At 43.3% G+C, this 72,089-nt stretch overlaps 4 protein-coding genes and 1 long non-coding RNA gene across 7 annotated transcripts in view; 4 read left to right on the top strand and 1 right to left on the bottom strand.

The window, feature by feature from the left end:
- dnajc10 (DnaJ (Hsp40) homolog, subfamily C, member 10) overlaps nucleotides 1–806 on the top strand; it is a 28,609-nt gene extending 27,803 nt beyond the window's left edge. Inside the window, exon 25 of the mRNA XM_078262688.1 lies at nucleotides 179–806. Within this exon, the coding sequence (XP_078118814.1) occupies nucleotides 179–190 (12 nt within the window). The 3' untranslated portion in view covers nucleotides 191–806. The remainder of the gene's footprint in view (nucleotides 1–178) is intronic.
- Nucleotides 807–5,058: 4,252 nt separating this feature from the next.
- Nucleotides 5,059–11,734, top strand: LOC144525669 (uncharacterized). Its single transcript, XR_013502697.1, has 2 exons — nucleotides 5,059–5,221; nucleotides 10,049–11,734. It is a non-coding gene; the product is annotated as an uncharacterized LOC144525669 (long non-coding RNA).
- A 2,214-nt stretch (nucleotides 11,735–13,948) lies between these two features.
- frzb (frizzled related protein) lies at nucleotides 13,949–39,020 on the bottom strand. 3 transcript variants are annotated; one of them, XM_078262690.1, is made up of 9 exons: nucleotides 38,543–39,020; nucleotides 30,408–30,656; nucleotides 27,179–27,214; nucleotides 26,886–26,945; nucleotides 24,108–24,173; nucleotides 19,204–19,408; nucleotides 16,157–16,220; nucleotides 15,650–15,723; nucleotides 13,949–15,611 (listed from the first exon to the last, which is right to left on the bottom strand). In XM_078262690.1, exons 1-8 carry the CDS (start codon nucleotides 39,003–39,005, stop codon nucleotides 15,670–15,672), a joined length of 1,197 nt encoding a protein of 398 aa, XP_078118816.1. In that variant the 5' UTR covers nucleotides 39,006–39,020; the 3' UTR covers nucleotides 13,949–15,611; nucleotides 15,650–15,669. The 3 variants fall into 3 exon arrangements, with proteins under 3 accessions (XP_078118816.1, XP_078118818.1, XP_078118815.1); XM_078262692.1 differs by having other exon boundaries at nucleotides 15,646–15,723; XM_078262689.1 differs by having other exon boundaries at nucleotides 13,949–15,723.
- A 5,393-nt stretch (nucleotides 39,021–44,413) lies between these two features.
- On the top strand, nucleotides 44,414–55,771 carry dusp19a (dual specificity phosphatase 19a). Its single transcript, XM_078262958.1, has 5 exons — nucleotides 44,414–44,553; nucleotides 46,728–46,973; nucleotides 48,258–48,304; nucleotides 48,770–48,922; nucleotides 55,133–55,771. The coding sequence occupies exons 2-5, from the start codon at nucleotides 46,751–46,753 to the stop codon at nucleotides 55,337–55,339; spliced, it is 630 nt and encodes a 209-aa protein (XP_078119084.1). The 5' UTR covers nucleotides 44,414–44,553; nucleotides 46,728–46,750; the 3' UTR covers nucleotides 55,340–55,771.
- A 14,692-nt stretch (nucleotides 55,772–70,463) lies between these two features.
- Nucleotides 70,464–72,089, top strand: part of LOC144525876 (dual specificity calcium/calmodulin-dependent 3',5'-cyclic nucleotide phosphodiesterase 1A-like) — a 38,550-nt gene continuing 36,924 nt past the window's right edge. Inside the window, exons 1-3 of the mRNA XM_078262939.1 lie at nucleotides 70,464–70,475; nucleotides 70,836–70,973; nucleotides 71,401–71,753. Coding sequence (XP_078119065.1) covers nucleotides 70,464–70,475; nucleotides 70,836–70,973; nucleotides 71,401–71,753 — 503 coding nt within the window. The remainder of the gene's footprint in view (nucleotides 70,476–70,835; nucleotides 70,974–71,400; nucleotides 71,754–72,089) is intronic.

The following is a 72,089-nucleotide window of genomic DNA, read 5'->3' on the forward strand; positions in this document are numbered from 1 at the left end:
GTTTCCATGGGTGCAAATGCATCCATCCATTCCGTTTACATTGCTATAATACATCCATTTCATTTCTACGTACTCGCATAGCTTTCAATTACAATACGAATTCCGATTCACACATAATAAACACAAACCAGACAGAGAAGTCTGACGGGGCTGGGGGGGGCTTTGTTTTTCTCTGCAGGACGAGCTCTGATGATCTTCGGGTGCTGCTAGGAGAAAGACCTGCAATCTGATTGGTCAGGGAGGGACAGAGGTGGATTTTGATTGGTCCGGCACAATGATCAATCGGTCAACACTCCTTGAGAAGAACGACACAGAAACTGCTGTGTGGAATGTACTGAACACTTCTGCCTTGATTTTATCTGTTTTATTTTGTCTCCATCGTTTGTATTTACTCTATGAAGTAAAACTGTGAGACACTGGACATGTTACTGACACACACACACACACACACACACACACACACACAGAGCCCAATGTTGACACAGTATTGTATTTTATTCATGTAGAAACTGTTGGAAATAAACGGTGTGTTTCTGTTAAAGGATTTCGACAGTCACATCAGCTTTACAACATGTACTGCAGTTTTAATTCAACTTCTAACCCTTCTATTATAAATTGAAGTATTAAAGCAGTTCCACGGTAAGAATCTGTGTTTCTCCGACGCTGCTGGGCTCGTCGGCGGAAGGGGCTGCGAGCCGAGCTGCCGCTAACGTTTGCACCGCTTGTTTCTCTGATAAGTTAAGATCCAGACTAAAATCCTTCATCTGGTTAAAATACCAGAGTTAAAAACCACCAAGATCAAAAAGTGGCTTAAAACTGGATTCATGACAGCTTCTGGAAGACAACGTGCTCAATGGCGATGTGACGTCATCGACAGGCGACCAAATGTAACGGAGCGTTACCTTTGGACATCGTTGGAAACATTTGGGATAATGTAAGTTAACAACATTTAGAACATAGGTTGGGTCATTTTAATGCAGAAGGAAACATCTTGTATCTTTAACTTCTAATTTAATTCAAAGTTATTCTTAATTTGACCAGCAGGTGACGCTGTTTACGCTCGTCGTTCTTCTGGGGGGGGGGTTCTGCTGAAAACTGGAGATCAAACCAGAATGGATTTATGTTTTAGGTCAAATGTGTTTGGACTTGGTTTAGCTCAGGATGTCTCGTGATCCGATGGATTGACAACCCGTCCGTGATGCATGCTGGGAACTTATGTGACTCGAAACGTGCGTAGTGTACAAGATGGATGAAAAGCTTTAGAGAAGGGCTGTCAAAATGAGCAAATTGATTATTCTGAAATGATCAATGTGGAAAACAAGCCGTTACATGTAATATAGATTGTTTAATGCACAGCTTTTGTGTTGATTGATTGTTAGCTGTGATTTCACATTTATACAAAAGTGAGAATGGGATTAATTTGATCCCAAAAAACACAATAATACATTGGCAAGAAAGCCAATAAAAACTTAGTTTTGGTAGACAGCCCTTGGTCAGGTCTTCTGACGGTGGACCAACAGAAATAAGGGACTTGTTTTTATTTTGCACATTGTCAGACTGACTCAGTTTTCTCTCTGGTCCACTTTAGCTCAGATGGGGCCTTAGTCTTCTTTATGTGTACACTAATGTTGTGTGAACACAATGCAGATGTGAAGATGTACTCAGACCACCTCCGGAGAAGGTCTGAGTATGGTTCGTTTCAGAGGAGTCTTGAGTCCCTTTGGAGTGTTCACATAAATTGGATCAAACCAGGGCTAAAAAACAGAATAAGACTGGACTGAACCAGGGCTAAAACGCCACCAAATATTGGACCAAACCAGGGCTAAAGCCCTAGTTGATATTGGACTGAACCAGGGCTAAAACACCACTAAAGTATCAGAGAACATTAGGCCAAACCAGTGCTTAAGCACCTGTGAATATGGAACCAAACAAGGCCTAAAATACAACCAAATATTGGACCAAACTAGGGCTGAACACTAGATAATCAAGGACCAAATCAAGGCTACACCACTTCCAAATATTGAACCAACCAGAAGACCTTAAATACCAGAGATTATTAGGCCAAACCAGGGCTAAAACGCCAGCATATACTGGACCAAACCAGGGCTAAAGCACCAGCATATACTGGACCAAACCAGGGCTAAAGCACCAGCATATACTGGACCAAACCAGGGCTAAAGCACTAGCATATACTGGACCAAACCAGGGCTAAAACACCAGCATATACTGGACTAAACCAGGGTTAAAGCACCAGTGAATAGTAGCCCAAACGAGGGCTAAAATACCAGCATTTACTGGACCAAACCAGGGCTAAAACACCAGCATTTACTGGACCAAACCAGGGCTAAAGCACTAGCATATACTGGACCAAACCAGGGCTAAAACACCAGCATATACTGGACCAAACCAGGGCCAAAGCAGGGCTAAACATCATCATATACTGGACCAAACCAGGGCTAAAACACCAGCATATACTGGACCAAACCAGGGCTAAAGCACCAGCATATACTGGACCAAACCAGGGCTAAAACACCAGCATATACTGGACCAAACCAGGGCTAAAACACTAGCATATAATGGACCAAACCAGGGCTAAAACACCAGCATATACTGGACCAAACCAGGGCTAAAACACCAGCATATACTGGACCAAACCAGGGCTAAAACACCAGCATATACTGGACCAAACCAGGGCTAAAACACTAGCACATACTGGATCAAACCAGGGCTAAAACACCAGTATATACTTGACCAAACCAGTGCCAAAGCAGGGCTAAAACACTATCATATACTGGACCAAACCAGGGCTAAAACACAAGAGTGTTCAAATAAGCGCAGAAAATGCTGACTAATAGGTCTGACTTCTTTTGGAGGGCTGAAACGAGCCGAGTGTGAAAACGTCCTTAGAGTGCTGCAGCTTTCTAATGGTTTGTCATGGTTGTGTGTTTCCAGTTGAACCAGCAGGCGACACTGTTGCTCCTCTGGTCAGTTGTTCCTCTGGGAAAGAGTTCAACAGGAAACAGGAAGTACCTGAACACTGATTAACAGATGATTCAGTATGCAGACTGGTGCAGAACAAAGTTTCAACACAACATTGAGAACATTCAGATGTGTATCACACTGTTGTTATGGTGAAAGAAAACCTCAGCTTATAACCAGTGTTGGTTATACATTAGTTTCTGTCGTTTGAGAGTTACTTTAAATGTGTTTCGCAAAGAGTTCAAACCAGCAGCAGGCAGATCTTAAAACCATTACACACTGGTTTCACATTTCTAATGTGAAAAATGTGTGTGCATAAATTTAGCGCAGGAACAAAGTCCAAGACTAAACTTTTCTCTTATTTGTGTTCCATTTTCATTTTCTCTTCGTTTTCAGAAATGGTCCAGACTCTTCAGAGTTTAACTGACTGTGTTTAAAGATGGATTTTATAATGTAAGTGATATATTTCTGAGTGAAAAGACTGCTGTTCTTGTCCTTTGTTCCTGTCTTGTCTCTGTTTTTTATCTGATTATGGTGACGTCAGTCTGGGGTAATTCACTCAATAAGATTTGGACCAGATGAGTTGGAAAAACGATCAAAAAATCATGCAACTGCCTCAGTCTTATAACCTCAGTAAACCAACACAGATTTCGTTGAGCATACATTTATTTCAGGCAGTGAAGTCAGACACACAAAACAGAAAAATGTTTGTCTTGGAACATGCAAGAAATAATACAAACACATTTAATGGCCTGCCTGCTTTTTGTAAGCATATCTTGCCCTTAATTTTGGGCTTTGCCAAAAGATGTAGTTTCATAACATTGCATAATGCAGGTATTTGGTCATAAACCAAAGTATGGGACAAGTTAAAATGATAATGGCGCTAGATGAAAAGTCTGATTTGTATAGGGACAAGTATGTAGCGTTCACCTATTCCACATACCATAGCATTTATAGCCTAAGCCAATTTGCAATGTCCGTCCCTAGATGGGCCTTTAAAATACATAAAACTCAACAACAAATGCATAAAACACAAAACAGACTTGACAATAGATACATACATTAAAATGCAAACCTTAGAACTCAACATGAAAATACAGACAAAACCATACAATAAAGCACCATAAAACAAGAAGTGCCAGATTATTCACGACAACATGACTGCTGCCTCTTCAAATCAGTTTCATGGTCACCACAGTTATTATAAATCCTGAGGGGAACATGAATGATGCAAACACATGAACCACATTTCAGAGAACATTAGGCCAAACCAGGGCTAAAACACTACCAAATACTGGACCAAACCAGGGCTAAAATACCAGATAACGTTCGGCCAAACCAGGGCTAAAACGCCAATGAGTACTAGACCAATCCAGGGCTAAAACATCAGAGAATATCACCCCAAAAAGGGCTAAAACACCAGCAGATATGGGACCAAACGCGGGCTAAAATAGCACCAAATATTGGACCAAACAAGGGCTAAAACACCAGCATATATGGGACCAAACCCGGGCTAAAACACTTGATAATCGAGGACTGAACCAGCGCTAAAACACCAAAAAGATAGAAGAGGTTTAAACACCACCAAATATTGGAGTAATCCATCCAACAGTGGTGGACCTACCACATTGACATCCTTTGAATGAACTACATAGTCATTGATCTCTAATTTTTATAAGAACTAAACAATATCATCAGCAAAGTGATCAATCTTTGTTGTTTTCGGTTTTTCTGTCTGTCGGCAGGATTATAAAACATCTACTGGCTCAATTCTCATGAAACCTGGGGTAAAGTATGAGCCAAGGAAAAACCCATTAAAGTTTGGATTACGGGGTTGATACACAAATTATTTTTTCACTTTGGTTAACAGTTAGAATAGGGCATGGCCTTGGCGGAGGTCTGCGCTCTTCTCTGTTTTTAGTATAAAATTCAGCCAACGGACAAATGTAGTGGAGTTAGAAGTAGAAAGTCTCACAAAGTGGAAATACCACAACTTAAAAATGTTTTCTCATACTGTAATTATCTAAATGACCTCAGGTACTTTCCACTTCTGAGTATTATTGGAGCAGGGCATTTCTGTATATCTCTCCGTCTCACTCTCCTTCTTCTCACCCTTTTCTGTGTTTTGTGGGCAGAAGGAGGTCAGCATTGACGCAGCACTGCTCCATAAACCACTGGAACCACGCGCTCTATTGTTTCATGATGTGAAATGGAGCAGCAAGTTGGACAAACACTCGCTGAGGTATTGTGGTAACCAACCTGGTATTACTGTGTGTGTGTGTGTGTTTGGACGATGACGTCAGATTGGAATCACTTTGTGTGTTGGATTGTTGAAGCGTTGGCTGTGCGTGTTTGAGTTGGACAGCAGCAGGGCTTCCCGCAACGCTGTTCTCTGATTAACAGATTTAAAGTTTAACACGGCTGATCAACAACAAGTTTTTGCTTGTCAAACTTGATGTACGTCTTTCTCTGCGTTCTTTCTGATGCTTTCAAAGAAATAAAATACAGCAAGCCCCTAACTCTTAACAACTAAGTGACCAGAGAATATTAGACCAAAGCACGGCTTAAACACCACCACATTTTAGGCTAAACCAAGGTTAAAATTCTAGATAACCCTGGACTGAAACAGGGATAAAACCCCAAAGGGATAGAAAACCAAACCAGGGCTAAAGCATCACCAAATATCGGCCCAATCCAGGGCTAAAATACTAAATGATACTGGAGTGAACCAGGGCTAAAACACCAATGAGTACTAGACCAATCCAGGGCCACACCAGAAAATATGGAACCAAACAGAGTCTAAAACACCAGCATTTACAAGACCAAACCAGGGCTAAAATACCAGAGAACATTTGGCCAAACCAGGGCTAAAGCACCAGAGAATATGGAACCAAACAATGCCTACAATACAACCAAGTATTGGACCAAACCAGGGCTAAAACCTGACCAAATATTGGACCAAACCAGGGCTAAAACCCGACCAAATATAGGACCAAATCAGAGCTAAACACGATCAAATATTAGACCAAACCAGGGCTAAAACACGACCAAATATAGGACCGAATCAGAGCTAAACACGACCAAATATAGGACCAAACCAGGGCTAAAAACACGACCAAATATTGGACCAAACCAGGGCTAAAACACGACCAAATATAGGACCAAACCAGGGCTAAAAACCCGACCAAATATTGGACCAAACCAGGGCTAAAACACGACCAAATATAGGACCGAATCAGAGCTAAACACGATCAAATATTAGACCAAACCAGGGCTAAAACCCGACCAAATATTGGACCAAACCAGGGCTAAAACACGACCTAATATAGGACCAAACCAGGGCTAAAACCCGACCAAGTATTGGACCAAACCAGGGCTAAAACCTGACCAAATATTGGACCAAACCAGGGCTAAAACCCGACCAAATATAGGACCAAAACTGGGTCTACAAAGCCAATATTGAATTAACTCTCAACCAGTGAACGGAAAGTGGTCTGCAGTGCGATGAACATGCTTCTTTATTTCTTTTTTTTGGTTAATGTGTTAGCCTTAAGGATGTGATGAGTTGATGTAGTATATCGAGGCCTCTGGCTGTTTGTTTTCATGGACTTTCTGCCCTCTAGTGTTGAAAAATCACTTCACGCAGCTTTAAGTGCTTTCAACGAGGTCAGTCAGTATGAAAAATAGTGTGTGACTGTTTGCTGTGTCAGCACCTCGGGAACATGAATAGAGCCACTCAGCCTCGGCGAACAGACTACACCTTATACCGACACCAGGTGTGTTTTCAGTCAGCTGAAGTCAACATGGTGGAAAGGAGGAGAGGAGAGAGGAGAGGAAGAGAGCGGAGGAGGATAAGGAGGTGTAGTAGCAGTAAATCCAGGAAAACATTTTCTCTCTTCTCTCTCATGGAAACGGCAGCTGAGAAAACACTGCTGGAAATTAGTAGGCAGGAACTACTGGAAGCTCGCCTACACACACACACACACACACACACACACACACACACACACACACACACACACACACACACACACACACACACACACACTGGCTGTGTTTCATGCTGCTGCTCTGTTTTGTTAAACAAACTTTACTCCCATCAGGGAGAAACGCTGAAGGTCTTAAGGTTCAATTCCTCTCCTCTTCTAGTTTGATACTCTATCTGTAGAACGAAGATTTATTTCAGCCTAATTTTAAAACTAAACAGAGTCATCATTGCAGTGTGTCTCACAGAAAAAGTTGAACCACCAAGTCGGTTGCACAAGCTCCTCATAAGTTCAAACTTAGCCTAGTTCTGGCTAAGTTTGAACTTATGATTTACGCGTCACTAAATTGAAATGGGGAAAATTTCACAGCGCTGTGGAGTAAGGTCTGGCTACACCACAGATGCATTCTGGGATAGGAGAAAAAATGCCCTGGGTTGTTTGTATTTCTTTAAACCAATCCCAATGGTCTTGGGCGGCGCTAAGCTCCAGACGCAGGGACGGTGGCTCTGCTCACCCCGCAAAAGAAAACTCCACGTACAATATTACATGACGTTAACTGTTGACACAATACAGTAACGTGAGCTATTTAAATGAGCTGATACATGGTTAAACCTCATAGCAATCTCACCAATCGGTCCCAAAATGTCCCAGTTAGAGAGGAAACGCCCTAAACATATTCTTTGTCAATCTTTACAATCATTCCCCAAAAGAACCAAGCAGGCCTGACGTATTGCACCATCCAAATGTCCTTAAAAACGTGACATTTTCAGCGTGAAGCTTGCTAGCTTGAAGTTTGTTGTTTCCCGAAGCGAACATAGTTTGAGAATGGCAACACACAGAGAGTGTGAGCCATACGCCAGATGTCAAGGCTTTATCCTGGAAATGTACTTGAGCCGTTGATCCAGACTAGCCTGTCCCTGTCTTCAGTCCATTTGCTGCCTAACTGTTTATAAGGCTAAAACTTTAACAGCCACTTTGGCAAAAAGAGTTATCGCATCATGATTGTTTATGTGGCTTTTGCGGTCTTTAAGTATGTTGTTAACCAGGCAGTAACACACTATCACAGCTGACCTGACAGCAGAGGTTTCAGAAAAAAAAAGCTACTGATTTGTTCACTGTCAATGGTGATTCAGTTCAGTTTGAAGATTCAGTGGGTAGGATCAGTTTGGACGTTGCAAATTGTCCCTTAAGAGATTTTTTTTTTTTTTTCTGGTACACTGTCTTACAAAGTAGTTTTAATTTGTTTTATTTGACATATGCTGCAGTTTTCATGGCTGCAGTTTGGTGGTAAAGGAAGTTAAATACAGTTGAGTGTAAGTGTGTGAGTCACTATGTGTCAGCGCTGGGACTGACTGGCAACCTGTCCAGGTGTATCCTGCCTCTTGCAAAATGTTAGCTGGGACTGGCTCCAGGTATAGCTGGTGGATGGGTGGATGGATGGATGGATGGATACATGCATGGATGGATGGGTGGATGGATGGATGGATGCATGGATGGATGCATGCATGCACGGATGGATGGATGGATGGATGGGTGGATGGATGAATGGATGGATGGATGGGTGGATGGATGAAGAGAAGGATGGATGGATGGATGGGTGGATGGATGCATGGATGGATGGATGGATGGGTGGATGGATGAATGGATGGATGGATGGATGGGTGGATGGATGCATGGATGGATGGATGCATGGATGGATGGATGGATGGATGGATGGATGGATGGGTGGATGGATGAATGGATGGATGGATGGATGGATGCATGGATGGATGCATGCATGGATGGATGGATGGATGGATGGATGGGTGGATGGATGATGGATGGATGGATGGGTGGATGGATGAAGAGAAGGATGGATGCATGGATGGATGGATGGATGCATGGATGGGTGGATGGATGAATGGATGGATGGATGGATGGGTGGATGGATGCATGGATGCAGTTTTCATGGCTGCAGTTTGGTTGTAAAGGAAGTTAAACACAGATGGTAGTGACATTAGCCCTCATTTATGAAATGTACGTACAACCTAAAACAGGCGTAGGACGGGCGTACGCCGATTCCTACGCAAAGCAAGGCATTTATCAATTTGAACGTGAGCGTAGGCTGTGATAAAATCTCTCGTCTGGTCTGAACTCGTGTACTCAAGTTTTCGAGTCAGTGTGGACTTGCGGTGCAGCATATAATCAGTTGAGAAGGAGAAGGAGAAGTCATCAGTTGATCACTTATCAGCAATGGCAGATCTGGCTCTTTTAGAGGACCTCTATGTGCCGGTACAACAGTGCACATGTACGTGCATGGGCCACGGTGGCGCGCTCCATCGTATTGATTAAGGGGCTGATGGCTCATGGTCTTGCATCAGCGGGGGGGACCCTACTATACACGGCAGACAAAGTCTGCAACATTGTTTTAGCCTGTGGGGTTCTGCACAACATTGCGTAGGAAACCAGGGTGCCATAAATGTAGAGATGGAGCCAGATGACCCGATGCCCAGAGAGCAGAGTCCAGCACAGCCCTAAGTGGGGCTATCAAGGAGACAGGATATAATATACAGGAAACATGACGATGCAAAAAAGCCTGTTTATTACTATTAGGACTATAGCATACATATGTCAAGGATGTATACATTAAATAAACTTCAGCTGGAGTCCGATTTACCCCGGCAACACTGTTGACTGCATCAGTGATCTCTTTCCATTCAGCCTTCTTTCTACAGCCTTTAATACCAGTCTTCAGGCTGCCAAATAGTACACACGTTAGTGCAAATGAACCTGAGATATCAGGGCTTCAATCTCCACCTCTGAAAAGTGCCGCTTCTCAGCCGGATTACGTCTCGCCATGTCATAAATTGTAGGGGCGAGGCCTCAAAACCCAGAATATATTGGGGCGTGATATTTAAATTACGATCGTTTCTTACGCTCTGATTGGAGCACACTGTCAATTCTTTCAGGAAGACGTCTAAAATGTCTCTCTGTTAGAAGTGTTCACTTTTATTTTAACCAATCAGAAGTGGCCATGAATTTCACGAGCCAATCACAGCATGAAATCCCTGTTTTAAACCTGTCTCTCTCTCTCTGCTGCTCAGTTGTCAATTCAGGCTAAGAGCACAACCCTCCTCCTCCCCTTGCTCCTCCGGTCTTCATCACGCACGGCTCCTGGGTCCTCCTCCGCCGGCAGGCCACTGCCGTCAGCTCCTCGGTTTGGTCTTTGGGCTCCTCACACCACCATCAGTGTCTAGACTCCATCGGGGGATTATCTTTCGGCTTTCTACCCCTTTAAAAAATACGATGGAGTCTAATCTCCAAAGACTGTACATTTTGTATTATGCATATGTACAATAAACCTGTGCATATCGTCGTAAGATGATTTCTGCGCTGGTTTCTACGTTAGGTTGATAAACGAGGGCCAGTGAGACTTCCAGACACAAACACCAACACACTTTAATGTTGTCTAAATTCAGTTTTATTAGTTCAAACTGCTGTTAAGAGTCCAGAGTTCAAAATATCGGCGTGTTAGTATAGTTTACTGATAAAAGTAGTGTACTATTGAGTGTTAGTGTGTTTACATGAACAGTTACCGTGTGATAATGAGAGCAGAGGCTGTGTTCAGACAGCAGTAAGTCACAATGAAACGAGAGAAAAAAAGAACTTGCTATAAGGCCTTTCTCATAGAGGACATTTTGACATCTCACAGTAGTAATTATTTAAATTAATGATGGTTGAATTCCCATTTTGCTGCTTCAGTCTCTGTCATGACTTACTGGGACACTGGGTCATTAATGTATATGTAGACCTGTGTTTTTCATACTATATGTCAACATGTCTGCTGCATAGAAAGGCCTTTGAACTAACCTTGTATCTAATATGAATGTCTATTGTAGTTTCTTCCTGACAGTCTGCTGGACAAGAACAATAGAAATTGCACGTATTACTTTCCAAGAAGTCAACACGTCTGCTGCATAAAAAGGCCTTTCAAATATTTGTATGATTGTCTATCCTGTTTTCTTTCTAACAGAGTCTGATGGACAAGAACAATAAAAATTGTATTTTAAAAGTAAGGTTGCACAAAGGCGGGTCGGCACGAGGGATTTCATTGCGTTCATTCCCCTTGCTCGATGCTTGCCAACAATGCTTGATACACTTTCAAACGTTTTCCAAAGGAAAAAAGAAAATTCCTGCACACACTTTTCACATCTGGTTTATTGGTTGTTGACGTCTTGCTATTACAAGGACCTTCATCAACCTTTGTCTCCATGCGTACGTGTCTTGGGAAAGGTCCTAAATAAACCAGATGCGGTGCATGGTGTGTGCGGGAATTTTCCTTTTTTCTTTGGAAATGAATCTTCGGGGCGGTTCCCTGCACCACAAAGGAGACAAAGCAAGTGGTTTGCGTGCCGATTACTACTCCATTTTTTTTACACTTTCAAACATTAACAGTCTGCCATTGTTTATTGGTTTATGTAAATCGAGATAAATAAGTGAGTTTGATTGAATAAGTTAATGAATAGTAGTTTGTTAAAGGTCAGTTAATTCATGTTTACGTCAGTATGATATTTTGTAGAAGGCAACACTATAAGCTTTCAGTTAGAATAGGGATGTATGTTTAAAGCGCCCATATGATGCTCATTTTCAGGTTCATAATTGTATTTTGAGGTTGTACCAGAATAGGTTTACATGGTTTAATTTTTTTTTTTTTTTAAACATATTTTTGTTGTACTGCACATTGCTGCAGCTCCTCTTTTCACCCTGTGTTCAGGTCTCTGTTTTAGCTACAGAGTGAGACCTCTCACTGCTGGAACATCTTTGTTGGCAGTCGCACATGCTCAGTAGCTAGGTAAGGACTACATGGTCAGTAGCTAGGTAAGGGCTACATGCTCAGTAGCTAGGTAAGGACTACATGCTCAGTAGCTAGGTAAGGACTACACGCTCAGTAGCTAGGTAAGGACTACATGCTCAGTAGCTAGGTAAGGACTACACGCTCAGTAGCTAGGTAAGGACTACATGCTCAGTAGCTAGGTAAGGACTACATGCTCAGTAGCTAGGTAAGGACTACATGCTCAGTAGCTAGGTAAGGACTACACGCTCAGTAGCTAGGTAAGGACTACATGCTCAGTAGCTAGGTAAGGACTACATCATCTAGCTAGCTGTTTCTCCAACTTCAGTAGTACAAGGCAGGATTAGCTGGGAGACTTCTTCTAAACGAGGGCGCACTTCCATCTTTGCGTGTGATACCTGCAGAACAGGGACATGGAAGTAGTTCTTTTGTAGATTATGGTGAACTAGTGTGTGTTGTAGCAGTGTTTTGCCATTGAGAACGAGCTAGCATGCTAACGGTTAGCCCCCTAGCCCCCTCGTCTCGGCTAGTGACGTAGAAAGCCGTGCAGATGTTGACCAGCTGACCCGGAGACTGAAGGCAGGACACATTCAGAAACCGGATCTCACTCAGAACAGCATGGATGGGTTATTTTCAAAGTGTGTATGCGTGTGGAAGCACCAGAGACACAGAAAAGGTGATTCTTTTTCATAATATGGGCACTTTAAGAGAAATAGGACTCTGCTGCTCATTGAGGTGAATTTTGCATTTTGAGCGACCGAGCCACGCGTTTTTCTTACAGTAGTTACAGCTCGCTGATTAGGAGAACTTAACCCTTGTGTTGTCTTCCCGTCAACCATGAACCTTGTGGTCCTTCCGGGTAAAAATTTGCGTTTTTTTTGTCGCTTTTTACGTTGCTTTTGACACTTTTTTCAACCCTTTAAAGTGCCCATATTATGAAAAAAACACTTTTTCTGGGATTTGGGGAGTTATTTTGTGTCTCTGGTGCTTCCACATGCATACAAACTTTGAAAAAAACCCATCCATGCTGTTCTGAGTGAGATACGGTTTCTGAATGTGTCCTGCCTTCAGTCTCCGGGTGAGCTGTTCAAAATCGGCACGGCTTGTGACGTCACAAGTCGAAACGAGCTGGCTAACCGCAACCGTTAGCTCGTAGCGTTAGCATGCTAATGCTAATGCTAGCATGCTACCTCGTTCTCAATAGCAAAGCACTGCTACAACACACACAAGTTCACCATAATCTATAAAAGAACTACTTCCATGTGCGCCCTCATTTAGAAGAAGTCTCCCAGCTGATCCTGCCTTGTAACTGACTGAAGGTGGAGAAACAGCCTTTCTTTTACTGTCTATGGAGCTAGCTAGCTGACATGATCTACATCTGAGCTACTGAGCATGTGCGAGTGCAATCAAAGATAGTACAGAAGAAGAAAAGAGGTCTCACTCTGTAGCTAAAACAGAGACCAGGTGAAAAGAGGATCTGCAGCAGTGAGAGAGAGCTGTGCAGTACAACAACAATATGGTGTTTTTTGAAAATTAAACCATGTAAACCTATTCTGGTACAACCTTAAAATACAATTATGAACCTGAAAATGAGCATAATACGGGCACAAAAAAAAAAATTGTCAAGAATCATGGTCAATATCATTAGGTCAATTGACATAATGACACTATACCTTTTTTTTTTTTTAAAAGCTGAAATTATGAATTATTTTTGACTGACAGTTGCGATCGGAGGATGTTCAGTGAACCACAGAATGTCAAAGTTTAGTCAGGATACTGTTTTGAATACTGAGAAAATCATTCATTTTTACGCATGCATCCATGTTATTTTTGGGCAATTTGGTTTGAAAGGAAGGAATTGAGTAAACTCCCTGAACATGAATGATCGCTGTCATGGCGTCTCTTTACCCACACGCCTCCATCACGGACATGTGTGTTGATTTACGTCAGTCAAAACCACGACAGTACTAATCATGGCGAGTAATAACATCTCTATTTCCAAACACAGTGCATTTCAACAGAAATGAACTAGGGATGGAGCAAATATTCGTAGGTCTGAAGAATAATGTGACTGCGCCTTTTCCATCCCCGCTACAGCGCTCCCCAACATCCAACAGGAAATGCATCAAATCAAACAAGCAGTGAGTCTCGGTAATGGTTTAACATGCCCTGTTTTACTTCCCCTCAAAACATAACTCTGTACGTGACATGACTTGATCAACCTGGTCCAACCAAGGCTTGATTGGAAGCCTGGAGTGTGCCATTGTGACTTCATAAAATTAGCATTTAAAAGATTAAATTTGTCAATCGGTAATCCCTTTTCTTATATATTTCATTATAAATAATGACCTCTTCTGAAGAGTCCATGTTTTTTTTAATCCTCCGTGTCCTCCTTGGCTACTAGCAACTGTGTGGAGGAGCACTATAGCTTTAAATGATTTTTAATGTTTTTTAGTTGGTTTCATATTCCATATTCACTTTTTATTGGTTTTGAAGTGAACCAACTTAATAATTGATTGTAACCAAACACAAAAAAGTCTTTATAATAATAATAATAATAATAATAATAATTCTAGTGGCACACTCCATACTCTTCTTACAAAACATAGAGACCGAGCACATCGCGTCATACTCTGAAGGCCACGTCCACTGGGGGTCAACACATTGACTTGTGTTGCGTGAAGGTTTCCTCCTCGTCTATTTCCTCTGCTAGCTAACAACAGAAACATGCCTAAAAGCTGCTGTGTGGTGATCTAACGTTATGTCCAATGTAACGTTTGCAGCAAGCATTTTGTTACCAAGCCAAGTGTTAGTTTTAAGGCTAACTATATGTCTAAGTTAAGCTAACACACGTAACGTCGGTCATAGCGTTGTCTCACCATTCTCTCCGATTCCTCACGTCTGTTTCCACTTTCGTCTTCATAAAAGCTCAGTTTTTCGGGTCGGCAGCTTATAAAAACTAAAGTTCTGGCTTATTTACCCTGTTGGTAGTTGATATCACCACACAGCAGCTTTTAGGCATGTTTCTGTTGTTTGCTAGCAGACGAAAAAGACGAGGAGGAAACCTTCACGCAACACAAGTCAATGGAGAGCCGAGAGTTGTTTCCCCCTCCGGTGGGGGCGGGACTTAAATGCTCTCTGTCGCTATACACTTCACTAAGTACATCTGTACAATCTAAGACAACGCTGCATCCAACAATACTGAAGAAGTAAACTCTCCGTCTGCCCACGTTCTGCTGTGGCTGTTGCAGTTGTTCTTGTTGCAGATGGTCTTCTTGCTCTTGTTGCTGTGAATATTATTCTTTCCTTTTTTGACAGAGTTCATTCATTGAAGTTAAGGTCATCACTATAGATCTGTCATAGTCCAAAATGTCCAAGTCCAAATGGCTTTTGTGTCATTTAAATGTCCTCAATTAAACATCGTTTACATGTCACATGGCCAACATCCGGGATTATATGAGACTGTGACCATGGAGAGGAGCTGTGGAGCCAACATGGCCGCCACTTAAAAGAAAACATTTGTTCCAAAAAAAAAAGTGTCATGTACATACTGTATGGCTGTGCGTAGGGTTTAGTACTACAGCTTTGAAGCTCCACCCCCTCTCTTGTCTTTATTGAGTGCTTTAGACACACACACACACACACACACACACACACACACACACACACACACACACACACACACACACACACATACATTTGTGCAAAGAAAATAAATGACAAAAATCAGACTCCAGTCTGATAGATGAAGAGATGAACTACATTCAGCTACAACAGCCTGTGATAGTGCAATATCTACACACACTCACACACAGACACACACACACACACACACACACACACACACACACACACACACACACACACACACACTCAGATCTCAGTGGCGACTTTGGCCTTTCCTCGTCTGATGTTCTGGTCCCATCTCTGAACAGAAAGACAGACAGAAAGTGAAGTGAATGATCTGTCACCTAAACCATGGATGTAAAAATAAAACCTGGGATTAAATGATTTAATCGTGTGTCTCTTGTTGACTTCTCGAATGTTATATTTTATGTTGTAAAAAATGTATCCACTGATTTACAGACGTCTCTTTCGCCATGTACAGTCTGTGGGAAAAGTGAACGACACTCCTACATTTGTTTCAAGCGGTTACCAGTAATGGACTGAACAAAGTGGCAAGTTTAGTGCAAAACTAACTTACAAATGTATAATTTTATACCCAAATGTCCATTCAAATGTTAACGTTAAGCTGATGCAACACCAACAGGATGCATGTAATACAGTTCAGTACAATTCAGTATCAACTTAAAAAGCCTCCACCTGTGTGTGTGTGTGTGTGTGTGTGTGTGTGTCGCACCTTGACCTTCCTGCCCATTTTTTCCTTCCACCTTTGAGCAATGGAGGTGTCAATCAGGAGCAACCTGCAACCACAAATACAGAGTGAGGTTTCCCACAGGGTATTCTAGTGAAAGGGACTCTAGCTAACGAGGTTATGAAACCTTAGTCAGTGTCTCTCTCTCTCAGCGTCAGATACCGACGCACAAATCAACCCTTTAGCTTCTGTACGGAACGCACCGGGCGGAGCAGCAGCTCGCCCGCGGCGCTGTAAGATGACATCGTGTTAAGAGAGACAATGGTAGAGGGTAGTATGAAAGACTGAAAATCCGCATAAGGAGGTTGGATGGGGCGGGTTGATGTGTTAAAGGGGTGATTCAGAATTTTGGACATAGGACCTCATTTCCAAGTTAGCCAGTGCGTTATTTATCAGTGAAGACAGTTTAAGACTTTTCATCCAGTCCATCCAGTTGCAGAGTTCGCTGGTGCTAGGCTGGCGCAAGTCAACAGTAACTGCTAGCCTGCCACTAAAAACAGTCTGACCCACTCCACAGTACACCCAAGGCAAATACATTATAACGCCAGACTATCAATGTAAATGTCTTTTGATAGAATGATGTTAGAAATAAAACTATCCTGTCCAGTCGGGACACCTAGTAGTAGTAGCCTAGTACATTGGTATTGAAGCATTGGATTGGAAGCGAGGACTAGGCAACATGGTGATTCAGTGTGCATTTAGAAATTGTAAAAATAAATCATACAGATGGGCACCAAATTTCCATTGCGAGATCCAGAAAGGAACCTGTGGCTTCTTGCTGCTGGCTTGGAAACCAAGACACCGGCCGAGACTCTACTCAAGTGGCGAATGTGTAGTGATCATTTTAGACCAGACGACTTTAAAAAAAACGCAATCTAAAGGACCACAAGTCACTGGCAACGAATGCGGTTCCATCCGTCTTTCCAGATGCACCAACAGCTACTGATGAACAGGTAATAACTTTTGGTAGGCTACTGTAGCTAATAAAGCTAGCCCCTTTCATAACGTTAGCCTAGCTGCTACTGATAGATTGAGACTGACAACGTTAGTGGAGATAACGTTACAGTTCAATGCATTGTGGAGAGTGACAACGTTAGCTAACGGTATAGCTACACCCTTGGTAGATACCTGACTGGGCTAACCGATAACTTTAGGTGATTGCTGACAAAAAGTCATGTAAGCTCGGACAGTTTACATGCTAATTGCTAGCCTGTGTGCTTTCCTGTACCGGTAACGTTATGTGCCTGGCAGAGTGGAATTAGTTGGAGCTCACATTTCTCGGTAGCCTAGGTAATATCACTCCGCCGCTGCTGTAGCCTATGCTCCCAACTACAGGGAACAAAGTATAACTATTGCAATGCGATGCAAAGGTAGTTTTATTTCTAACATTATTCTATCAACAGACATTTACATCGATAGTCTGGCGTTATAATGTATTTGGGTGTACTGTGGAGTGGGTCAGACTGTTTTTAATGGCAGGCTAGCAGACACTGTTGACTTGCGCCAGCCTAGCACCAGCTGCAACTGGAAGGACTGGGTGAAAAGTGTTGTGAAAAAGGTCTCCATTGATAAATAACGCACTGGCTAACTTGGAAATGAGGTCCTATGTCCAAAATTCTGAACCACCCCTTTAAACAACACAGGACATTCATCCAGGAGACCGGGGGTTCGTGTCCCGCTCTTGCCCAACGTGTCCCTGAAACATAGATTTTGTATCCCCACCCACCATATTTTCCTAAACCTAACTGTCCCGTTCTTGTGCCACATGTCAGTTAAACGTACATGTTCACCCAGAGCATCTAAATATGACACCCAAGGGTTAGACGCGAGTCCCGTGAGCGTCAAATAGTGACGTCAAGAGTCCCGGCCAGGCGTGTCTAAATTTGACGCCGAACTAACTTAAAAGGTCCTATGACATGCTGCTTTTTGGATGCTTTTATATAGGCCTTAGTGGTCCCCTAATACTGTATCTGAAGTCTCTTTTATATAGACCTTAGTTGTCCCCTAATACTGTATCTGAAGTCTCTTTTATATAGACCTTAGTGGTCCCCTAATACTGTATCTGAAGTCTCTTTTATATAGACCTTAGTGGTCCCCTAATACTGTATCTGAAGTCTCTTTTATATAGACCTTAGTGGTCCTCTAATACTGTATCTGAAGTCTCTTTTATATAGACCTTAGTGGTCCCCCTAATACTGTATCTGAAGTCTCTTTTATATAGACCTTAGTGGTCCCCTAATACTGTATCTGAAGTCTCTTTTATATAGACCTTAGTGGTCCCCTAATACTGTATCTGAAGTCTCTTTTATATAGACCTTAGTGGTCCTCTAATACTGTATCTGAAGTCTCTTTTATATAGACCTTAGTGGTCCCCTAATACTGTATCTGAAGTCTCTTTTATATAGACCTTAGTGGTCCCCTAATACTGTATCTGAAGTCTCTTTTATATAGACCTTAGTGGTCCCCTAATACTGTATCTGTCTCTTTCCCAAAATTCAGCCTTGGTGCAGAATTCCAGCCACTAGAGCCAGTCCCACAATGAGCTTTCCTTAGGATGTGCCATTTCTGTGTCTGTAGCTTTAAATGCTATTGAGGAGGAGAGAGGGGGGGGCAAGGTGGAGGGTGGGGGTGTGGCCTTGACCAACCGCCACTTCGCTCGTTTGAACGCCATGATGTCTCTCTCTTTCTCATGGGGGGGCCAAATTCTCTGGGTGGTCAAAGCAGAGAAAGGGGAGGTAACCTTTCCCCTTATGACATCATAAAGGGAAGATTCCAGATCGGCCCATCTGAGCTTTCATTTTCTCAAAGGCAGAGCAGGATACCCAGGGCTCGGTTTACACCTATCACCATTTCTAGCCACTGGGGGACCATAGGCAGGCTGGGGGAACTCATATTAATGTTGAAAAACCTCAAAGTGAAATGTTCATGCCATGGGACCTTTAAAAAAAGGCTCAAACACCTAAAAAAAAAAACAGCGCTGAAAAAAAGCCTCAAAACAAAAGTCGAAAAAGGCGCCAGACAACACTTTTTACCTGGACGTCTCCTCGTTCTCGTAGCCCATGATGAGGAAATCCAGCCCAGGAGCCAGAGGAGGACACAGGCAGGAGGAAGAGTAGTAGAGCATCTGCGTCTCCTTGGGAATGTTGACCAGTGAAGACTTGAACACCTCCTTCACCTCCACCACCGCTGTGGGCTCCAGGCCGCGGTTCCTCACCTCCCTCACCCTCGCCCGGATCACTGGAGGACACAGGCAACACCATTTATTCATCCATTCATTTATTTTATTCAGCCTTTATTTAATTAAGATATGTTCCGATACCAGTACGGGAAAAGCCTCCGATCCTGCCTAAAATGCTAGTATTGGTATCTGGTATCGGCCAGTACTGGAGTTTATGCACCGATCCGATACCATGTAATTTAGCCCCTGAAGAAAATCTATTTTAAAGTATTTTATTTATGTTCTTTTTCCGTTATGACTGACTGTCAAACTGGATAATAAAAGGCAGTTCTATGGCGTTCATTGTTTGGGTTTGTTCATGTTTCACAAAAAGTTTAACCTAAAGCCGCCTACACATGATAAGTAGCTAGGTAGGGCGCGGAGCAAAGCGCAGCGCAGGTATTCCTCATCGAGGGTGGCAAGGAAGCCATTTCCCATTGCTAGGTAACGACATGCTCTTATCTCATTGGTTGCTCTTTTCGAAAGGTCATGTCTGGTTAACAACTAGTTCAATCAACCATCAGGCTTTCTCAATCCAGCGACGCGCGTGTTCACATAAAAGAGGCGGTGTTTGCGCAGCACGACCAATCGCAAACATCTACCAGAGCCGCATATTTTATATAAGAAGAGCAAACTATAATTCTACATAAATATGAAGAACACAGACACGGTTTAACAGGCAAAACGCAACAGTCGCTGCTTCCTATAACAGGAAGGAAAGCTGGCAAAAAAAAATAGCCGACGCTGTAAATGCGGCACTAGATCTGGCCATGGATCTGGTCGTTGCTTTAGCCTTTTATTTCAGCTGCAACCCTGGCAGTGGAAGCCATCGTGAGAGTAAATATAAAAATATTTATAGGGGTAGCGCAGTGCATAGTTGGGCGCCACCGCCCTCCCCCCCAGTAGGAAATCAATGGAACGGCCGGCGCAAAGCGGTTTGCCGCCTATCATTGGGGCGGCTTAAGCCAGACCATACAACAAAGATAGCAATCGTATCACATCCATACAGGGATAGTAGTATACAGCTGTTAAAACATAATAATACGTGGCCGGGTTGGATCAGTGGGTAGAGCAGGCGCACATAAACATTGAGGTTTATGCCTCGACGCAGAGGTCCAGGGTTCGAATCCGACCTGTGACAATTTCCTGCATGTCTTCCCCCCCTTTCTCTCTCTCTCCCCCCCCCTTTCTCACCTAAGCTGTCCTGTCAAATAAAGGTGGAACAATACATATGACACACTGATGACACCGATACGCAAGATCAGGTATCGGAATCGGGAAGCAAAAAATGGTATCGGAACATCTCTACTTTATTTAACCAGGAAGTCTCTTGAGATTAAAATGTTAACGATAAAAGAATTTCGAGGGAGGAAAAACCGGTTGTTTTGGTCTTAATCCAGTCATTTTTTTTTTATCTTGAATGATTTATTTCCAAGAAACTTTAGGAGCACATTTCTGGTAAACACAAGACCCAAAGTGGTGCTTTTGCAGGATTCTTTGTGGAGAAACTCAGTTTTACCGATTTATATTCCAGTTTTCTAGTCTTGACGACCACTTGAAGTCTTAAGTCTGAAAGTTATGAAATAAAGCATGTCAAAACACACAGGGACGAGCATACATGGACACGTTGGACACTGCACACGCCGGACAGGGTTTCTAAACTCTTGGTTTTAAGAATAAAACCTGGAGAAATTCTTTAAATTGTCTCTGGCCCCAGATCTGTGTCTGTTTCCTTCCTTCTTTTCTTTGTGTTGGCGTTCTAACCTCTGGTGGATTTGTGAGGACTATGGTTAACTGCTCCTCAGATCTCTGCAGGGTAAATCCAGACAGCTAGCTGGACTATCTGTCCAATCTGAGGTTTCTGTTGCACGACTAAAACTACTTTTGGATGTACATGTTCCACCAAAACATGTTCCTTCCAGAGGCTGTTTAGCAGAGGCACCGTGACACCCGGGGCTTAGTGCCGCCCAAGATGATTGTGATTGGTTTAAAGAAATGCCAATAAACCAGAGCACATTTTTGGAGGACGGTCTGGCAATGCGAGACTAGTACTAGAGTGGTGTAGCAGTGTTGGATTCGACTGTAAAACCAGTGTTAATTAGCAAAGAGAGAGCGCCAGCTGTCAACTTATCAAGACCACCTTGTTGTGCACTCTGACGTGCCACCACGCTTCACTGAACTACTCCGTTGTGATTATATCTGAATATTTTGAAAGTGAGCTCTTGTTTTTAATGACGGCTGATCTACCCCAAATGGATTCTGTGGCCAGAGGCATTAGCGAGCTCAAGAAGTCCACATGGAAATCTCTGATGGATTTGCCAAAAAAAGCCTTTGTACACTCTGTAATCATGTGGAAAAGCCTTTCTGGGCATTTAGCTTCAGTGTGTCTAATTTAATCTAAGTAAACGAAATCTTTCCCTCTACATGAAGAGGAGGAAAAACAAGTCAGAGAGAAAGAATCCGCTCAAGAGTTTCGTGATACTAAAACAGAACCTCATCCAGCAGAAGAGTGATGTGCGGTGATGTTGATAGCTCTTATTTCCAAAAACCTTCTGAGCACATCTCTGGTAAACACAAGATTTAAAGCTACAGTGCGTTACTATTTTATATAAATTAATGTCCCGTTACATTTAAAAGGACAATTCCGGCGCAAAATGAACCTAGTAGTTAACAACATGTGTACCAAGTCGAACGTTATCTGGGATATGTTTTCATACTAATCATGTGGTTAGCTGCTAACGCTAGCTATCGGGGGAACATGGTAAATCTCTATTTCTACACCACTAACAAGGCTCAAAATATCACCACACTTCAACGGCAGCATCATGAGGCTCCCTACATGCAAACAGAAGCATTGAGAACTGTGTAAGTGTACTTACAGTTTATTAAAAATCAGTAGCGTTGTGGTCATGACTGTTATCCAAGATGGCGCCCGCATGTAAACATTAATGCTGTCTTTATAGTCTATCTTTTTAATGAACTGTCTGTACACTTACACAGTTCTCAATGCTTCGGTTTACATGTAGGGACCCTCATGATGCTGCCGTGGAAGTGTGGTGATATTTTGAGCCTTGTTAGTGGTATAAAATAGAGATTTACCATCTGCCCCGAAAGCTAGTGTTAGCAGCTAACCACTGGTTTGCGGTAGCTAGTTTAAATGTCCCATGGCATGAAAATGTCACTTTGAGTTTTTTTTAACATTAACATGAGTTCCCCCAGCCTGCCTATGGTCCCCCAGTGGCTAGAAATGGTGATAGGTGTAAACCGAGCCCTGGGTATCCTGCTCTGCCTTTGAGAAAATGAAAGCTCAGATGGGCCGATCTGGAATCTTCCCTTTATGATGTCATAAGGGGAAAGGTTACCTCCCCCTTCTCTGCTTTGACCCCCCAGAGAATTTGGCCCCCCATGAGAAAGAGAGAGACATCATGTTTTTCAAACGAGCGAAGTGGCGGTTGGTCAAGGCCACACCCCCACCCTCCACCTTACCCCCCCCCCTCTCCTCCTCAATAGCATTTAAAGCTACAGACACAGAAATGGCACATCCTAAGGAAAGCTCATTGTGGGACTGGCTCTAGTGGCTGGAATTCTGCACCAAGGCTGAATTTCAGGAAAGAGACTTCAGATACAGTATTAGGGGACCACTAAGGTCTATATAAAAGAGACTTCAGATACAGTATTAGGGGACCACTAAGGTCTATATAAAAGAGACTTCAGATACAGTATTAGGGGACCACTAAGGTCTATATAAAAGAGACTTCAGATACAGTATTAGGGGACCACTAAGGTCTATATAAAAGAGACTTCAGATACAGTATTAGGGGACCACTAAGGTCTATATAAAAGAGACTTCAGATACAGTATTAGGGGACCACTAAGGTCTATATAAAAGAGACTTCAGATACAGTATTAGGGGACCACTAAGGCCTATATAAAAGAGACTTCAGATACAGTATTAGGGGACCACTAAGGCCTATATAAAGAGACTTCAGATACAGTATTAGGGGACCACTAAGGTCTATATAAAAGAGACTTCAGATACAGTATTAGGGGACCACTAAGGTCTATATAAAGAGACTTCAGATACAGTATTAGGGGACCACTAAGGTCTATATAAAAGAGACTTCAGATACAGTATTAGGGGACCACTAAGGTCTATATAAAAGAGACTTCAGATACAGTATTAGGGGACCACTAAGGTCTATATAAAAGAGACTTCAGATACAGTATTAGGGGACCACTAAGGTCTATATAAAGAGACTTCAGATACAGTATTAGGGGACCACTTTTTTTTTAATTTTACAATTAAAATGTGGAGTAAAACTGTGGAAACATTTGCCTCAGGAAGAAAATGTAGAAGGCAATGAAAATAAAGAGTTTTTGTTTAAACTACATTTTAGTGTCGTCTTATCGTGAAGGGTAGACACGGAAGAGCCAGCGTTATGGCAGCGTTTTTTGTTTGTTTTCCTCAACCTTTATTGTGTGGTCGTTTAGTTTAGTTTATTAATATCCAACACTGTCCAAACCGCGCCAAACTCCAAGTTCATTGGGTACCCAGGAAGCCAAACGTGAAGTACATCGGAGGAATGGTTCTCGAGATATTTGAAAGGCACGCACACACACACACACAGCTCACATCAACAAACTTATTTTTATCATCTCATATAATTACTGATCAATTCTCAACTGTGTAAAACAGAGTCAAAGTCCCAGATGACTCACCGTAGTTGTAGTTGTTCTTCACGTAGTTCTTCAAAGTCATCTTGATGTTCTTACACTTACAGCGATCTACAGACACACAAACAAACACAAAGTGGGTGAAAACCAGACACACAGAAACTGTGTTCAGGCTCTTTGAAAGTCCACATTTCCAGGCTGAATTTGTCACTTTGTGTTCACATTATATGAGACGGAGCCTAAACATGGGAAAGAGTCCCATGTTTAGGAATCGCAAGCGTTAGGGTTAAGTCAGGATGGTTGTTGGTTGTGTGCAGGTTGAGAATATGGCCAATGTAGTTATTAAACCTGTGTTTAATTACCTTGAATGACAGATTGACATGACGTGTCCAAATTAGTTTGCCTTCTCAGACACCTGGGCGCAAGTTGGATATATCGGCGCTTTCAGAAAAATCTGATCAGCCACCTGATCAGTGTTTACAAGTCAGAAACTAGTAATTACATTCACTTAAATATGACATGAATGTGGCAATAGTCGCTAATGTAATGCGATCATGTTTTGCCGAAAACAAAAGAGACGCTAGCAAGATTTAAAGTCAATAATATTGCGTATACTTACACAATCAGTAAATATAGTTTGCAGTATGTTTAACAACAGGACAAGCTAGCTATCAGTCATGTCATTGTCCCTGAATCATTATTAAGACTTTCATAAAACAAATGTCAACGGTGCAACTTTAGGTTCAACATTGGGGGGGGGGGGGGGAGGCTGAGATCTCCACATATACATACATATACAAAAACGCTTGTTTTAAAATAAGGGGTGACGGGTTATAAATGGGGTGTCTGGTGGTCGTCCCACAGGAATTTTTGAGCATTAAACGCTTAATTTTCCTGCATTCTGAAACACAATTTGTGCCTTTTCTGCATGCAAATGTCCTAATTTATGTAAATACTATTATTAATTAATTAATTAATTAATTAATTAATCTGCTGTATTGTTCAAAACGTTCTGCAGATTCAGAACATTCCACGTGTTTCAGGATGTTTGTTTTTTTTAAAGTTAATTATGCACATCTTAACAATTATTTGCTTGTCACAGCATTTCAACTCTTTGACGGATTCATTACCCCGGCCAGTTTTGATTATTGGGCGATTATGTGCCATGTGTACTTTCGGCCGCAGCATGAAGTAGCGATCTGAAGAGCGAACAGGATGTGAGATGATCACTTAATGCGAAAAGAAAGTGTTAATCAGAAGACGTTAGAGGTGTTGGTCGGTTGGTTTTGTTACCTCTGGAGTCCACAGCCAGGCTAGCTGTTTCCAGTCTTTATGCTAAGCTACGCTAGGCAAACATGCTGCTGGCTTTAGCTTTATTATTCAACGTACAGGTATGAGAGAGGTATCGATCTTCTTATCTAGAACATGAATGTGGATCTCCCAAAATGTTGAACTATTATTTATTTAAAAAGGAACATGCCGACTTACCTAGCCTACTGCTCCCAATAAGTGACAAAATAACGCCAACATGTTCCTATTTACATGTTGTGATTTGTAGAGTCACAGTATGTACAAATAACAAGGTCACATGACACACAGCCATCTTCTAACCGTATACAAACTGGGAACTATATTCTCAGAAAGGCGAAGCACTGCTACTTCTGCTACTTGGGCGGAGTGATATGCTCGCATCTGAGAAGCCCCGGACAGAGCGTAGAAATGCTTCGCTTGTTTATATACTGTCTATGCGCTTTTCTGAGAATATAGTTCCCAGTTTGTACACGGTTAGAAGATGGCTGTGTGTCTCTGACCTTGTTATTTGTACATGCTGTGACTATACAAATCACAACATGTAAATAGGAACACGTTGGCGTTATTTTGTCACTTATTGGGAGCAGTAGGCTAGTTTGAACCGATTACCTTCAGGATCCGTGCTAGGCTAAGCTACCGGTGGAGCCGTCGGAAAGAGCTACAATGCGCACAGAGATGAAGGGTATGTCTGGACTTATCTAACTCTGGGGGTTACGGTGAATAAGCTAAAGTCCCAATAAGTCGGCGTGCTCCTTTAACATTCAGTCCTCTAAAAGCCGAGCCCCTTCACAGAGGTAGAGACAGGTAAACAGGGTTGGGGCTAGAAGGGATACAGCTTCGTCCGGAAGTTACGCAAAATCTAGTCTCACATATCCAGACCTTCCTCCACAGCTCTGCGAAGGAGGGTCTGGCTAGTCCACACAGCATTCCGGGATGGGAGAAAAACGTGCTCTGGTTTATTGGCATTTCTTTAAACCAATCACAATCATCTTGGGCGGCGTTAAGCGCCGGATGGAGCCACGGCGCCTCTGCTAAATAGTCTCAGGAAGGAACTTGTTTTGGTGGAACATGTGTACGTTCAAAAGTAGTTTTAGTCGTGCAACAGAAAACTCAGATTGGACAGATAGTCTAGCTAGCTGTCTGGATTTACCCTGCAGAGATCTGAGGAGCAGTTAACCATAGTCCTCACTAATCCACCGGAGGTTGGAACGCCAACACAAAGAAAGAGGAAGGGCACGGACATCCAGCCTAAAAAGAGGGACATCCGCCTGAATTTGCGGTGGTACCGGAGCAATCCCGGAAATGGAACGTCATCGATATAGACTACGCAAAATCTAATCTAATATAATTGTAATACTTTCACCCTTCAAACACGTGTTCATTCTTCAGGAGTGTTTTAATCCAAACCGCGATCGGTCGTTTTGGTCCCTAAATTTAACTGTCTGTCTGTTTCTTGGCTAAACGCCGTAGCTGTATCCCTTTCTAGCCATAACCAGTAAACCGACAGGTTACCTGCACTTGATCCACTGCAGTGAAGGTTGTTGGAGTCCATTGGGAAGTCTGGACTGGATTCTGTCAGAGGATCAAACCCAGAAAAAGGCAAATTGGTTAAACTGGTTTGTGTTCATGTGCATGCTAATGAGAAATACATAGTTTCTCTGAAGTGTTATGTCAGTTGTATTCACCCAAAATGCTGTTTATGATGAAAAGCAACCTAATATCTAAACAAACCGCTCACACAACAAGCTAGCTTCTAGGAAACAATCACAGTTTGGGTGGAGAGCATGTTCAAAGGTCAGCCTCACCTGGGTTACACCTTGCTGGGTCCTGGTAGTATGGATCTACAGAGACAGAGAGGCGCTGGTCAGTGGCAAAGAATAGCAAATATTGAACCACCTTGCGGTTTTAACCAGACACTCTTAGTAGGGGTGTTAAAAAAATAAATAAAAAAACGATACACTTGAGTATCGCAATATTTTATTTAGCAATACTGTATTGATTTTCAAAAACGCAATATAGATTTTTTTTTTTTTTTGTTTACCTGCAAATATATTCATGTAAGACAGTGGTTCATGTTTATGTTGTGTTTAAACCCCCTACCACTAGATGGCTATGCTGAGCCACCACTAGTGTCCTCGCCTAGCAGTGCCTAGCAGTGCCTAACAGTACCTAACAGTGCCTAGCAGTGCCTAACAGTGTCTAACAGTGCCTAACAGTATCTAACAGTGCCTAGCAGTGCCTAACAGTATCTAACAGTGCCTAGCAGTGCCTAGCAGTGCCTAGCAGTGCCTAGCAGTGCCTAGCAGTACCTAACAGTGCCTAGCAGTGCCTAGCAGTGCCTAGCAGTACCTGACAGTGCCTAGCAGTGCCTGACAGTGCCTAGCAGTGCCTGACAGTGCCTAGCAGTACCTGACAGTATCTAACAGTGCCTAGCAGTATCTAACAGTGCCTAGCAGTACCTAACAGTGCCTAGCAGTATCTAACAGTGCCTAGCAGTGCCTAGCAGTGCCTAGCAGTGCCTAGCAGTGCCTGACTTTTTGCTAGAAGCTAACAATGTAGCTATGGCTGAACTTTGGCCTACTTCAGCATATAAACATTAGCTCACTAAGAACCTGGGAACCACAATCCCAAACTGGCAGTTTGATTTTCTGATACACAAAGAGTTTAACCTGAGCCAGACTGACAACAAAGATAGAAATCATATCACATCCATACAGGGATAATAGTATACAGCTGTTATACATCATATCATCCATACAGGGATAGTAGTATACAGTTCTTAAAACATAATAAAATATATGACACTCTGGTATCGGATCGGTACTCGGTATCGGCCGATACGCAAGTTCAGGTATTGGAATCGGTATCGGGAAGCAAAAAATGGTATCGGCCCATCTCTACAGACAACCTGAGAGATTTCATATTCAGGCTGTGAAACGGGTTGTTGTGAGTCGGTTGTGTGGTAGCTGCTTTTAAAAATGTAATAATTGGTTTTGTTAGATTTGCTGATTTTTTACTAAGGCTAAGGCACTTTTTTGCTGATGTTTTTAGGGCTTTACGTCAACCAAATGAAGTGAGAAGGCTCTATATTACACATGCAATAATACAGTCAAAAATATTCTACTTTTTCGATAAAATAAAAGCATGTCAATAAACTACACGTCAGGCCCTTAATATGATTCTCATTTTCAAGTGTGGCCCTTAGTGAAACTGAGTTTGACACCCCTGATTTAACTGTTGTTGGAGCCTTATAAAAAAAACAAGTGAAGGAGTTCAAGTGTCTCGGGGTCTTGGCTGGAACGCATGTTTGGCAGGTTATTATTGGTAATGTGAATTCTGTACTGGACTGCCAGGGTGACTTTGATATCCTCCCCTATGGTTGTGAGCTTTGGGTAGTGACTGCAAAATTGACTGAAACACGACTATGTGTCTATTGTGCAGATCTTAGCAATACCCAACAATTGTGTTTCTTGTTAGGCGGCAAACTCTTGTGCCTGTAGCAGTTATCTCTCTTAGAGAGAGCAAACAAGAAAGTAAGGTGACAAAGTATAAGAGCGATACATCCATCATCAGAAGCCAGATTTGGGGTGTTGGATGAGTCAAAGGACACAGGACTTGACACTTGACTTGACACTAGGGCTGCAACTAACGATTATTTTCATAGTCGATTAATCTGTTGATTATTTTCTCGATTATTTGATTAGTAGTTTGATCTATAAAATGTCAGAAAATGGTGAAAAAAGCCCAAGATGACGTCTTCAAATGTCTCGTTTTGTCCACAACTCAAAGATATTCAGTTTACTGTCACAGAGGAGAGAAGGAACTAGAACATAGTCACATTTAGGAAGCTTGAATCAAAGAATTTTTACTTTTGTCTTAAAATAATTACTCAAACAGACTTATCGATTATCAAAATAGTTGGCGATTAATTTAAGCGTTGACAACTAATCAATGAATTAATCTTTGCAGCTCTACTTGACATGGTGTCAAACTAAAAGTCAACTGTCATTTTGAAATGAACTGATGTTTAACAAACTTATATGTGAAAACCACCCCAAGTGCGAAAATGTTGCTGTTTCCATCCGGCTTTTCTAATGCGATACTTGTCAAAATGTGCAAAAAAAATACATGAATGCAAACATGACTATAGTCTTGTTTACGCATCACCCGTTCCCACCTGGTGAAAGATTACTTTTGGTCGTGCAGTCTGTGTCAGAGCGTCTTTAAATGCAACAGCTAGCAGTGAATAAAGACAAACTGTCTGTGGCTGCTTTAGATTTCTGTTCCAACCGGAGACAAACTTTTGGATCAGCAACTTTCGGACTGGGGGCTGGCTGCTAAAAATCCCTGGAATGACATGGGAGCGATCAAACCGTGGCTGAACCTCAGCAAATCAGCAAATCACACCAAGGGAAAATACCCAAACCCAGCTGAGCCGCGGCCGCTCTGAGATACGTGGGTGTATATCGTTATGGAGGTCAAGGGGATTGAGATGAGGTTTTTTTTTCAGGACTTGCTGGTTGCAGGACCTGTTTAAAGAAGCGGAGGACAGTGAGGGTTTTATTGAGTGTAAAAAGGAGTGGGCCGCCTGTATAAAGGAGCTCTTTGAGAAAGTCAGTGGGAGTGAAGTCGGAGGGGAAATGACTCACGCTATCTGTTCGGGAGGGAGCAGAAACAAACTGCTGAGAGAAGAAACCTGATAGAGAACAGCGATAGGGCTCAGCTAGGCTGGGAAAACTGCGTCCTGAGAGAGAAAGTGTAGTGTGTCACAATTCTAAAATATCGTACTAATCTGATGCATGCCGATGTGGAACAAGTACGCGGATCAGCGTAGAAACAAATATCCCCGGTGGCTCCCCTTGTTTATAGAGCATTTCCGTTTTCTACATTTTCACTTTCTCTTAGCCATGTCTCTGCTTTTTCGCCCCTCTTGTACAAAGCAGTTCACATGTTTTTGACCTCAGCTGCCCTGGAAGACAAATCACAGTCATACATATACTAAAGATGATAATAATACAAACAGCGTAGTGATACCTGGTCCCTCTGCCTTGACGATGGCCTCCGGGGAGATGCAGACTCCGCGGTCGTACAGCGGCAGCTCGCTGCAGGCCAGGCTGTCGGGCCAGCTGTGGTTGTAGCGCTTCATTACCGGCTCGCAGCCGTTCTTTGCCCGCTCGCACACCGCCTTGCACGGTTTGATGGGCTCGTGCTGGAAGTCGATGGTGCAGATGGGAGCGTACATGGCACACAGGAAGAAGAGCAAATCCGGACTGCAGCCGGTACCTGAACAGGCAGGAAAACACAGACAACGGAGCGTTTCTCTAATCGATCAGTGAGAATATCTATAATATGCTGTATGAGTTGAGTCACTTTAACCCTCCTGTTGTTGCCCCGGGGCAAATTTGACCCATTTTCCATGTTTCTATATCAGAAATTTGAGTTTCTTTCAACCAAATTGTCAAAAAAAACAAACCTGGATGGTTCCCTGCAACGCTCTTGAAAATAAAATAAATGATCAGTTCACTGCTTTCATTGAATTTGGATGATTTATTCAACCTGTAAAGACATCGTTATAGCAGACCCAACGTTAGTGGGTCAGCGGGCCGCTAACGTTGGACCCAGCGGCAGTGGGTCAGCGGGCCGCTAACGTTGGACCCAGCGGCAGTGGGTCAGCGGGCCGCTAATGTTAGACCCAGCCCGCTGTTCAGCTCATTCAAATGCAGCATAAAAGCACGGCGGAACCAAGCAAGCCAGCCAGTGTTAGTTAGCTAACGTTAGCTTGCTAACTCCACCTTAATCTTACCCCCTCGCCACATCGTTCACAGAAAACAAGCTGAATAAAGCTGTGTGTGTGGATGAAGCATAAAGTTAATCTGACTCATTTAGCGGCTGGCTCTCTGCCTCGTAACGTTACTACTCCGCTGCTCGTTTATCTGTTACTACAAAACCTCACCTCTGGCTGCTGCTCTGACCATTCTGCCCAGTTGATTTGAATGGAAATGGCCTTTCTATCCATTTTATTTCTATGGGCCGGATAGTGACTGCCACATCATGCTGTCGGTTTCACTCAGGACAGGACCAGACAGAGTTCAACACTGGGAACAGGATTGCAGAGTGGCAGGACTGAGGTTTGGCTGCACAGCTTCACAACCGAGTCCCAGAAATACTTTGAACTTGTGACCTGAAACTGCTTCCTGCATTTTGGCCTGCAGATCATTCATTAGGGACATTTTTCTGGCATTGCCTTTCCACTTTCTCTCCACTCCTCCGACCTCAGCTGAGCTCTGACTTTAGCCAAAAGCTAAAATGTATTTATCGAAGACAGATGTGCATGCATCGTGAAATCTCACAGCAGTTAATGAGGTTGTCCACATGCCTTTAAATTTGAATCTTTTTTCAATCAATTCATCAGTTCAGTTAGCTAACTCACTGCATCATATCTGTGAATCAGTGATGGAGTACTCGATACCTGGACTCGAGACGCTATTCTCTGGTCTTGTGACCCGACTGGGACTCGCACACTGATGACTTGGACTCAGACTCGAGGATTCATGAACTAGGACTCAGAAGTTGGATGAAGTTTCTGACTACTGGTATGTGTAATACGCAGTCGAATTTTGCTATTCTCTGGACTCGTGACTTGACCTCAGGTAATGCAACCCGTTCTCATTCCGAACTGGTAAAATAAGGACGTTTGGACAGTGGCTGTCAGCGTCTGATGCGACGAAAAAGGCGTCTTTCAGCGTGTTTGTGTAACGCACCGGGGAGAGCAGCAGTTAGAGAGGATTTAGAGAGGAGTATGTAAGGGCTAATTTCCGTGTAAGGAGGTTGGTTTGGGGGGGTGGATGGGTCAAACGCAGGACTTTCACCCAGGAGAGAGGGGTTCACGTCCCGCTTGTCACGCTTGCTATAGTCGTTTTTTTCTTTCCTCCCGTGTTTACTTATAGCGCTAAAGGGACGGCAATAGTCCCGACCAAGCGCGTTTATTTATAGCGCTAAAGGGACGGCAATTGTCCCGACCAAGCACGTTTACTAAAGCGCTAAAGGAGACTTTTAGCGTCAATAAGAACGACAAAAGCACCTGACCAAACGTCCATATTTTACGAGATGAGTGTGAGAACGTGTTGGGTAATGGTGACTCGACTCTGACTCTTTCGTGACTTGGACTTGAACACTGGGGACTCGAGACCTGACTCGGACTTGACAGTTGGTGACTCGACTACAAAACTGCTGTGTATATTTTGTAGCTGCATTTTAAATGTCTTCATGAAATGCACAATGATACTTGAACGGTTAGTCACAGGGGAAAACAAAACAAAAGCGTACATAAGAAAGTAAGTTTATTAGTCCATGATCACACTTGGCGTCTTTTTTGACATGAAAAAAGTTGACTAGGGCGCTTTTGTAGTAAAATAAAAAAAAAGAACTGGCAGCGTTTTGGCTCCAAAAAGCAGCCGAGAGTGTCTTTTGTTGCTAAGACAACAGCTACTGCTACAGTATCCTAGCTAGAGCGCTACTTGGAGCGGTGCTAACGTTAGATCAAAGTGGTGGAGCGAGCTAGAGGAAGAACAGAGAGAGAGAGAGAGAGAGAGAGAGACAGAGACAGACAGACAGACAGACAGATGCTAACGTTAGATAAAACAAAGCGAGTTCCTTGTACAGGGAGCACCCTATATTATCGCTACCGTATAACTCGCTATGCTCCGACTCCATTTTTTCTTGTTATTATGGAAACTACAGGTCTGGCTACTCTGCTTGTTATTAGTCGTCTGTCAAAAAAGCATGACGTAGTTTTTTTTTTTCAGAAAAGTTAAAAAAGACGCTCCGAGCTGCAAAAAGAAGTCGGCGGTGACGTTTCAGGACTTTTTTGAAAACACGGTTTACTCCGTAGGATTATAATGTAAAACAGACGCTGGCCTCTTAAAAAAAAAAAAAAAAAGACGCCGAGCGTGAAGATAGCCTTAATGTGTAAAAAACATGTTTTCATGCACGGGTGAATTTAGAGATTTTGGTCTGTTTATGTTCCCCAACACTTGTTCTTTCAGACTAGTGGAAAGAAAACATTTATTTTACTAAACTTTGTCTATTTGTGCCTGTAGATTTCTCATAAATTCACAGAGAGATTCACTGCAGAGAGAGACATCAAGACAAAGAAAGTGAAACTGGGGAAAACAGGAGACTGTAAAAAACAAAAGAAAAAACTATCAACATTTTACAGTTTACAGACGGAGACTGTGTATGTACAGAACGTGCAGGTTTGCAGAGCAGCGTTATCAGCTCAACTTATCTAAAACACACACAGGTTGTGATATTGGGTATGAGCTGGGGGTGTCGAAGGAGGAAGAGAAAACACAAAGAACTGGGAAAAAAAAGAGAAAGGTTTCACCAGTTCTAGTCCGTTAAATATTGAAGTAGCTGTCTTCATTTGAATGTATTTTGCACAAAGCTAATATTGGTTCTGTGCGTTTATAAAAGGGTGGATTGTAAGTTGTTATGTGCAATATAGTAGTATGTGCAATAATAATGTAATGTATGTGCAGTATATTTTTGGATCTCGCACTTCCGCATTCCCATATGCCTTTTTATTCGTCATTGATGACTGGCAGTATGAATGTGTAAATATGTCTCGGTGGACTGAATCTGAATTCAATATATTTAAAAAAAAAAGCTATCTGTATCTGTTCCCCAAGTAGTACTTTATATCGACGTCGTTCCACTTCCAGGACTGCTCCGTTGCTGCAGGAAATTCCGCTGGATGTGCCTCGTTCGGCCAGATTGTCCGTCCCCTTCCTCTTCCTTTGTGTTGGCGTTCTAACCTCCGGTGGATTTGTGAGGACTATGGTTAACTGCTCCTCAGATCTCTGCAGGGTAAATCCAGACAGCTAGCTAGACTATCTGTCCAATCTGAGGTTTCTGTTGCACGACTAAAACAACTTTTGAACGTACACACGTTCCACCAAAACTAGTTCCTTCCTGAGACTATTTTGCAGAGGCACCGTGGCTCCGTCCGCCCAAGATGATTGTGATTGGTTTTAAGCAGTGTTTCTCAAATGGGGGTATGTGTACCCCTAGGGGTACTTTGAAGAACTGCAGGGGGTACGTAAGATTTTTTGCAAAATGTTTTTCAGTTACAAGGCTGTTGTCCAGAACATTGTTCCTCTTTAAGCACTTTTATTTTTTAAAAATGTGACATTTGTGTCGCCGTCTTTGAACCTATTCTTGCCTTCCTTCCTTCTACGGTCCTACTTTTTACAAGTTTCTCGCTTTTTTTGAAGTTATGTCACTATTTTTGAAGTTTTTTTTTTTTACCTATTCGTGCCTTACTTCCTTCTTTCTACCGTCTTTTTCCAAGGTTTTGTCGCCTTTTCAGTTTTTGTCACCTTTTCTCATCAGCATTTAAATGTTTTCCAGGTACAAGGCTGTTTAGTAAATCTATCGCTGACAGCGCTGTACTGTTCCTCTTTATATAGAAAACATTTTTCTACCAAAAATGATCTAGCGCTGGTCAGGGGGTCCTTGGCTTAAAGAAACAATTCAAAAAAGGGGTACATTATTGAAAAAAGTTTGAGAACCACTGGTTTAAAGAAATGCCAGACTATGTTTTCCTCCCATCCAGGAATGCTGTGTGGACTATAGCCAGACCCTCCTCTGCAGCGCTGTGAAGGAAGGTCTGGCAATGTGAGACTACCATAGTAGTCCCCCAGGAGAGCGATATGTGGTCTGACCGTGTTGGATCTATAATCAAACCAGAAACCAACAGTGGGCTGTAACTCTGACCAACACATTCAAATATGGCCGCTTTATCACGGACTGCTGTTACAGGAGCCAACGATCTTTTCCCTTCTTGAGCAAACTCATCAGAACGATGGGTTTCCACAAAAATGTTCCCATAATCTCTGAGTGATCTGACTTTAAGGTTTCCTGTCGCTCAGTCAGAATAGTTCAGACCAGATCCAGCTCTGGCAAACTGGTTTTATTCCTCCTGTAGATGTTAAACAGGAGAATGAGAAGCCACAGCCGCTGCCAGTGATCTGGATCCTGAGAAAGTTAGTTTGGGGCTTTTATTCGTCCAAGTTTTTGTCTCTTAGATTTCTAACCCTAACTCTAATAAAATGGAGATGAATTCAGTTTGTGTGGGGCTTGCAGCATTTAAATGTTGGAATTAAAGAGGATCAACGGCATATTTCCAGGATAATGGCCTTCCGATCTCTGGGTGTTGCCGTTCTCAAACTCCCGTCTCGTTAGGAAACAACAACAAACTTGGCAAGTTTTGAAGAATATTTGGATGGTGCAACAAGGCGGGCCTGCTTGGTTCTTTTGGGGAATGATTGTAAAGATTTACAAAGAATATGTTTAGGGCGTTTCCTCTTTAACTGGGACGTTTTGGGACCGATTGGTGAGATTGCTGTGGACGAAGTACACACGGAGATACACTGGTAAGAGATAATGAGGTCTAACCATGTATCAGCTCATTTAAATAGCTCACGTTACTGTATTATGTCAACAGTTAACTTCATTTAATATTGTATGTGGCGTTTTCTTTTGCAAATGTTCAACCGAAACAAGTTCCTCCCAGAGACTATTTAGCAGAGCCACCGTCGCCGCGTCCGGAGCTTAGCGCCGCCCAAGACCATTGTGATTGGTTTAAAGAAATCCAAACAACCCAGAGCATTTCTTACTCCTATCCCAGAATGCGGAAAATTGAGTTGTCTGTGTTGGTGTCAGTCAGTTAATTAGTCCATTAAAAAAAGGTGCACTAAAGTCCCTTTCCGACCGGAGAGATTTTTGCAGTTCCTAGAACGTATAACGTTCCTAGAACCCTTTCTTTCTCCTGTTCCGACTGGCCCAATTTGGGGATTATTAAGTTCCTCTGGCCACAGTTCCTGTAACTCTTTCAGCTCCTACTTCAGGGCAGGGTCTTTTGCCTTTTCCATTTTCCACATAGTGGTGGTTAGATGGCTGTGATTATAATAACAAAAGGTCAGTTCCTATGGCCATTTGGCCAATGTGAATGCAAATGTAAAAAAACGGTTTTGGGGGAGAGTAGTTAGTAGAACTGTTTAGAAGTGGACTGTTCCTATAACTACGTTCATGTAACTACTCGGTCGGAAAGAGGCTTATGAGTTCCTGCAATTTCATTTTTGTCTCAAATCGTAGGCATCTCTCCTTGACCCGCTAGCTGCCTGCCGCCAGAACACACCGTGAAAAAGCCCGGTCTCGGGAGACAACACAGGGGTTTGTAAACGTCAAACAAACACTAGAGGCACAGGATAGGCACCAAAATACAACAAACCACTCCAGCCAGCGGTGTAGTCTACGTGATACGCAGGTATACGCAGTATACCCACTAAGAAAGCTCCAGGATTTCCATATACCCACTTAAAAATGCCCAATGACGTAACAACATACTTTCCATTATATTTCTGATATATTTTGAATTGTCATCTGTGTTTTTCGTCTTCACATAGGCTAAATAAAAGGTATTTCCACCGTAAAAAGGTGCATAAAAGTGTATCTGAATGCAGGAAATGAAGTCGTTGATGCTCAAAATAATCCTGGGGGACGACACAAAGACCCCCCACTATGATATGCCCCCCCCCAAAAGCAGATTCTGGCCCATATATATAGGCCAATATATTTATATATAGTACCCACTACAATACATTAGACTACACCACTGGTTTCAGCCAATCACCGACAAGATGGTTGGGGGAGGGGGTGGGGGTTAGTGACAGTTAGTCAGTTAGTCATGACAGTTACGGAAACACGGGGGGAGGGGCGAGCTTGCTTTGTTTTGTTTTCAATTTACTTGGAACGTCAACAGAAGTGACGTCATGCAGGAACGCATAGTGCACCTTTAATGTTAGTTTCCATTAGTTAGCAGGTTAATTAGTGACCAGACTTCTAGCAAATACCCTTAAAAGGTGTTAAGAAAATGTGTAAAAAAATGTTTTGAGAAAACGTGCTTAGACCTCAGAGGGTTAAAGACAAAATTCTGAGATTAAAGTGGCACATTGGTCCTAACCCTCTTCCGTACTAAACTCACACAAAGTGCAACAAAGAGTTTGAGCCGAGCTTAAGTTGTGTGTGTAGGTGTCAGTCAGTTCATTAGTTAATTAGGCTATTAAAGGAGTTTTAAACAAAGGGTCAAATACACCCTTTAAAAGCACTATTTATGTTAAACAAATATCACTAATACATCATGAATAGGCTATAGTATATAGTAGTAAATAGTATATATAGTATATTGTCATGATAAAGATTTAAAAACAAAAATGTCAACCAAACAAAAACAAAGAAAGAAAAATAAAAAAAAAATAAAAAATATCCTTAAATGTAAACGCCAGGCTGCACGTTGTGCACAGCGCTGAAATGTTAAAATAAATTCACATAATCTGAAACTCTAAATGCAAAAAAAGACATTTGAGTTTATTTTCATATATTTTTCACATTGGCCCAAATTGTCTTCCGTACTAAAGTCATAAAGTGCAACAAAGCTCTGTGTTGGTGTCAGTCAGTTAATTAGTCCATTAAAGAGTTCATTAGTGGGATAATTAGTGACCAGACTTCTAGCAAATACCCTTAAAAAGGTGTTAGGAAGATATGTAAAAAATAGAGAAGATACTCTTAAGACCTCAGAGTGTTAAAGTGGGAATTCTGAGATTAAATGTTTGACTTTATTTTCAGAACTCAAATATATTTTTCACATTGGCCCTAATCCTCTTCCGTACTAAACTAACATTAAGTGCAACAAAGCATTTGAGTTGTCTGTGTAGGTGTCAGTCAGTTAATTAGTGGCCAGACATCTAGCAAACACCCTTAAAAAGGTGTTAAGAACATATGTATAAATCAAGAAAATGCCCTCAAATGTCAGAGGATTTAAGTCATACTTCTGACTTAAAAAAAACTCATGTACCTGTACTGATGTGTCTCTGTTTATAATCTATATTTCTCAATAAAAAGAGGTTTAAGAGGATTAAAGTCAGAATTCTGACTTTATTCTCAGAACTCGAATATATTTTTCATATTGGCCCAAATCCTCTTCCGTACTAAACTCACATAAAATGCAATAAAGCGTTTGAGCTGTCTGTAGGTGTCGGTCAGTTGATTAGTGCGCTAAAGAGTTAATTGGCGGGATAATTAGTGACCAGACGTCTAGCCGAACTCACCCAGCAGCCCTTCAAACTGCTCGATGGCCAGCACCGCGTTGTCCTGCGTGCTGTGGTGGAGGTGGTTCGGCATCTTGGTCATGTTCCACGGCATGGACCGGCACAGCGGGATACGCACCGACTCACAGGACGCCGCGCGGACCGCCGCAGCCGGCCACAGAGCGCAGGACACGGCCAGCAGAGACACGGAGAGTCCCGGGGAGAGCATGTCGGTCGCTCGCTCGGTCGGTTCAGAGAGGGGTACTAGTGGAGTCGCGGCAGCGCCGTCGGTGCTCCGGGGAAGTCTCGGCCACTCACGGTGAGTTAAATCCGAATAAGGACGTGACTTTGCTGCTGATTGGTGCTTTTTGTGCCGCTGCTGCGGTCCGGTGTGCAGGCAGCTCGAGGAAGCGGGAGGAGCTGCTTTCTTATTCAGACTTTCACCTCCTCCTCCTCCTCTTCCTCTATCCCTCCTTCTCCACATCTCCCCTCCTCTGCTTTCTTCTCCTCTCCTCTGCCCTCCTCTTCTCTTATCCTCCATGCTAAAAGATAGATTCCTTTTAGATGAAAAGTCAACACCAGTAAATCCGTTAAAAGCTCTAAAATATGTTAGTCCATGTTCAAAAAGGAGTGGGAAGAAGTTAAAAACTACTTTTCTAGTCCTACCCCCTTTTTCTATTTTTGTACTTTAGTTAAATACAAAACTATTTTAATGGTTCACTTATTTATATATCTATTAATATACATACATACATACGTACATACATATACATAAATACATACACACATACACGCATAATACACACATATGCATAGTGCATACATACACACTCATACATACATTCATGCATAGTACATACACACACACACACACACACACACATACACACACACATACATACATACACACATACATACATACACACGCATGCATACATACATACACACACACACACACACACACACACGCATGCATACATACATATACACATACACACACACACACATACATACATACATACATACACACACATACATACATACACACACGCGTACAAACACACACACGCACATACATACATACATACACACGCATACATACATACATACACACACATACACACACACACACACACACACACACACACACACACACACACACACATACATACTGTACATTCACACACGCATACATACATACACACACAAACACACACACATACATACATACATATACACACACTCACATACATACTGTACATTCACACGCACATACATACATACATACACACGTATACATACATACATATACACACACACACATACATACTGTACATTCACACACGCATACATACATACACACACAAACACACACACACCTTGTAGCCTATAAATGATCACTTAATTCTGTGTTACATCTTTTTAGCCAACGTCATAACTTATTACCACTAGTTTTACACTTCTTTATGGAATTGATGGTGGATAAACCACATTTACATGAAATTATGCCTATTGTTTTAGTAAAATAAGCAGAAATTAGGAATTATCTTGACTAATAGTTAAGGTCAGAGAAAGAGGTTTATGAATGATAACATTTTCACCCGGGAATACCATGAAAATAGTGATCGTCATGGAACCATCCATGTTATTTTTGGGACATTTGGTTGAAAAGAAAGCCGTATTTCTGATACAGGAACTTTGAAAACCTTTTAATGAGGGTTAAAGGGTCAGGAACTTACAAAACTGGTTTCACATATTTTCTTATGAAGCTTCATTTAAGAAATCAAGTCACAAAATTGTTATTACAACATTACAGTGCTTCTTTTTTATATATATATATATATATATATATATATAAGCAAAAATAAGGAAGGAAAAGAGAAAAAACAAGAGGGTGGGGGGTCAGGATGTCCTCCCCAAGGAAGTTTGAGCATCGACGACTTCATTTCCTGCATTCAGATACACGTTTATGCACCAATTTACGGTGTAAATACCTTTTATTTAGTGTGTGTGAAGAAGAAAATAACAGAAGACAATTCAAAATATCTCAAAAATATAATGGAAAGTATGTTGTTGCGTGTCATTGGGCATTTTTACGTTTTGTTTCCCAGGATAAGAGTATACACTTTTTTGCAGTAAGAATTTCATATGCCAAGAAGCACCGTTTAGACCGTGTCAGTTTCTTTGCTTCCATGGATGTCCCTCGAATTAGGAACTAACTAACTAAACTAACTAACTAACCGACGGAGGCAGCTGTAGAGCAGCAACTCCCGTGTTCTGCGAGGTAAAATGTCTGTTTTTGTCAAAGAAGTCTGGTGGCTTTGAAGAGAGCAGAGATAACGGCTTCAGTTCCCCGTCGTAAAGGGCCGTCTGACAGCAAGGTGAAGCTCTGGAAATATTCTCAATATAGCGTCCATTTAAACTGATATTGACTAAACTTTTCACATGGTTACAACGTTATTCCTGCACAACTGCATCCAGTTAGCTGCTTGTGAAGAAAGACTCATTGGCGGTAAGCTTCTTCTCACAACCCGTAGCTCCTATGGCGCCATTTTGATGCCAACAAGCCATCACCTCCCGTTAGCATCCCATTGACTGCCATTCATTTTGACGTCACTTTGACAGAGAATACCTTTACATCTGAAGCGTTTAAAGACTCTATTTGTCTGTTGTTTATTTCTAAAGAAACACGACAACGTATAAAAGGCTCCATTACCTTGTATCTCACGTTATGGCTCCGTAGCAGACGTTTTTATAACAATAGGCTAACGATTGGGTCATAACCACGAGACTTCCTGTCTCATAGTAGAGGAGTTACCGTATAGTACAGGAGAAGCTCTCAGGCAGTTTGGACTTCCATTAGCTGTTTAAGTGTAATGACTAATGTTAACTATCATTTTAGTGATCAATAATGAGCCTGTGTCTATGTTATCTCCTTACATATACCTACGCTCTCCGTCTCTGCTAGATTGGGAATGATTGAGATTTCTCTTGGCACAGCTACCAGAAGACTTCCAACTTTCAGACAGGTTGCTCACGTCACATCTACGTCTTCAAGCTCAGTTGGAGGCTGCTCAGTAACGCTCAGCCATCACCGGGAAAGAGCTTCTAATGTCCTTCACTGGTCTCCGTCTAGAGCAACGGGGTCTGTTGGTCCATTCTATATACAGTCTATGGAAAGACTCCATCTCCCAGCATGCCCTGCAGGAATCCTGCTGTCCTGTTATTAGGGCAACCCCTGCCATTAACACACATTTAAGTAATGGAGTATCAACAGTTACTTTTGACTACTGTTGACCAGTGATGTAACTATTTGACCGGCTGGTGCTGACCTTTGACCCCGGCAGGCTTCCTGCATTAACAGCTCTGTTATTGGGCCACTAAAGTGTGTGTGTGTGTGTGTGTGTGTGTGTGTGTGTGTGTGTGTGTGTGTGTGTGTGTGTGTGTGTGTGTGTGATATAGCAGTAATAGTTCTCAGATGTTGGAGGAGCTTCCCATGTTTGGGTTGAGTTACAGCCAACACACACACACACACACACACACACACACACACACACACACACACACACACACACGGTCTCTCCGGGTTTTCTGACTCATGAATCAACATGCAGAGAACTGAGTCAGCACTTTTCCTTCCATCCCTCCCTCACTCCTTCTCTCTTTCTCTCTTTTTCTTTCCTTCTTTCGTTTTTTGTTGTCCGTTCTCATGATTTCATCACTGCGAGTGTGTTTGTGTTTCTGACGTAAAAGCTGCTCACATTTGGCAGGAAAATCTTACCTAAACCTAACCAAAAACCTTCTCCTCTCCTCCTTATTCCTCATTTCCTCTTCTCTTTTCTCCTTCTTTCCTCCTCTTTATTCTTTGTTTCCTCTCCTTTTCTCTCCTTGTTTCCTTTGTCATTTTCTCTCGTCTTGACCTGTGTGTGTGTGTGTGTGTGTGTGTGTTGTGGGGAATAAAAAGGTCAGATTTCCCTCTCTGTGTGGAAATATTCTTGGAAACTACCTGAATCTTTTCCAACATAAATAAGACTGCAGCTGTACACACACACACACACACACACACACACACACACACACACACACACACACACACACACACACACACTGGGCTGAAAGTAATCTATAGCAATTACAGATTTACAGAGGAGTTCAGGTCAGAGGAGCGTTAGAAGAGGACCTATAACGCGGTTTACTCCCGATGGACAGTTTTATGGTGTTATGCAAGTGGCGGCTAATGTAGCCTGGAACATCCCGCCTGCAGAGAATCCTCACACTCATGTGGTACACACACACACACACACACACACACACACACACACACACACACACACACACACACGTACATGATACCATGTTACATACTCTTAAGGCTGTGGTTCTTAAACTTTTTTCCATAATGTTCCCCCTTTGATTAGTTTTTTTTTAGCCAAGTACCCCCGTGACCAGCACAAAACATTTAAATGCTAATGAAAAAAGGTGACGACAACTTAAACTGACAAAACTTCGAAAAATGCGACAAAAACTTAGAATGCAGCAAGGAAGTAGGGCAAGAATAGGTCCGAAAAAATGACAATAACTTAAGACAGTAGAAAGAAGGAAGGCAACAACAGTGACAAAAAAGTGACAAAAACCTTGAAAAAGGCGGAAAAAAAGACAGTCGAAAAAAGTGAAGGAAGTAATGCAATAATAGGTCCAATGAAGGTGACACAAACATCACATTTTTGGTAGAAAAAAGTCTATAAAGAGGTAGAATGGTCTGGAACTGAAAAACATTTAAATGTTTCAAATCCATCCCTTAATTAATGTTATTATAGTATAATTATTTTATGAGTTAATGATGACATATTTAAATTAGCATTTTACAAAAAACTCTCTGTCTGTCTATATACCTATCTGTCTATCTATCTGTCTGTCTATATACCTGTCTATCTGTCTGTCTGTATACCTGTCTGTCTGTATACCTGTCTGTCTGTCTGTCTGTCTATATACCTGTCTGTCTATCTATCTGTCTGTCTGTCTGTCTATATACCTGTCTGTCTATCTATCTGGCTGTCTGTCTGTCTATATACCTATCTATCTATCTATCTGTCTGTCTGTCTGTCTGTCTGTCTGTCTGTCTGTCTGTCTACCGGTCTGTCTGTCTGTCTGTCTGTGATGAACATTGTTATCTGGTGTCTATGCTCACACCAGAGACACCTGTAATTATGAATGGAAGACCGTTGGTTTTGATAAGTGAAACACAAATATACATATAACATATAACAAATGATACATAGATTTGTAAAATGAATGCTGTTTTATCAGCTTCAGTTTTTATTCGGGTCTTTTAGCAGCTCATTAAAGCAGGGATGGGGCTCCCTCTTGTGGACTACACACGAACCAACATCCTCCACAGATATGCCCGTTCATATTTTAACTCTTTTTAGCCTGATGTTATTATTATTTTCTAATGTCATCATGTTAAAAATAGGTTTCATGTATTCTTTATAGGTTGGTTTGCTGGGTTTTTGAGCTATTCTTCTCTCAAAATGAGATCAACAACAGACAACAGAACATGCGGTGTGGTATATTTTCATATAAATATGAAATACATTTTTATTTGAATTGACTTTGGTGTCAGACAGACTCACAGACAGACAGACAGACAGACAGACGGACAGACAGACAGCAAGGTTCATGTTACACAGCAGCAGTTCAGTCTCACCTCCAGCAGAGTTGGTCCAGTTCACAGTTTGACTCAGTTAGGGCAGACTGGACTACAGATAGTTAGATTAGATAGACTGGATTAGTTCCGGACCTGGTCTAAGGTGGACCAGGTTTAGTCGGACCCGTCTGGACCCGACTAGACGTCTCACTGAACCAAAGTGTTTATCTCTGGAACAGACAGATGATGATGAGGGAAGAAGAGTGTTTCTTTTCTGGAAACTGAACCGGATCGCTACTCTCGCTCTGGTTTTTAACTGGACTATCAGCTGAACCAGAGCCATTCTGAACCGAGCCGGACCAACGCTGAACATCTGAAGAAACAGGTTTTTATCCCATACAGAATTTTACACATATAGTATATACTTTATGTCTTCATGTAGAGACTTTAGGTGTGGGAATCAGCAGAGGCTCCACCATACGATAGGCTACTATTTGCGATATTCTGCGTATTATTGCAAGTTATTACCTTTTCCAACTTTATATTATGTCCCCAAAGGAAAAGTGGTGACGTGCAAAATATCACGATACTATGCCGTATGGATTCCCCTCAAGTAAAGTACAAGTACCTCAACATTTGTACTTAAGTACAGTACTCGGATAAATGTACTTTACGTTACATTCGAGCACTGATAGACATTAGGGTGGACAAAATAAATGCTAACATGCTGATGTTTGAAACTCAATATGCATTTCGGTGTTTTAGATGATGTTTATCTCTGTAGGGATCCTTTCCATAATGTTGTCAGACACTTAGAATAATAATCTGAGTCTGTCAGCGGCAAAACAAGCATTTTCGTGATGGTAAATACAAGCTGGACAATCACCCTATTAACTTATATTGTAGCTTGTTTCTCCGCTGCCGACTGCAGCGATCTCGCTTAATACTGGACCAATGTCAAAGATTGTTGTTCCCATCAGTCACTCAGACACAAAAACAGGAAAATAGGTTGAAAAAAACAGTAGTTACCATTTTAAGGATAGAAAAAAAGGTTGTGGTTTGGATTTAAAACACTCCCGAGGAACAAACATGGGTTTCCTGGATGAAAGTATTTAGTTTTCGCACTTCGTCTAAGTGGTGTTGCCATAGCTAGCTGTCAAATATGGCGGCCATTCTGGACATGCACAACTCACAAATGCGGGACTCACATTGTGTAGGGACTCACATCCTGTAGGGGACTCACATCGTGTAGGGACTCACATCCTGTAGGGGACTCACTTAGTGTAGGGACTCACATCCTGTAGAGGACTCTCATCGTGTAGGGACTCACATCGTGTAGAGGACTCTCATCGTGTAGGGACTCACATCCTGTAGAGGACTCTCATCGTGTAGGGACTCTCATCCTGTAGAGGACTCTCATCGTGTAGGGACTCACATCCTGTAGGGACTCACATCCTGTAGAGGACTCTCATTGTGTAGGGACTCTCATCGTGTAGGGACTCTCATCGTGTAGAGGACTCTTATCGTGTAGAGGACTCACATCGTGTAGGGGACTCACTTAGTGTAGGGGACTCACATTGTGTAGAGGATTCACATTGTGTAGAGGACTCACATCGTGTAGGGACTCACATCGTGTAGGGGACTCACTTAGTGTAGGGACTCACATCCTGTAGGGGACTCACATCGTGTAGGGACTCACATCGTGTAGGGGACTCACTTAGTGTAGGGGACTCACATCGTGTAGGGGACTCTCATCGTGTAGAGGACTCTTATCGTGTAGAGGACTCTTATCGTGTAGGGGACTCACTTAGTGTAAGGATTCACATTGTGTAGAGGACTCACATCGTGTAGGGACTCACTTAGTGTAGGGGACTCACTTAGTGTAGGGACTCACATCCTGTAGGGGACTCACTTAGTGTAGAGGACTCTCATTGTGTAGGGGACTCACATTGTGTAGGGACTCTCATCGTGTAGAGGACTCACTTAGTGTAGGGGACTCACATCGTGTAGGGACTCACATCGTGTAGGGGACTCACTTAGTGTAGGGACTCACATCGTGTAGGGACTCACATCGTGTAGGGGACTCACTTAGTGTAGGGACTCACATCCTGTAGGGGACTCACATTGTGTAGGGACTCACTTAGTGTAGGGGACTCACTTAGTGTAGGGACTCACATCATGTAGGGGACTCACATCGTGTAGGGACTCACATCCTGTACGGGACTCACTTAGTGTAGGGACTCGCATCGTGTAGGGACTCGCATCGTATAGGGGACTCACATCATGTAGGGACTTGCATCGTATAGGGGACTCACATCATGTAGGGACTTGCATCGTATAGGGGACTCGCATCGTGTAGGGGACTCGCATCTTGTCTTTACAAGGACATCTCATCGCCCGCCATGTTCCTAAATAATTAGACGTCTTCCTGATTTACCCCATCCGCTTCTTCTACTGTGATCGATGTCCATAAGTGTTGACATTATCTGTTTTTCAACGGTTTTCTTACAGTGTATCTAAACGAAATATCATCCAACTACTGGTTCATTCATCTTTCAGGTTCACTCCAGTCCTGAGCAGTCATGCAGTCCCTGACTGCAGAGATCCAGAGTTTCTCTCGGACGCGGCTGAGGAAGCAGTGCACCCGCGTGACGTCACTGAGCGGCCGACGCATCATCGAGACCTGGAAGGGTTCTACGATCACTGTGGTGGAAGACCCCGTCACCCCGGAAAAGATCCTGGGATACGTCCCCGACACTTCCTGGGACCTGCAGGTCGGCATCGTTAAGCCCTACCTGCTGCTGGGTAAGTGAGCGTCCCACGTAATGACTCAGGCTACGTTTACATTGCTACGTTTTGGTTTAAAAACCTCGTATTCACACTGCTCTGGCATTTCAGAGCCCCTAAACCGGAGACATTCGTTTTGTCTGTTAACCTTAACAGTCAGAGTATACACGCTGCCTCCTGTTAATGCCCAGTATACGAGAATGTTGTTGAAATATTTTGGTTTGGGCGTGTTAGTTTGAACGGAGATTAGATAAGAAATACTTAGTAAACAGCTATAGTAAATATTTATTATTGCTGTATACTAAAAAAAAAAGGAAACTTGTCTTTTGTATATATTTTTTATTGCCAAATTCCAAGACCCTTAAAAAAAAGTACATTTTTGGTGGCCCAAATGTTAATATTTTCCACCCCCTTCCCCTTCTTGCCTCTGGCTCTTTGCACTGGATATGCAAAAGAGCTGTTCACTAACCAGAGGGTACATGTGACGGTACAAAGCTTACAGCAGGGCCATTCAACTACACTGTTCTGGGAGACACATTTTCAGAAGGCTAATACTGAGGGAGGAGAAAGAATAAAGAATGCAGACATCACCGGCATGATGACGTCATTCACGTTCATATTAAGTGGCCATGCTGGGGGCGAGGGGCCGGTTTGTCTCCGGCAGCAGCTACGTTTCCAAAGATTAGTAGCAAACTGATAAACAGTCAGACTACAAACCGACAGCTCTCGTTTTAGCTTGTTGGTAAAACATGGCTATTTGCAGAGTAGCGTGCTGTAGGCTAGTTGTGTAAAACAGCGCGGTGGACGTTGATTACCTGGTGTCGGGTTCGCTCGTGGAATGGATGAGTAGACTGGAGGTTTTCTACTGAGATGATGTAGCAGCATGTTTGCAGCTTAAAATGATCCCAAACTCTCTCTCTCTCTCTCTCTCTCTCTCTCTCTCTCACTCTCTCACTCTCACTCACTACTCTCTTTCTTTCTCTATATATATATATATATATATATATATATATATATATATATATATATATATATATATATATATATATATATATATATAATATTTTGATCAAGACCTGTAAACTTTCTGGAAGTCACGTTTAGCTGCCCCAGCTCAGAGCTGAGGGTAAGATGAGCCCAGGCGTGGGGGAGGACGGGCGGGGGGGGTGACCCTGATCAGGGCTCACAGGTGGAACATAAATGACCCTGTGACCCTGGACAGCCAACTAAGTGTGTGTGTGTGTGTGTGTGTGTGTGTGTGTGTGTGTGTGTGTGTGTGTGTGTGTGTGTGTGTGTGTGTAGGTTCTCAAGATGCTGCACATGACTTTGGCACTCTGAAAAAACACAAGGTGAGATTCATTTCCTTCTGAAACGACGTGTAACGTGGTATAAGCGTGCTGCGTTATTTACAGGGGGATGGGGGTTACAGCCCCCCCTCCCAATAATCCATTCTGGGCTTTTCCTGGGCTGTGGGCTATTTTCTTGACGTTTTTGTCTGTTTTTTTTTTGTTTTTTTTCTACAATTTCTTCCGATGTTTTTGTCGCTTTTCTCAATAAATGTCTTGGGACCTCCCTAAATAGTTGAAGATCTCAACACCCCCCCCCCCCCCCCCGTGTTGAACCCAAAGTTACGCCCTTGACTGATGCTGATGAGGTTTACTCCTTAGGTATTGCAATTGGGTAAGGAAAGACGAGGCAGACATGATGTGGCGATGTCAAAAAGCCTAAATAAAGGAAGTGAAAATGTGATTGTATGGCTGTACCTCACCTTTCACTCCTGGGTTATCGAGATAAAGTCTGCTCCTCTTCCTCAGGTGTCTCACATCCTGAACGTGGCCTTCGGGGTGGAGAACGTGTTCCCCGACCTGTTCATCTATAAGACCGTCAGTATTCTGGATCATCCCGACGCTGACATGCTGCTTCACATCCAGGACTGCTGTGACTTCATCCAGCAGGCTCGCAGTGAGGTAACGAGAGTGATCTCTTTACTACAGATCATAAATACTGACGGTCCTTTATTTATCCAGGTAAGTCGATTGATGTCCTGATCACATTCACACATTCATACCTGGAAGCTGCCCAGTGTAACCACAGTCTGATCTGCTGGTCACTGAGCAGCTGCACTGGAGCAGTTGGGGTTAAGGACCTTGCTCATGGTGATGAGGGAGGGACAACTTTCCCCACCCAGATTTTGTCGTCGTTCTGGGGGTTGAACCGACGACCTCCCGGTCCCAAGCTCGCTTCTCTAACCTCTTGGCCAGAAACAATCACTTATCTCTGGTTTCCCCTGATGGTCTGAAGTCGCTACATTTGTCCCTAGTCGCTTTTTAGAAATAAAGTCGCTAAGAGGGTCTGAAAAGTCGCCCAGTTGGCAACATTGTTGTAGAGTAAGGTCTGGCTACACCACAGATGCATTCTGGGATATATAGGAGGGAAAAAAACACTCTGGGTTGTTTGCATTTCTTCTTGCAAAAGAAAATGCCACATACAATATTAAATGAAGTTAACTGTTGACATAGTCTCACAATGCCAGACCTTCCTCCACGGCGCCGTGGAGGAAGGTCTGGCATTGGTCTGGCTAGTCCACCCAGCATTCCTGGATGGGAGAAAAACGTGCTCTGGTTTATTGGCATTTCTTTAAACCAATCACAATCGTCTTGGGCGGTGCTGAGTGCCGCATGGAGCAACGGCACCGCTGCAAAATAGTCTCGGGACTATTAATAGCTCTGAGTTTGTACTTGTTGTGAAGGGACAAAGCGATGTACTTCCGTTTAGCCAGACTTACTCTTCAAAACTTCCTTTCTGCAAACACAGCGAGCAGTGTCTCACTCTAACCCTGTCTCCGTTTCTCATAATATTCCCATCTCTTCGCTGATCAGTCACACCTTTCACGTTACCATGGACCATCACTATTTACAGACGAACTGAAGACATACTTGAACCCTCCTTTTGTCCTCGGGTCAAATTTGACCCATTTTCAAAAGTTTCTATTAGTGCAGTCAGTTAAACAGGCACGCTGCGCACACTTGTTTGGGCTTTCTAGCCGGCCAAAGAGTAGTAGGCTAACGTTACGTTTTGAGTGGATGGCGAGCGCGAGACGCCGAAATGGATGCAAATAAGATTCTGAATGGAAAGTTTACTTTTAAAAAGTTGCCAAATGGTTCCATTGACAAGACCAAAGTGATCTGTGTGTTTAGTCGTTGTGAACTGAGCTATCATCGCAGCACGTCCAGTCTGAAATAGCACTTGATGGCCAAGCACACAGCTGATGGCCAAGCACACAGCTGATGGCCAAGTATACAGCTGATGGCCAAGCACACAGCTGATGGCCAAGTATACAGCTGATGGCCAAGCAGACAGCTGATGCCAATTCTCCGCCCCCTCATCAAAGCCAGGCGACAAAGCACAAAGCAAGCCGATCCACTTTTCCACGTTGATAAGAGCATTAAAATGAGAAAAAATAATGGGACAAAAAGAAATCAAGGGACATTTAGAATAGATAAAAATGTGTGATTAATTGCGGGTTAACTATGACATTAATGCAATTAATTAATCGCGATTAAATATTTTAATTGTTTGACAACACTAGTTTCTATATCAGATTTTTTTTTTTTTCAACGCAATTGTCAAAAAAGTAACGTGGATGGTTCCCTACAACGTTCTTCACAAGTATGAAATGAATGATCAGTTCACTACTTTGATTGAATTTGGGTGTTTTATTCAATTTTACAGCATTTAAAAAAATAAAAGAATTATAATGTTGAAAACAAAGTCACAAAAATGTCAGAAAAATTCAACAAAAGCACGGAAAAAAACATCGGGAAAAAGTGACAAAAACAGACAAAAACATCGGGAAAAAGTGACAAAAACAGACAAAAACATCGGGAAAAAGTGACAAAAACATCGGGGAAAAAGTGACAAAAACATCAGGAAAAAGTGATAAAAACAGACAAAAACATCGGGAAAAAGTGACAAAAACATCGGGAAAAAGTGACAAAAACAGACAAAAACATCGGGAAAAAGTGACAAAAACATCGGGGAAAAAGTGACAAAAACAGACAAAAACATCGGGAAAAAGTGACAAAAAACATCGGGAAAAAGTGACAAAAACAGACAAAAACATCGGGAAAAAGTGACAAAAACAGACAAAAACATCGGGAAAAAGTGACAAAAACATCGGGGAAAAAGTGACAAAAAAGTGACAAAAAACATCGGGAAGAAGTGACAAAAAGTGACAAAAACATCGGGAAAAAGTGACAAAAACAGACAAAAACATCGGGAAAAAGTGACAAAAACAGACAAAAACATCGGGAAAAAGTGACAAAAACATCGGGGAAAAAGTGACAAAAACAGACAAAAACATCGGGAAAAAGTGACAAAAATGTCGGGAAAAAGTGACAAAAACAGACAAAAACATCGGGAAAAAAGTGACAAAAACATCGGGAAAAAGTGACAAAAACATCGGGGAAAAAGTGACAAAAACAGACAAAAACATCGGGAAAAAGTGACAAAAACAGACAAAAACATCGGGAAAAAGTGACAAAAACATCGGGGAAAAAGTGACAAAACATCGGGAAAAAGTGACAAAAACAGACAAAAACATCGGGAAGAAGTGACAAAAAGTGACAAACATCGGGAAAAAGTGACAAAAAACATTGGGGGAAAAAGTGACAAAAACAGACAAAAACATCGGGAAAAAGTGACAAAAACAGACAAAAACATCGGGAAAAAGTGACAAAAACATCGGGGAAAAAGTGACAAAAACAGACAAAAACATCGGGAAAAAGTGACAAAAATGTCGGGAAAAAACAATCCGGTGCAACCAGGGCAGGACAGGTCAATATAAAGAGAACATTATTAAAATATTAAATAAGGTGCATAACAGTGACTAACGTTTTGATGTAGGTTACATCTTCATCAGAGTCCTTCTGCATTTTAGGCACTCTGAAAGAAAACTTGCTAACACATATAAGAAGCCATTTTTATAGAAACTGTAAACAGAAAAGGGAGGTGAGAGGTGAAACTGAAAGGACCGAATCAAGTCCAATAACAGGAAACAACCCATCCATAAAGCCAAAGGATTATGGGAAGAAGGAGACGGATGCAAGAGGCTTAAAATGAGGGTTGACACGTGACACATTTCTCTCCTCTCTCCTGATGTTGAATAATAGATGTTTAGTTTTGTTCATGTTTTATTAAACCGCGCACAGATCAGATCTCAGTGTCATACAAGCTTTTAGCAGCGAGGCCTGCGGCTCACCTTAACATGACACCACACACACACACACACACACACACACACACACACACACACACACACACACACACACACACCCACCGACACAGCGAGTCATTAGGCAGTCATTAGGGGTGTATGATTACAGGACGTGTGTGTGTGTGTTCATTATGATATGTTTCTGTGTGTGGATGTGGTAATTCCAGCCCTGATAATCAAACTGATACTTTTACTTTGAAATGCAGGGTCAGATTACCCAGCAGGCCATCTGGCATCTTGCATATTGGCGCTGTCATGCCAACGACAGCATCATGACTGCAGCGGTCGACGCTCTACATGTGTTTTTGGGCTTTTGTACGACAGTTTGCAGCATCATGACACAACTTACAGCTCAGGTTTTTGCGAGAAAAGGGCCTGAAACTTTACTTAATAGTCAATCAATTCTGAGCTTTTTATTTTTTTTTTCTTCAAGATTAGTTTTTGGGCATTTTAGGCCTTTTATTTAAAGGACAGCTGAATACATGAACGGGGGAGAGAGCGGGGGTAATGACATGCAGCAAAGGGCCGCAGGTTGGAGTCGAGCCCGCGGCCGCTGCGTATATGGTGAGCTACCCAGGTGCCTTTGAGTCATGCCTTGCTCGCATTTGTGGGTATTTTTCTGAAGTTTGGGGTTCTTTGAAGCCAAAAACCTCAAGTTCAGGAAAAGGTGCACCACCAAAGTATTTTTTGGCTACTATACACGTTTACACTGCATTTTTCTGTTCTTCACTGGGATTTTTGGGCCAGATCCTAACCAGTCTGTACCTGTTTGTACTCAAATGTTCAAGTTTCTATCCAGTTTTGTTTTGGCGTTAACCCTCATTTGTTTGAGTTATTTAAATCCGGATTTTAACACAATATTCTGGTCTGGTTTTAGCTGAATGTTCAGGTTTGTACACACATTCTCATCAAAATTCCCTAAAGAAATAAAACAAACGTAGCCCACCTTGAATCTGGGAACAGTCTTGTCTCTGAGACATTTTGAGTAAAGCTCTTGTGTTTTTGGTTCTGGCTGCAGTGAGCGTCACGCTCAGCCTGATAACTGGGACACAGCTGTGGTGTAAAGCTTCAATGAGAAGGGAAAGAGCGGCTGTAATGGAGACGCTAATGGGCCACCAACAAAACAAGTCATCTATTAACTAAAGAGCACATTAGTGACGGAGCGTTATGGTGTTGAGCTGCAGCTCGCCCGGCTCTCTGTCGGTCTGTAGAGCCATCTAGTGTTCAGAGAGCGCCACTGCTGCTCAGCGTCATGTTTCCTCTCACTGCTCCAGTCCAGTGGTGGAAGAAGTATACTCAACAGTGTGGTCCTGGAAGACAAAACATCCCAGATTTTCTCCATAAGGATTTAGATTATCAGCCATGATGTTCAACCAGGGGTATTCGACTTAAACTACAAGAGGTCCAGTAAGTCAACCCTCCACCCCCGCAGAGGTCCGAAGAGTTCGATACCAACAAATATATACTATATACTAATAATATTAATTATACTACTAAAGGAATCAGTTTACTCAACATTTCTTAACTCAAAGGGTCCTATTTTAACGATCTGAGCGCACGGCGTGAAGCACCTGGCGCGGGTGCGTTTAGGGCGTGTTCAAATCCACTTTTGCTAGTTTGACGGCGGAAAAAAAGGGTCCGTGCGCCGGGCGCATGGTTCTAAAGGGTTGTACTTAGTGTCTTCATTAATCAGAGGTGTGTTTTGGGCGTAACATGCAATCAACCAATCAGAGATCATCTCCCATTCCCTTTAAAAGCCAGGCGCGTTTGGACCTTGGAGCATTGCTGTTATGATGGAGGATTTGTACCGTAATATTTGTATTTGTAATCTTCTGCATGTGTGTGTGCTGCTGTGCGTCCCTGTGTGTGTAACAAGCATAGTGTGCACGCGCTGTGCACGAGCCTAGGAGCATTTTACTAATGCTCTGTTAAAATAACAATGAAATGCTGCGTTACTGACTTTAGACCAGGTTTTTGTTGGTCAATGGTGCCATCACTTCCCGCTGCCTCAAGATAGCAATACGCCCAGAATGCACCTGAACACACCTCCCTGTAAGACCAGCACGCCCAGAATGCACCTGAACACACCTCCCTGTAAGACCAGCACGCCCAGAATGCACCTGAACACACCTCCCTGTAAGACCAGCACGCCCAGAATGCACCTGAACACACCTCCCTGTAAGACCAGCACGCCCAGAATGTACCTGAACACACCTCCCTGTAAGACCAGCACGCCCAGAATGCACCTGAACACACCTGTGTCACGGACACATTGGTTGATGTATCGCAGTGGGAATTGAACCCAGGTCTCCTCCACCAAAGGCACGTGTCATATCCACTGGGTCTAACGTTAGCGGTCCGCTGACCCACTGCCGCTGGGTCTAACGTTAGCGGTCCGCTGACCCCCTGCCGCTGGGTCTAACGTTAGCGGTCCGCTGACCCCTGCCGCTGGGTCTAACGTTAGCGGTCCGCTGACCCACTGCCGCTGGGTCTAACTGTTCCTCTTCACTCCCTGCAACTCCGAGAACATCTCCCGAGCATTGGCGGCTCCCCTCCCAGCGACGCAGACGCATGTTGTCACTATGACAACTAACAACAATTGCCATTTTGTTGTCTACCAATCAAATGACCACGGGCCTTTCTATCCATTTTATTTCTATCATTCAGATCCTTTACCAATGTTTTCCCGCCATTATAAGGTTCAGGTGCAGCGCCTAAGCTGAATGAATGAAACTAAAAGACTTTTCTCAGATCTAATGACTGTAGTTGGACTTCTTTAGCTTTAAGTTTTGTCCCAAGTTTTTCTTTGGAAACATCTGGGTTTCCCATGTTCTGCCCCAAATTGGCTGAAATCAACTGATCAATCCATTAATATCAACGTTTGCTTCTGTGTCTCCTCCAGAAAGGCGTGGTGTTGGTCCACTGTAACGCCGGCGTGTCCCGGGCACCGGCCGTGGTCATTGGCTACCTGATGTCATGCGAAGGGCAGACGTTCGACGCCGCCCTCTCATTGGTCAAATCGGCTCGGGGCGCCTCGTCCCCCAACCCCGGCTTCCTGGAACAACTGCAGAGCTACAAAACGCCGACGATCAACGGATCCAAACACTGAGGCAGCAACAGAAATGCTCGGGGCGGTCATACAGTTTAAGAACCAAAAAAAGTTTGATTTGAATCAGAAATGTCATTTCAGGTCATTCCAAGAACTAAAATAAGTCATATTTAGGATTTTTACAGATCTTCTTTTTTTCCAGCTCTTGTTAAATGGTCTAGAATAATCAAACCAGATGATTCAACAGGTTGATATAAAATACTGCACACCACTTAAACCCTTTAAAATAGTCAAGACATTATTTTCTTGCTTGCGTGTTATGTCTTCTTCATGTTTTGGTGCTGTCGTTCTTTGAGTCATCTCTGTGTTTTGTTAAGTTAGATTTAGTCTCTGTGGGGGGGGACCCATTCCCTCACTGTTTCGGAGCGGTGGGCAGCCACGAACTCCAGAATGTTTCATTTCTAAACATAAAAAAATGAATAAAAACTTCAGAAGCAGAAATGTTTGCAGCTCACTGTTATTACTCTTGAGTATGAAACCACGTTGAAAAGATACGGCTTGTTAACTATCTACATCTCGTATATTTAGGAGCGTCTATAAATCCCATTGAAAGACCAAAGCCAAAAAACTAAGTGTCAATCCAAAGTCTGGTATTGAAACGTATTAATCTGCTGCTGAACATGGTTCCCAACAAATGCACCGTTTCCTCCTGTTTGAGTCTAAAAACTGAGCCTTAAAACAAAAAGCAACAACACCTATTTGTGAGTCATTATTTAAAGATGTACATCTGAAGTAGGGAACCAAAGGGCTTGAGGTATAGTGAGTCACAAAGGGGGGTGGGGGTGGACAGTTGCCTTTGTTTTTCCAGATTAGAGCAATAGCCCCTCCAAATGTCTGTGCACGTCCCTGACCTACGCCCTTGCGCGCACGCACACACACACACACACACACACACACACACACACACACACACACACACACACACACACACACAGACCGACCCATCAGCTTAAAAGGGCAAGAGACCTCTGAACACTCGTGAGTCTGCCGAGAGAGACAGCAGCACTCGGAGAGACGGAGCTGCGCGGAGCAGCATGTGGACGGACGCAGGAGGGAGAAGTGTCTCCGACGTGTGAAAACCCCACAAAGACACAGAGCCTCCTTTTCCTCCTCTGGCTCCTGCTGACGATGGGCTCCTCCTGCTCCGCTCTGGACAGGAAGATAGTGGCAGTAACGGTGACGCCACGTGAGGAGTCTCCGGTTCAGACAGTGACAGGTCAGATCTCAGTTCTCTTAAGTTCTCTCTCAATTATAAAAGCTTACTGGTCTTTTAAAAAATGTCCTTCATGCTCCTTATCATAGTTTGTGCATTTACCCATGGGATAGTTTTGACATCTTGTGAGCAGTGTGTATTCTGTGCTTAAAAAAAGAAAATAAACATGAAGAATCTTAAAAAAAACTTGCTGGTAAAATAAAAAAAGGTAAAATAAAGTGAAATGGGTCAAAGTTCAGACACTTGCCAGTATGAATGGTTATCTGTAGTCTGAGTCAAGTTTCTAATTATTAGTAAAGTACCTTTTTTTTTTTGGTTGTGTAACCTGTGCATGAATGGAAATATAAAATAAAATGATTGATTTGATTCATTTTAGGGGACTTTTTTCTGCAGGACTTTGTTTCCTATTTTTTAATAAAGAATGTAATTTTAAGATCATTTTTTTACTAGTTATTTGAACTTTTTTGTGTGGAATAAACATGTGAGACACTTTTCAATGCAGATACATTTTTATTTTCCTGAAACATGTCTGGAGGGGAGCTTTACGACATAGTTAATAAAACTAAAATGAATAAACAATAGTGTGTGTTTTATAGCTTCTGTCAGATGAACGTCTAAAAATAAATCTCTGCGCATGTTGTTCTACTTGTTGCCTCGAAAGCCTTTTGACAAACAAAGGCCTGAATATATTACTGAAATACACACACTCACACACACACTCCAGCCGCTCACGTGGGCTTTAATTGTCTCTCCAGTGTTGCTGCTGATGATGAAGAACCAATTAACAGTCAATTAGCCAGCTGACCAATTACACAGTCCACTGTTGCCATGAGGGTTCGTTTACAACCTTATGAGCTGCTCTGTTGGACAACCGGGACACACACGCATGCACACACGCACGCGCACCCCCCCCCACGGACTGTTACACACACATGCATGCATGCACACACGCACACGCATACAGACACATACAAATACACACCCACGGACTGTTACACACACACACACACACACACATGCACACACACACACACCCACGGACTGTAACACACACACAGACACACGTACAAATATACACCCACGGACTGTTACACACACACACACACACACACACACACACACACGCACGCATGCACACACCCCCATGGGCTATAACACACACACACACACATTTGGACTGTTACACACACACATGCACACACACACCCACGGACTGTAACACACACAGACACATGTACAAATATACACCCACGGACTGTTACACACACATGCACGCATGCACACACCCCCCATGGGCTGTAACACACACACACACATTTGGACTGTTACACACACACACATGCACGCCCCCCACGGACTGTTACACACACATGCATGCATGCACACACGCACACGCATACAGACACATACAAATACACACCCACGGACTGTTACACACACACACACACACACATGCACACACACACACACCCACGGACTGTAACACACACACAGACACACGTTCAAATATACACCCACGGACTGTTACACACACACACACACACACGCACGCATGCACACACCCCCATGGGCTATAACACACACACACACACATTTGGACTGTTACACACACACATGCACGCCCCCCAAGAGATTGTAACACACACACACACACACACACACACAGTAAAATACACAAACACACATTAACTCATTTTTATAGCACCTTTCATGCAAGCATGCAGCCCAAAGTGCTTCACAGAACAATATAAAACACACACACACACATACACACACAATGAGGATGGGTAACACCTCTGACACACCCACCAAACGAGAGAAAACCTCAACTCTCATTGCACATCGTTCTGAGGAAACATGTCGTTAGTTAAAACTGTGTGCACTGCACACTGTTTTGAAATTGAACGTGCCAGTGATGTGTAGACTATCCTTAAGTCTGCCAATGCAAGACATTAGCTGTTTAAGTTTAATTCCTAATGTTAACTATCATTTTAGTGATCAATAATGAGCCTGTGTCTATGTTATCTCCTTACATATACCTACGCTCTCCGTCTCTGCTAGATTGGGAATGATTGAGATTTCTCTTGGCACAGCTACCAGAAGACTTCCAACTTTCAGACAGGTTGCTCACGTCACATCTACGTCTTCAAGCTCAGTTGGAGGCTGCTCAGTAACGCTCAGCCATCACCGGGAAAGAGCTTCTAATGTCCTTCACTGGTCTCCGTCCAGAGACACGGGGTCTGTTGGTCCGTTATATACAGTCTATGGGTGGGACTCGTGGGAGAGATCAAATTGCGGCAGTAAGTAGGCTGGCAAGGCTGTTTCATTCACTTTAAACATCGGAAGTGATTATTTTCTCTAATACAGATGATACTGAGTCATTAATAAATTAGTCGTGACAAAAAAAGTATGTAGTTTTCTACGAGTCCGCTATGTTAGCAGTTATAAAGTCACTTAGCTTGTTTGGTAGCTTGATGGATAGTTGGTTAGCTAGCTTGCTAATTCCACCCACCGTGCTTTCATGCTACACACTGGTTATAGAAAATGAGCCGAACACACTCATCTGGCGAGTCCACAACTACACATATCCTATACAAGTACAATCTTGTCTGTATTATGTGGCATAATACATGGATACATACACGGAATTGGGTTGGATAAACCCAATTCCGACCAGTTCATACCAGGTTCTTCCAGTATAATTACAACCAGGGCCATTTGACACAGGCCAACCCGCAAAATGCGGGTAAAAATTGACTTTGGCGGGTAAAGAGAGGCTGGTAGAGACCAAAAACAGCTAAAAAAAAGAGAGAATATCGGACAGATCATAATGTAAATTCTGCGTCTGGTTGATGTGTTAAAGGACAATTCTGTTGCAAAACGAACCTAGGGGTTAATAACAGATGTGTACCCACTCTGTTGCTCTTTGGGACATGTTTTCATGCTAATCAAATGTGTTTGTAGCTTGAAACAAGCTAGCGCGGACCGCTGATTAGCTTACAACGCTAGTATTCGGGGCACAGGGAAAGTAAAAACAAGCTATTTATACCACTAAAAAGGCTCAAAATATCACCAAACTTCAACGGTAGCATAATAAGGGTCCTTACATGTTAACCGAAGCATTGAGGACGTTGTAAGTGTACAGACAGTTTATTAACGAAGAGCTGCGGGAGCTCCGTGAAAGGGCTACGAGAGAGAGAGAGAGCTACCGGTAGCCGCAACACAGCCTCGTACTTCTGGAAACTGGTGGTGTACCTGCGGACATTGTGACGCTATGGCCACCGAACAGGAGTGTCTGTGTTGCAAGGAGTGGGACCTGTTGCGTCGCGACACCCAAGAGACGCAGTGTTTTGTACAGTCAAGGTTCATTTTGCACATGAATTGTCCTTTAATAGTCATTTGATTGCTGACGTATTTGCCATAGCAACTTTATAAGAAGATAATATGTTTGGTGTATCTGTGTAGTATGTAGGCTACAGCTTTAATATCAACATTTCTTTCTGTTTCCCACTCTTCAGAAAGGCGTATAGAGAGGCGTATAAATAAGAGAACCCAGAAGCAGCTATGGACTTCCTCCCACAAAGCCTTTATATTCTGCGTTTCCTTAATTTTTTTCTCTCTCTGTTTTTTATAATCATCTCTTACAGTACCTGTGTCATACTAACGACCATGTACGGACAGGAAGTAATAAAATGCACTAAAACAGAGACGACTTATAAATGCTGAAATTGAAATCATCTGCAGTAAAAATAGAAAGGGACATCATTCTAATGTCACATTAAAGTAAAAAGTTGCCAGTTTTCAGACGGTTCCAGTCGCTGCTGCTGCTGTGGATCCTTTTTTAATTTCAGCCTTTTTTCAGCTTCGTCTATTTTTAGCTCTGACGTGTGGTTAGCGAGGGTCAGTTTATGGTGGAAAATTCCTCTGAAGAGCAGGTGGAGTAAAAACAGAAGGTCTGAGAGAAAAAAATATAAAATCATCCTCAACGGAGTGATGTAACTAAGTACATCTACTCAAGTACTGCACTAAGTAGGCTACAAATTAAAGATACTTGTACTTTAGTCTTTTCTTTTCCCGTCAATAGGCTTAGAATTACGGTAGGAACTGCTAAAAACACACCAACCTTGCTGTTTACGGCCGCTGAACAGGCTACACGTTGTAAACAGTCGTGGCCTGCTTGCCTGGTCCTCCGGTAACGTTAGCAGTTAGCAGGGTTAGCATGGCGGCGTTAGCCAGGACCAGTCGGGATCACTTTACTGGCTGTGTCTCAATTGCTCCTTCCTGCTTGGCAAATCCTCCATCATAACAGCAATGCTCCAAGGTCCAAACGCGCCTGGCTTTTAAAGGGAATGGGAGATGACACTGATTGGTTTATTGCATGTTACGCCCAAAACACACCTCTGATTTAATGAAGACACTAAGGTCAACCCTTTTGAACCATGCGCCCGGCGCACGGACCCTTTTTTCAGCTGTCAAACTAGCAAAAGTGGATTTGGACACGCCCTAAACACACCTGCACCAGGCGCTTCACGCCGTGCGCTTAGATCGTTAAAATAGGGCCCCATATGTGTTATTCATGGTTCATTTCAAACAGGATCAAATTACTTCTCTCTCCTCGTTCACGGTCATACATATTCTTTTCCGAAATAAGGTCCCATGGTGGTCCATGGGAAGGGGAGGGACTTTGCCTCTCTATTGTGTGCTCCTTTTTCAACCTGGGGCAGCCCCGACAAAACGAAACACATTTTTTATTTTACTGAAACGAGGGTGAGTTGGACACCATTCATCTTGAGTTTAACACTTTATTTATGAATGCATTTAAAAACACCTACAAAAAACTGACTGTGCCGACTGAAATATTAAAAAACAGAGCTCAAAACATGACTCACACACAGCTAAGGTTGAAAAACTGTGTGGCTTCCCAGATCCTAATTCCCTCGCCGCGCCCACCTGTGATTCCCTCTTTCTAACCTCTGTGATTGTGATAGTTAGCACACATACACACAGGTGCACAGGGGATGTAGTGATCAACAACATCCACACACACACACACACACACACACACACACACACACACACACACACACACACACACACACACAAAGTCTAAATTGGCTATACAACATGTTCCCTCGGAACGGTGTGAGACAGTGTACAACGGGGCTTTGAAATATGTTTTTTCTCGTCTGGTGGGTGTGTCTCTCGTTTATTGGCTGTGTCACAGGTGCAGAGCCGTTTCTTCTGGACTATGCGGATGCATAGGGCCCCTGCAGCCACTAGGGGGCCCCCAAACTGCAAGTTTCAGCCCCAAAATATTTAGGGTGAAATAAAATCACCTGTCTTTATTTGTAGCCACTAGCAAGTAGCCTTCTTTGTTCTAAACATTAAAAAAATAAACCTGTTTGAGGAAAATCCTGCCTGACATAGAGGAGCGTCATTGTTCAAGGTGCAATATGTAATACTGTTTATTAATAATTAATACTGTGTTTAAAATAGTTACTGCAGTACAAATTCCAAATACTGGAGAGAGTCGTCCCCCCCGCCCCCTCCTCCCCAGACTCGAGGTTCACGGAGGTTGCCAGGCTGAGACCGCAGCATCCAACAATGTTGCTAGACACTTGTCTCACATAGCCAGACATTACTTTACAGCACAGCAGAGTAGCTAATGTTAGATGCTGGCTATATTGACAGTCATTGAAGCCTGTGCTCACGCGGAGTTCTTTACCGAACTGACAGACACACTTTTTCGGCTTAGAATTACGGTGCGAACCACTAAAAATAACACTAACGTTACCTCGCCGTCCTCTCCACCCGACTGAACACACTTTATTGGCTTAGAATTACGGCAACAATCGCTAAACACACTGCAAACTCACGGTCCTCTCTTCCCGATTTTACGGCCCCCCTCTCTTGGCTTAAAATAACTCACCGTTGTCGGCTACGGCCGCTGAACAGGCTAATGTTACACGTTGTAAACAGCCGTGGCCCGCTCGCCTGGTCCTCCGGTAACGTTAGCAGTTAGTAGGGTTAGCATGGCGGCGTTAGCCAGGACCAGTTGGGATCACTTCACTGGCTGTGTCTCAATTGTTTTTGCGAGTAACCAAACTTGGGTACTCTAGCTATATAATGCAATGTGAGTACATGAATGTTGAAATGACATAAAATGCCCGTCCCTTGTAGTCATGATAAATTAGCCTGAAGCTAATGCTTAGCTGCTAGCCTAGAAATCTAGACGGACCCTAGCGGCAGCAAATGCAATTTGCAGCCAGGGTCAGTCCTGCAACCCTCCGTTGGCTTGCGAGCTGGAAAAACCAAATTCTGGTCAGGCCAATCACATCGTGTATAGAGTCGGTTGGCTGGCTTAAAATAAGGACGGCAGAGTTGCGACGGTTCCGCGTGAATTCCCAAGGGGGTAAGCTTCTCCTCACAACCCGTTGCTCCTATGGCGCCATTTTGATGCTAACAAGCCATCACCTCCCGTTAGCATCCCGTTAGCATCCCATTGACTCCCATTCATTTTGGCGCCACTTTGACAGAGAATAACTTTACATCTGAAGCGTTTAAAGACTCTATTTGTCCGTTGTTTATTTCTAAAGAAACACGACAATGTATAAAAGGCTCCATTACCTTGTACCTCACGGAAGATGTGTTCGGAGTTTTACCGACCGGATATGGCAAAAGTTTAATCTATCAACTAGCGTTGCTCTGATTGGCTATGAGTGCAGAGGGAATTTGAAAGACAACCGTTTATCCCGCCCCTCGGATTGAGCCCTTCCAATGGTGAGTTCCCAGACCCAACATCTGGATGTGGGGCTGGCTTGTCAGGCTACTTAGCTGCCTGTTCAGGAGGAAATTAGCCAACTCGGCATCCTTTTGGGCTCTAAGCTGTCTCCATCTTTCAAATACATCTCCAATATTTACCCGGGTTTGTAACATCTCTGGTCACACAACTGTTAGAAACACTGTTGTTTTTTAATGTCAGGTAGAATCTATCGCCGGTGATCCCGTTCGTTTGTCTAACGTTACAGCTGTAGCGCGCTTGGTTTACGTGTTTACAGGTATATCTGGCAACCCGGCCTGGCTGTCAAACTGGGCAGTTGATACCAACACACAGGCCAAAACACAAACAGAAATTCTGTCACGGAACGGAAATTTCATAAGGAGAAAATACTGGCATTAGCATTGTTGTCAGAAAAGATAGTATATCAGCTTAGCATGTTTCCCTAATATCTGATGACGCATTGGGGTCATTTTTGGATTTATTACAGTAAACATATTACATATTGGACCTTTAACTTTTTTATTATTATTTGCTGTAGGTTTAAATTGTAATGTTTAATTTGAATTTGAGAGAGGTTTTTACAAATTGTTGCATCTCAACGGATCATCTTAAAGGTTTGAATCCCCCCCATCGTAGTTTGACAAAATAGGGGCCCCCAAACAGCATCTTGCATAGAGCCCGCCAAAAGCTAGAAACGGCCCTGCACAGTTATACCCAATCAGCAGAGTCGCGTCTGTAAACTCGTGGTAATAAAAAGGCAGAGTGCACAACAGGTTGTTCAACGCACCCCAGTTGCTACGTTTTCTCGGGGCTGAACGTGGCCCTGGTTACATACACGTCCTGCTTGATTGGGTAACACCGCTGACACACCTACCAAACGAGAGAAAACATACCTCAAAGCCTGTTCACACTGTTCCAAGGAAACATGCCGTCCTGCTAGGAAAACCACAGCAAAACGGTGCACTCTGTTTTGGAATTGAACGTGCCGTGGTTCCACTTTTCAAAACAAAGTTTTCCTTCCTCTTACTCCATCAGGAGACTCTCTACAGCCAATGAAGGCAGTGCGTCAGCTGCGGCATCCTATCAGGACCAGGTGCAGCATCAGGAAGTGTGTTCGTGAACCCAACAATCACTGCGCTGTGAAAAACCCCAAGACCTGGTAAAAAAACATCTTTTTTTTTTTTTAAGATTTCAATGCTTTATTGCCACATGCACAGGTTAACCAAGTTGTATAATGAAACTCTGGGACTGACATCTATAGACAGTGTTTCCTCTATATTGATTTTGTAGTGGCGGCACGCCATGGCAAAATTTCTGCTGCCACGGTATCAGAAATAGGGCAGATGCACAATGTAGTCACAGTTGCCTTTTAAATGTCCCATGGCATGAAAATGTCACTTTATGAGGTTTTTTAACATTAATATGAGCTCCCCCAGCCTGCCTATGGTCCCCCAGTGGCTAGAAATGGTGATAGGTGTAAACCGAGCCCTGGGTATCCTGCTCTGCCTTTGAGAAAATGAAAGCTCAGATGGGCCGATCTGGAATCTTCCCTTTATGACGTCATAAGGGGAAAGGTTACCTCCCCTTTCTCCGCTTTGCCCGCCCAGAGCATTTGGCCCCCCCATGAGAGAGAGAGAGACATCATGGCTTGAAAACGAGCAAAGTGGCAGTTGGTCAAGGCCTGTAGAATAGTTCAAGTTTAAAGCTGGTGAGAGGAGGGTCTAGCTTTCAAAATAAAGCTCCAACAGATCCTCTTTCACCAAAAGTTAAAGTGACTACAAACAAAGCATCTGTTAATGGTTAAAAAAAAAGAAGCCAAGGATGTCCTGGAGGTGAACAAACACAAGCTGGCGAAGTGTCTCACTGGAAGGCAGCGTGAGCAGCAGCACAGCTCAAACTGGATTTAATAGTAGTGTGTTTCACTCCCCTTGCTTCCCGAGGCAGTAAAAACTTATGACGCGTCAACTGTAGGAAAGACAGTTGTACTTTGTAACAGATTGCATGCTGAAGATGTGTGCTGTAGGGAACCTGTTTGTTAGTTTTAATAACTCTCTTTTAAGAAGCCCCTATTATACTTCTTCTCAGCATCACAGCGTTTTCCCTCGGTTTGTGGAAGACTTAGGGCACGTTCCAGGCAGCCCGTAACCCGTGTTTTCACAACCTTCTACCCGTGAAAGTGCCCTGGAACAGCAGTCAAACCTGTCACTTACTACTCGTGAACTCGTACCAGATCGTTGTACTCCCAGTTACAGTTTCTGACGTCACACACATAAACAACAGTGGCGACCCCTGTTGATGCTGTACAGACGCCGGTGATCAACGGTGAGAAATAGAAATAAATAGACATAAATAAGCAACGTAAAGTAATTCCGCACATTGCAATCAAAACAATACACATACGATTATGTACTGCTACAGGTTATGTTTATTAAATGAAGCCCAAAATATGTCGCCGACTAGAAATTGCTACTATCAGCTAGCGTTAGCTAACGTCAACGTTAGGTAGCCGCTAGCAAACGCTAGGTAATGCTAGCTAGAAGGGTTTGTCATTACTTTGCCTGGAACGCTACCAAGTCGTGAGTCGTGACTTGAAGTCGTAACTTACGGACTAAACATTTTTTTGTGCCTTTGTCTGGAACGCAGCATTAGGTGCGTGTATTTGGCGTTGTCTCTTTGTGGGTTGTTGTGTCTCTTTTTGGTCATTTTTTGTTTCCTTTGGGGTTGTTTTGAGTCTCTTTTTCACATCATTTTGGACCACTGTTATCACCATATCTATGTCTCAAAAAGAAAAGCTAGAGCAGATAATAAATAACTAACACTCAAAAGGCTTAAATACAAAACTTGAAGCTAAAGAAGTCCAACTACAATCATAAGATGTGAGAACAGTATTTCAGTTACATTCATTTTGCTTAGGGTGCTGCCCAAAACGGCTCAGGTGCTGCACTTAAACCTTATAATGGCGGGGAAAACCCTGGCATCATTTTTGTAATCTTGGGGTCATATCATCAAAGCATATCATGTATCTCATACTGCCCCTTGCTGCAGCTCCTCTGTCTGAAACGCTCTGTAAACTGTAAACTATCTTGTACCCGGCGCAGTGCGGCGCAAATCCAACACAAGTGTCTTTGCTAGTTTAAGACCGACGCAGTTGTCAATATACCGTCCAGCGCCCACGTCGTTTAAATAACAAATACACCTGCGCCCATCTGTGCGCCCATGGGCGTGCTGGTCTTACAGGGAGGTGTGTTCAGGTGTATTCTGGGCGTATTGCTATCTTGAGGCAGTGGGTTGAGAAGTGATGGCAACAAAAACCTGGTCTAAAGTCAATAACGCAGCATTTCATTGTTATTTTAACAGAGCATTAGTAAAATGCTCCTAGGCTCGTGCACAGCGCGCGCACACTATGCTTGTTACACACACAGGGACGCACAGCAGCACACACACATGCAGAAGATTATAAAACATTTTTTTACAGTAGAAATCCTCCATCATAACAGCAATGCTCCAAGGTCCAAACGCGCCTGGCTTTTAAAGGGAATGGGAGATGACACTGATTGGTTTATTGCATGTTACGCCCAAAACACACCTCTGATTAATGAAGACACTAAGTACAACCCTGTTGAACCATGTGCCCGGCGCACGGACCCTTTTTTTTGCTGTCAAACCAGCAAAAGTGGATTTGGACACTCCCTAAACACACCTGCGCCAGGCGCTTCACGCCGTGTGCTTAGATCGTTAAAATAGGACCCAGGAGGTCTGAGACTTGTCTCTGCAGAGAAAAGTTCTGCTCTCTTTAGTCCAAACCCTTCTGTCTTATACCAGAGCATCACCTCATCTGGTCTTTGCACCATGTGGATGTCATTAAGCAATACACATGTCCTAATATGGTCAGTTATTCCTATCACGCCATATCTATTCCCATTATCACTCTCCTTCCTGTACGTATACTCATCAGTCCATACAGCTTTATATAACAAGACTAGAGTCCATGGGTTATCAGCAAGAGAAATAAAGATACCATTCTAGGAGATAATGCAAAAGTCACGTTTGGGTCCTTCAGGTAGTGGGCAGGGTCAGACTGACATGACATGAGGGGGGAGTGGTTGTGTGCTGATTTACCCTGGATGGTCACAGGTGTGTGAGTTGATTGGGATTTTGGAGAAGGTTGATTCCACCTGGAGAGCACATGTCACTATAGCCGAAGAACACGACGGGAAGACAGAGGACCCAAAGACTTTTTATTTCCCCACACCACAAACTTTTGGAAAAACTCACCCTTTTAAAAATCTAAACTACTACGACAAAAGGAGAATGGCTGACCCAGCAAGGATGCTGAAGGAACAGAGCCAATTAAGCACCGGAGCGGCCCCCGAGGCAGTCGTCGTCTCCCGATCGCGAACTATGCAGAGTCTGAGGTGAGTCAGTAACACGCAGACCCCTCCAGAAGTAGGAAAAGCATTGCACTCCACCAGGCTGGTTAGTCTCACACTCACGTTGAGACCAACCTGCTAGCCTGACCTGGTCATACTCAGATTCTAGTCAGAATAGGAGTCTGATGCTGCTCCATTGGGCTGAGATTATGGGGCGTGTTTCAACCCAACCAGGAAAGAAAATGCCTCTGCACTCAATTGGATAGACCTCCAACCAATCAGAGCAACATATAGACCTACAACCAATCAGAGCAACATATAGACCTACAACCAATCAGAGCAACATATAGACCTACAACCAATCAGAGCAACATATAGACCTACAACCAATCAGAGCAACATATAGACCTACAACCAATCAGAGCATCGGAGTATGTGACGTATGTTGAGCACATTATTAAACTTACATGTATCAATTCACAGAGTAGCTGGATGCAACTGATAACATTTTTGCCGAATCCCGTAGGAAGGACGGCAAAAACATCTTTCCGATCGACAAATTCCTTGTTTTCTGTTCTCGAATGTTCTCTGTTCCTCTTTTAAAATGAATGCGCTGTCGATATCTTCTATAACAGACGCGACGGCAGCCATCTTTGTTGTAAACGACTTCAACCCAAGTGCTCTCTGGTGACGTGGTTGATTACGTTACTGTTGATCATCTGTCCATCATCGTATAAAGCCCGCCCTGACAACGTGATTGGTCCAAACAGCTCTGGTTGGAGCATAGTTGCTCCACAACGGATCAAGTCCAGACTGAACTTCCCGACCTCAAATGTTGTGGGCGGGGCTAAGTTCGGCTGGCATCCAGGCTACTAACTTGCAGTAGCGGAGGTCTTTGTGTTTTAACGAGCCCGGTTAGTTTAGCGCGGTCGTAACAGTACCCTTTAGATTGTAATGACTACATTACCCGTCCTATAGCTGATTCAAGACCCCTCTGCTTCGTTTCGGGGTCCTGCATCACCCTGGCCGGGTTGTATTCGCTATAATGACCGCCTCATTCAAGAATGATGCGACTGCATTTCCTGTATTTCGCCTGGTTAAAAAGCCTGTGAGGCTAGTAGATTCGCCACTGTGGCCCTCCAGCCACAGTGGCTTCAGGCCCTGGTCAGCATAACAAGTTTCACATAAAAGAACAAACAGCAGACTTGAAACTAAAACAGCAAATTACATCAAACTATGTGAGGGTAACGACGGCTACGGCCTCTAGAGGACGCACGCCGGAAGGCTTGAAGAGACTGAGTGTCTGCTCTCATCTCTTGACTGGAGAGCTTTGTGACTCCTCAGGACCATTACATAATCACACACATATACACACACACACACACACACACACACACACACACACACACACACACACACACACACACACACACACACACAGAGACAGACACACACACACACACACACACACACACAGACACATTCTCTCACTCTCACAGATTGAGATGCCTGTTTTGCTGTTGTTGCATCTGAATGGAGCGTAAAGTTATGTGCGTTTGAATTTGAGGGAGGGGGTGAGGAGGAGGAAGAGGAGAAATGGGAGGAGGGACGTGTGTCGGCTGCAGGATTCCATCACTCTTAGCAACCATTGTTGAGTTACCAGGGAAACACTCTGCGATGCTCGCTGCTTCTCCTTTGTTTATCTCTCTCTCTCTCTCTCTCTCTCTCTCCTCTCTGATTCTCCTCTCTCTCCTCTCTCTCTCTCTCCTCTCTCTCTCTCTCTCTCTCTCTCTCCTCTCTCTCTCTCTCTCTCTCTCTCTCTCTCCTCTCTCTCTCTCTCTCTCCTCTCTCTCTCTCTCTCTCTCTCTCTCTCCTCTCTCTCTCTCTCTCTCCTCTCTCTCTCTCTCTCTCTCCTCTCTCTCTCTCTCTCTCTCTCTCTCTCTCTCTCTCTCTCTCTCTCTCTCTCTCTCTCTCTCTCTCTCTCTCTCTCTCTCCTCTCTCCTCTCTCTCTCTCTCTCTCTCCTCTCTCTCTCTCTCCTCTCTCTCTCTCTCTCCTCTCTCTCTCTCTCTCTCTCTCTCTCTCTCTCTCTCTCTCTCTCTCTCTCTCTCTCTCTGACTCTCTGACTCTCTCTCTCCTCTCTCTCTCTCTCTCTCTCTCTCTCTCTCTCTCTCTCTCTCTCTCTCTCTCTCTCTCTCTCTCTCTCTCTCTCTCTCTCTCTCTCTCCTCTCTGATTCTCCTCTCTCTCCTCTCTCTCTCTCTCCTCTCTCTCTCTCTCTCTCTGACTCTCTCTCTCCTCTCCTCTTCTCTCTCTCTCTTCTCTCTCTCTCTCCGTCCTGTCTTCCCAGCGATGCTCTGGGACGGCTGAGCCGGATCATTTTGCAGCTGATCGCTGATTGTTTACGTGTTGGTGTTTGAGACCGCCAGTCTGCTCCTGCTGCTGTTCAACTAAGAAAACACCCCACCACACTTTGTCTGTGAACCTTTATCTCCTCGGCTTCGCTAACGCATCAGAGATCATCATTTTGGGTTGGCCGGGCCGACAGGTGACATCACAGGAAGTTGGATGTTCCGTCAAAGCCAAACGCTCTTGGCTGCGATCGGCAATGTCGATGTTTTCACAACTCCGTCACAACTCTGAGAGACGTCGGGGCGCTTCACAGAGACCGAACTCTGCTCCGTGAGGCACTTAGAGAAACTCTCAAGAAAAGAAGACGACCTACAACAACTTCACCTCCTTCTCCTCTTTTCACCACGCAGAGATGAACGAGGAGGTAGAGGAGACGCAGCTGCCCGGGGAAGGGCTGGAGGCTGAGGAGCAGGGAGAGGAGAAAGAGGAAGGAGAGCAGAAAGAGGAAGAGGAGAAAGAGGAGGGAGAGGAGCAGAAAGAAGGAGAGCAGGACGAGGAAGAGGGGAAACAAGAAGGAGAGCAGGAAAAGGAAGAGGAGAAACAGGAGCAAGAGCAGGAAGAGGAAGAGGAGAAACAGGAGCAAGAGCAGGAAGAGGAAGAGGAGAAACAGGAGGGAGAGCAGGAAAAGGAAGAGGAGAAAGAGGAAGAGGAGAAACAAGAAGGAGAGCAGGAAAAGGAACAGGAGAAACAGGAGCAAGAGCAGAGAGAGGAAGAGGGGAAACAGGAGCAAGAGCAGGAAGAGGAAGAGAAGAAACAGGAGGGAGAGCAGGAAGAGGAAGAGGAGAAACAGGAGCAAGAGCAGGAAGAGGAAGAGAAGAAACAGGAGGGAGAGCAGGAAGAGGAAGAGGAGAAACAGGAGCAAGAGCAGAGAGAGGAAGAGGGGAAACAGGAGCGAGAGCAGGAAGAGGAAGAGAAGAAACAGGAGGGAGAGCAGGAAGAGGAAGAGGAGAAACAGGAAGGAGAGCAGGAAGAGGAACAGGAGAAAGAGGGAGAGAGAGAGAGCGAAGAGGAGGAAACAGGGAGCAAGAGCAGGAAGAGGAAGAGGAGAAACAGGAGCAAGAGCAGGAAAAGGAAGAGGAGAAACAGGAGCAAGAGCAGGAGAGGAAGAGGGGAAACAGGAGCAAGAGCAGGAAGAGGAAGAGAAGAAACAGGAGGGAGAGCAGGAAGAGGAAGAGGAGAAACAGGAAGGAGAGCAGGAAGAGGAAGAGGAGAAACAAGAGCAAGAGCAGGAAGAGGAAGAGGAGAAACAGGAGCAAGAGCAGGAAGAGGAGAGCGAGGGAGAGGAGAAACAGAAAGGAGAGCAGGAAGAGGAGAAACAGGAGCAAGAGCAGAAAGAGGAAGAGGAGGAAGAGGGAGAGGAGAAGGTGCAGCTACCGGCGGGAGAGCAGGAAGAGAAGATGCCCCATCAGGACGTGGAACAGGAGGAGGAGGAGGAGTCTGAAGAGGTGCAGCAGAAAGAGGAGGAGCAACATGAGGAAGCGGTGCAGACTGGGGAGCAGCAGCAGCAGAGTGTGCAGGTGCAGCGCGGGGAACAGATGGAGCCGGAGGAGGTACAGAGGTCTCAGGCCAGGCACACGGAGGAGGCGCAGGACTTTGAGGAGCAGAACCACAACAACCAGGTCCTGATCCGACTGAGAGGGATGTGAGTAAAACACAGACGACTCCGTCAGCTGGCAGATGATGTCATGTTTGTAATGATGACGTCATGTTTGAGATGTTTATAAAGATCAGAACCAGAATCGGGTTTATTGCCAAACTAAGTTACACTTACATGGAATTTGCCTTGATGATTGGTGCATACGTAAACAAATACTATGAAATAAACAGTATATCTAGCCTACAAACCCGCTGTTTAACGTAAGAAAAGAAGGAGGCTGATGATGATGATGATGATGATTGGTAATCACGTTGTGAGATCCGATCTCATGGTAGTTTTGGGAATCAGCCTGACAGCCTCGGAGACGGCATCAGCGTGGTT

Source organism: Sander vitreus, chromosome 11 (genome assembly GCF_031162955.1).
Source record: "Sander vitreus isolate 19-12246 chromosome 11, sanVit1, whole genome shotgun sequence".
In the NCBI taxonomy this organism is placed as follows: domain Eukaryota; kingdom Metazoa; phylum Chordata; class Actinopteri; order Perciformes; family Percidae; genus Sander; species Sander vitreus.

Coding starts and splice junctions, on each gene's coding strand:
- frzb (XM_078262690.1), bottom strand. CDS start 39,005: ATGTGGAGAAGGAGGGATAGAGGAAGAGGAGGAGGAGGAGGTGAAAGT. Junction 30,657..38,542: donor GCAGTTTGAAGGGCTGCTGG/GTGAGTTCGGCT, acceptor CTGCCTGTTCAG/GTACCGGCTGCAGTCCGGAT. Junction 15,724..16,156: donor AAATGGGCAGGAAGGTCAAG/GTGCGACACACA, acceptor CTTTCTGTTCAG/AGATGGGACCAGAACATCAG.
- dusp19a (XM_078262958.1), top strand. CDS start 46,751: ATGCAGTCCCTGACTGCAGAGATCCAGAGTTTCTCTCGGACGCGGCTG. Junction 46,974..48,257: donor TAAGCCCTACCTGCTGCTGG/GTAAGTGAGCGT, acceptor GTGTGTGTGTAG/GTTCTCAAGATGCTGCACAT. Junction 48,923..55,132: donor TCCAGCAGGCTCGCAGTGAG/GTAACGAGAGTG, acceptor TGTCTCCTCCAG/AAAGGCGTGGTGTTGGTCCA.